Below are 72089 nucleotides of genomic sequence, written 5' to 3'. Positions count from 1 at the left end.
CATAGGCGGCACTGATGGGCACACATAGGCGGCACTGTTGGGCACTCATGGGCGGCACTGATGGGCACTCATGGGCGGCACTGGGCACTCATAGGTGGCACAGATGGGCACTCATGGGCGGCACTTATGGGTGGCACTGATGGATACTTATGGGTGGCACAGATGGGCACTGGGCATGGATGGGCATTGTGGGGTGGCACTGATGGACACTGTGGGGTGGCACTGATGGACACTGTGGGCGGCACTGATTTACCCATGTTGCCCGTCAGTGCCCATTTGTGGGCACTGATTGGCATCTTTTTTATTTTTTAATGCTTTTTTTTTCAGACTTTTTTTTTTTGCCCCCTTTTTTTTTTTTTTTGCCCTTCCCTGGTGGTCCAGTGTGGCGATGCGAGGGGGGCTGCGCTGATAAACAATCAGCGCGAACCCCCCCTGTCAGGAGAGCCGCCGATCGGCTCTCCTCTACTCGCATCTGTCAGACGCGAGTGAGGAAGAGCCATCAACGGCTCTTCCTGTTTACATTGTGATCAGCCGTGATTGGACACGGCTGATCACGTGGTAAAGAGCCTCCGTGAGAGACTCTTTACCGAGATCAGTGTTGCGGGGTGTCAGACTGACACCCTGCAACAACCATCGCCGCGATGCGCGCCCCCGGGGGCGCGCAGCGGCTCAGAATCCTGAGGACGTCATATGACGTCCAGTCAGGATTCTACAACCACTTTGCCGACGTCAATATGTCATTGGCGGGCGGCAAGTGGTTAAAGATGGCCCTGCCTGAAAGTCACACAATTTTGGCACGATTTTTGCTGCAACTTGACACAACTTGAAGTCATATCAAAGTAATGCAGGGACTACTTTTAGGTTGCTGCCACTTGAAGTCGCACAGATATGAACGGTACGCATTGGAAATCATGATGTACAACCTGACATGCAGTCCCAAGTCGCAGGACAAGTCGCAAAGTGTGAAAGGGAACTTACCTGAATTTTTAGGTTGGTGGCAAGGACTCCTTAAAGGGTTTGTAAAGGAATTTTTTTTTTTCACCTTAATGCAATCTATGCATTAAGGTGAAAAAACGTCAGTCTATACCACCCCCCCCCCCCACCCTGAGCCACTGTTTTACTTACCTGACCCGTCAAATATCCCGCGCTCGGTCTCAAAATCCTCTTCGCCGCTCAGCCTGGCCGCTGAATGGCTAGAGTGGATGGATTGAGAGCAGCGCAGCCATTGGCTGGCGCTGCTGTCAATCACATCCAGTGACGCAGCACGCCGAGGGGCGGGGCCGAGTGATACAGTGAGCGGCTATGGCCGCTCGCTGTATCACGGGAGCGCGCCCGCAATTACTCACCACCATGCGAGCTCTCGCATGACTGTGGTCAGTACTTGTGGGGAGGACCAGAGACAGCCGCCAAGGGACCCCAGAAGAGGAGGATCGGGGCCACTCTGTGCAAAACGAACTGCACAGTGGAGGTAAGTATAACATGTTTGTTATTTTAAATGAAAAAAAAAAAATCCGTTACTAACACTTTAAGGTAAATATCAGTCTAATATATAACAGGATGTTCACTAAAAATACACTATAGACTGCCACTATACATCAGTTTTACTGCAGATATCTCAGACTTCGCTTTCCTCTTCTGACACATTGCAGGGAACCCCGTTTGTGATTTGTCATCAAGTTTCATAATTTACTGTACATGCTGAAGATATTTTGTAGTATTTTACATGACTGCTTTTAGATGCTACCGGTCTCTGTAAATGACTTTGGTTCCCTCTAGTGACCAAAATAGAAAATACGTATAGCTGAATCGATCCTTTCTCACCAACACAAGGACAAGGCAAAGAATGTTTCCTATTGTTTGCAATACAAAGAAAAGAACATGTTGCACCGCAGCGCAATCTAACACACTGTAACACATTAAAATGCACTACAACACAGCACAACCCAGAATGCAACACAGCACAACCCAAAATGCAACACAGCACAACCCAAAATGCAACACAGCACAACCCAAAATGCAGCACAGCACAACCCAAAATGCAACACAGCACAACACAAAATGCAACACAGCACAACCCAAAATGCAACACAGCACAACCCAGAATGCAACACAGCACAACCCAGAATGCAACACAGCACAACCCAAAATGCAACACAGCACAACCCAAAATGCAACACAGCGCAACCCAGAATGCAACACAGCACAACCCAAAATGCAACACAGCACAACCCAGAATGCAACACAGCACAACCCAGAATGCAACACAGCACAACCCAAAATGCAACACAGCACAACCCAAAATGCAACACAGCACAACCCAAAATGCAACACAGCACAACCCAAAATGCAACACAGCACAACCCAAAATGCAACACAGCGCAACCCAGAATGCAACACAGCGCAACCCAAAATGCAACACAGCACAACCCAAAATGCAACACAGCACAACCCAAAATGCAACACAGCCCAACCCAAAATGCAACACAGCACAACCCAGAATGCAACACAGCACAACCCAGAATGCAACACAGCACAACCCAAAATGCAACACAGCACAACCCAGAATGCAACACAGCACAGCCCAAAATGCAACACAGCCCAACCCAAAATGCAACACAGCACAACCCAAAATGCAACACAGCACAACCCAAAAGCACATGCCGGTATGTGTGCATTACACGTAAATGAATACATGTGCTATGGTGTCATCAAGCCCTCGGAGGAAATTACCCTTTTATAACCTGATAATTGCTTTTTTTGTATTCACTGGCAATTATTCAGGGCCAGATCCACATACATGTAGAACGACACAGCGTATCAGACATACACTACGCCGCCATACCTTACCTGGCGTATATTCAAATCCTCAGCAAGTTCGCGCCGTAAGTTACGGCGGCGTAGTGTATTTCTGGTGGCGGATTTGAATTTGGGCGGGTTGGCTGCGGGTTTCATTTAAATGAAGCGCGTCCCCACGCCTAATGAACTGCGCATGCGTCGTCCCGAAATTTCCCGACGTGCATTGCGCTAAATGACGTCGCTAGGACGTCATTTTTTTAAATTAGACGTGAGTTACGTCCATCCCTATTCACGGACGACTTACGCAAAAAAAATAAAAAATTAAAATTTCGACGCGGGAACGACAGCCATACTTAACATGGCAAGTCTACCTATACGCCGCAAAATACCAGCTTTAACTATACGCCGGAAAAAAACGACTACAGACGACGTTAGAAAATGTGACGACCGCGCGTACGTTCGTGGATCGTAGTAATTCGCTAATTTGCATACCCGACACGGAAAACACCACCCAGCGGACGCCGAAGTATTGCATCTTAGATCCAAAGGCGTACGAAGACGTACACCTGTCGGATCTAACCCAGAAGCCGTCGTATCTTGTTTTGAGGATTCAAAACAACGATACGACGCGGGAAATTTGATACGCCGGCGTACTTCGTCTGTGAATCTGGCCCTCAGTCTTTATCAGCAAGTTTGGCTTCTCCAAATTCTTCACACCTGCCTTTGGCTTCTTGCCTATTTCTTGCTGTTGATCACTAACTACCGCTGGTTAGGAGCATGAGAAAGCTGGTCAGCTATTAAGCTCACAATAAAGACAGCACAATAAAGTTGAACTGTGTATAAAAATATACCACGCTGAGTCTCTAAGTGACGCAGTGCTGAATCGCAAAAAATGGCCTGGTCATTAATCAGCCAAATCTTCCGGGGCAGAAGTGGTTAAACAGCCATTATTATTTTTTCGATAATTTTTTTTCAATGATTGCAGCACATCATGCTTCCCATACACCTGTGTGTCTGGCGTCACACACACACACACACTTATGCCACGTACACACGACCGTTTTTCATGACGTTTTTTTTTATGTCATTAAAAACGATCGTGTGTGGGCTCCAGAGCATTTTTCATGATGTGAAAAATGGCCATTAAAAATTTAGAACATGCTCTATTTTTTCGTGTAGTTTTTCACGTTGTCGTTTTTCACATCGTGAAAAACGGTTGTGTGTAGGCTTTAACGACGTGAAAAAAACGTGCATGTTTAGAAGCAAGTTATGAGACGGGAGCGCTCGTTCTGGTAAAACTAGCGTTCGTAATGGAGATAGCACATTCGTCACTCTGTAACAGACTGAAAAGCACGAAGACTGAAAAGCGCGAATCAGCAAAAGCAGCCCCAAGGGTGGCGCCATCCGAATGGAACTTCCCCTTTATAGTGCCGTCGTACGTGTTGTACGTCACCGCGCTTTGATAGAGCATTTTTTTTTCACGATCATGTGTAGGCAAGGCAGGCTTAACAATAAAGTTTTTTCTAGACCATTAAAAATGGTCGTGTGTACGCGGCATGAGGCCTCTTTCCCACGAGGATCTGTTTTTAAACATCCGCTTGCTCAGCGGGGATCGCTCCGTTGATCCCCACTGAGCCAGCAGATGACAGGTCTCGCTCTGCACACTGTGCAGGGACCGACCTGTCAGATCGCCGATCTCCTCTATGGGGGATTGGATGAAAACGAACAGTCTGTTCATTTTCATCCAATCCGATCCGCCAGACGGATGCAAAATAGGGTTTGCATCCGTAACATTCCAGATCGGGGCTGATCGGGTGTCAGCAGACATGTCACCGCTGACATCCGACTCTCCATAGAGTTACATGGAGCGCCCGTTCAGATCCGCCTGAAAAAACTGACAGGTGGATCTGAACGGGGCCAGTATTTTTTTTTTTAATGATGAGTAGCTTTGCAGGGGCGGGCCGCCACTGATTGGCGTCCATTTACTGCAGGCGCACATGCATGCTTATATATATATAAAAATAATGTTTGGTATTATTTTCTGTATACTATTACAATGTTTATTTTTCTGCAGATTATTATGTCCTCTATTAAAACTCCTAAGGAAGCGGTTTTCCCACAAAACCTGTCAAGTAAAAAACTGAATTCCTACTAAGATAGATTCCCTATGGTTGGAAGAATACTATATACTACAATATCCAGTTTCCAAATGGGAATACAGTTGTTTTAATATTTCATGTGTTTTGTCGATTGTTACTGACAAACAAGTCTGTGAAATTATGTTTTAACACAAATTAACATACTATGGCCCGGATTCAGAAAGAGTTTACGTCGACGTATCTCCGGATACGCCGTCGTAAGTCTGAGTGTGCGGGTCGTATCTATGCGCCTGATTCATAGAATCAGTTACGCATAGATTTCCCTAAGATCCGACAGGTGTAAGTGTCTTACACCGTCGTATCTTAGGCTGCATATTTACGCTGGCCGCTAGGTGGCGCTTCCGTCGATTTACGCGAGGAATATGCAAATTAGGTAGATACGGCGATTCAAAAACGTACGTCCGCCCGGCGCTTTTTTTACGTCATTTACGTTCAGGTTTTTCCGGCGTAAAGTTACCCCTGCTATATGAGGGGTATCCTATGTTAAGTATGGACGTCGTTCCCGCATCGAATTTTGAAATTTTTACGTCGTTTTCGTAAGTCGTTCACGAATAGGGCTGGACGTAATTTACGTTCACGTCGAAAGCAATGACGATTTACGGCGTCATTTCGAGCATGCGCACTGGGATTCTTTCACGAACGGCGCACGCGCCGTTCGGAAAAAACTTAAAATACGCGGGGTCACACTTCATTTGAATAAAACACGCCCACATCATCCCCATTTGAATTTGGCGGGCTTACGCCGGCCCACATGCGTTACGCCGCCGTAACTTAGGGCGCAAGTTCTTTCTGAATACGGAACTTGCGCCCTAATTTACGGCGGCGTAACGTATCAGAGATACGTTACGCCCGCCCATAGATACGTAAATGTATCTGAATCCGGGCCTATGATTTTAACAAAAATTTAGTATTGTGAGTTCGGGTGTACCATGAAAGGCCTGAGTGCCTCATTGTCTCTCCAAATTTTGATTTCATATATGTTTATTTCCTATGATCATCTAGTGGCCATGATGTGATATTTTCCTGATTGATGTACACTATACCAAAAGTATTGGGATGTCTGCCTTTACACGCACATGAACTTTAATGTTATCCAATCTAAAGCCTCGTACACACGGTCGGACATCAAACAAACTTTCCCTTGGATTTTTGTCCAAAGGGAGTTGTCCGGTCACACCCATAGCATGCAGTGGGGATCAAAAGTTTGGGCACCCCCAGTAAAAAATTGTATTAATGTGCATAACAAAGCCAAGGAAAAATCTCCAAAAGGCATCAAATTACAGATTAGACATTCTTGTAATATTTTAAAAAAAAGTTAGATTTTATTTCCATCATTCACACTTTCAAAATTACAGAAAACAAAAAAATGGCGCCTGCAAAAGTTTGGGCATCCTGCAGAATTTATAGCATGCACTGCCCCCTTTGCAAAGCTGAGACCTGCCAGTGTTATGGATTGTTCTTAATCATCAGGTGATGTCAATCTCAAAGGTTTTAAATGCCCAGACTCATCTGACCTTGCCCCAACAATCAGCAGTTGTCTAGAAAACTGAAACTGAAAATAGTTGACGCTCACAAAGCTGGAGAAGGCTATAAGAAGATAGCAAAGCGTTTTCAGATGTCAATATCCTCTGTTCGGAATGTAATTATTTCTTCTTTTGTTGTTTTTCAAGAACATGGTGAGGTATTATGCAAATACCCTACCCATGAACACTCGGGGCTGAAGTGCATGTTGGGAAGGAGATAAAAAGCCCTGTGGTAGCCATCTTAGGTCTCTTGTTCCTGGAATGCATGGCCTGCCAGCAGAGCTCTGTATGTGTGTGTGTTTCATAGAGCTCGGGCCTACTAACTGCTGAGCAGAACAGCAGCCTTTGATTCTGGTTTACACTACAGCGTGCTGGAGCAGCAGTGTGGTCGAACCAGAGACCCTTGAAGGAGGTAACGGAGAACTCCCGGTCGTCTGTGAAACAGAACAGCGTGACAGTGTGGTCGCAGCAAACAGACTGAGATCCTGTTGAGCGGAGGCATCCATCTGTCTGGACCTCGTGTGGTGAGAGGGCTCATGCCCAGAACTTTTTACTGTTTTTCACACACCTAGACTGACTGCATAGTGTTGCTGGGACCGGTAGTTCCACGGAACAGTCCAGGTAAATAGAGCCATATGTGCATAGGCCTCAAGCCTGATTTGATTGTTTGGTGACTGCCGCTGGAGGTGCGTTTCTGGGAAGGAGTGCACAGATACTTTCCACAATTTAAGCTACAGTTCTATGTTATGCTACATTGCTTTATTGATCAGAGAACCCTTTGGATTACAATCTTTGTTTCACAATAGCTAGCAGAAGACAGAAGAAAAGAAGACCAGAGACTATACTGTTTCTTACCGCAAGGCCTTGCATTGCTGAATATTGAGTTAATTATACTGTGATATATCATTCCTGCCGAATACTGTGTGCCGCATGGTGGGTTTCATAGTGTCTACATGGTGTGCTGGAAGTGGGAAGGTGCCCAGTGCTGAGGTTGTTGCCTGAGCATCAGTCCCACTTGGAGACACTCCTGCTGAAGCAATACAGGTGGCTCTTAGGCTAGGGTGACCAGACATCCCTTGACCGACGTCATTTACCGCAATGCACAACAAACCTGTATATAAGTCACCGTTGTGCTAATTCTTGCCCTTGTCAACCCAACCTAATCTTATCTAAATGTTATGCCATTCACATTTATACAGCGATTAGTGCTATAAATATGCACTGATTACTGTGTAAATGTGACTGGCAGGGAAGGGGTTAACCACTAGGGGGCGCTGAAGGGGTTAATATGTTCCCTAAGGTGTGTTCTGACTGTAGGGGGGAGGGGACTCACAAGGGGAGGAGACCGATGTGTGTTCCTCTGTACTGGGAACACACATTGGTCACCTCACCGCTGACAGGAGGTGGATCCACACAGATCCACACGGCCGTGATCACCGGCAATCACCGGACTCGATGTCTGCCGGTGTCCCGCGATTGTGTCACGAAGCAGCAGAACAGGGAGATGCCTATGTAAACAAGGCATTTCCCTGCTCTGCCTAGTGACAGGACACTGATCTACTGCTTCCTATCATCGGGAGCGGTGATCAGTCTCGTGTTACATGTAGCCCAGCCCCCCCACAGTTAGAATCACTCCCTAGGACACACTTTACCCCTTCATTGTCCCCTATTGTTTAACCCCTTCCCTTCCAGTGTCATTTAGACAGTAATCAGTGCATTTTTATAGCACTGATCGCTGTAAAAATGACAATGGTTCCAAAGTAGTGTCAAAAGTGTCCGATGTGTCTGCCATAATATCACAGTCACGATAAAAATCGCTGATCGCCGCCATTACTAATAAAAAATATAAAAAAAATGCCATAAAACTATCCCCTATTTTGTAGACACTATAACTTTTGTGCAAACTAATCAATATATGTTTATTGCAATTTTTTTTTTTTTTTTTACCAAAAATATGTAGAAGACTACATATTGGCCTAAACTCAGAAAGAAATTCGTTTTTTTTTATATATATATATATATATATATATATATATTTTTGGAGATATTTATTATAGCAAAAAGTAAAAAATATATATATTTTTTTCAAAATTGTTGCTCTTTTTTTGTTTATAGCGCAAAAAAAAAAAAAGAAACGCAGAGGTGATCAAATACCACCAAAAGAAAGCTCTATTTGTGGGAAAATAAGGTCCTCAATTTTGTTTGTGTGCCACGTCGCACAACCGCCCAATTGTCAGTTAGTGCCGAATCTCAAAAAGTGCTCTGGTCAGGAAGGGGGTAAATTCTTCCGGGGCTGAAGTGGTTAAAGCGTCACCTACTATTGAAAATATACGGTATCAAAGTCTGTTGTCTATTTGCAGGCGTGCGAAAATTTAAAGATTGGCACGTTGGGTATCTATTTACTTTGCGCAACTTCAACTTTTATATTTTACCCCAAAAAATTGGTAATATATTGTGTTTATATTCCCAAAAATGAACTTTTGTGTATTTTTACCTGAAATTTCGTTTTTTCTGTTATCATGTGACATGAAAAAAAATAGATCTACCACTATTGTACTTTCTAGGGAAGTGGCTGTCAACTTATGAGCTAAGGGGGGCCTCAAATGCGGCCCCTGACATCACATAATCACAAAATTCCCTATTTACATCTGAACCCACAGAGTTACCCTACACTGTAAGGGGGGGACTCTGCAGACTCTGATTTAAGGGGGAACACTGAGACCTCTGATGCATGGAGAGGTCTCTGATGTAAGGGGGAACACTGTGGCCTCTGATGCATGGAGAGGTCTCTGATGTAAGGGGGAACACTGTGGCCTCTGGTGTAAAGGGGAACTGCGATTTAAGGGGTGCTCTGAGAACCCTGATTTACCTTAGTGTATTCACTCAGAAGCAGGAGAGAGAATGGGGGAGGTGGGAAGACTTCAGTGACAGACAGGGATGGATGGTGAGCTCACTCACCCCTTGGCAGTCAGCACCTCTCATCCAGTTGTATCTGAGGCTACTGGACTTCAAATTTCTGGCCCTCACTTTCCTTTTCTGGGGAACTCTGCTAAAAAAAAACATATATAATGTTTGGGGGTTCTGTGTAATTTTCTAGCAAATAAATTATGTTTTTTTCTTGTCAGAATTGGCCTGGTAGGCAAGTAGTTAACCACTTGAGAACCACCTAACGCCGATACACGTCGGTAGAATGGCACAGCTGGGCACAAGCACGTACAGGTACGTTGCCCTTTAAGTGCCCAGCCGTGGGTCGAGACCCGATCCGAAGCTCCATGACCGCGCCCGAGGGACCCGCGGACCCTATCCCCGCCAGTGTCCCGTGATCGGGTCACAGGAGCTGAAGAACAGGGAGAGGTGTATGTAAACAAGCCTTCCCCGTTCTTCTCTGTGGCTTGTCACTAATCGTCTGTTCCCTGTCCTAGGGAACAACGATCAGTAACGTCACACGTCCAGCCACGCCCCCCTACAGTAAGAAACACACAGGAGGTCACACTTAACCCCTTTAGCGCCCCCTAGTGGTTAACCCCTTCACTTCCATTGTCATTTTCACAGTAAACAGTGCATTTTTATAGCACTTTTCGCTGTGAAAATGACAATGGTCTCAAAATAGTGTCAAAAGTGTCCGATGTGTCCGCCATAATGTCGCAGTCACGTAAAAAATCGATGATCGCCGCCATTACTGGTAAAAAAAAATGATTAATAAAAATGCCATAAATCTATCCCTTATTTTGTAAACACTATAACTTTTGCACAAACCAATCAATAAACGCTTATTGCGATTTTTTTTTACCAAAAATTTGTAGAAGAATACGTATCGGCCTAAACTGAGGAAAAAAATGTTTTTTATATATTTTTTGGGGATATTTATTACAGCAAAAAGTAAAAAATATTGCATTATTTTTCAAAATTGTCGCTCTATTTTTGTTTATAGCGCACAAAATAAAAACCGCAGAGGTGATCAAATACCACCAAAAGAAAGCTCTATTTGTGCGAAAAAAAGGACGCCAATTCTGTTTGGGAGCCACGTCGCACGACCGCACATTTGTCAGTTAAAGCGACGCAGTGCCGAATCGCAAAAAGGGGCCAGGTCCTTTACCTGCATAATGGTCCGAGTCTAAGCCTTACAGACCACTTAGACCTACAGGTAAATCTAGATTAAGGCTTACCTGTAGGTGCAAGAAATATCTCCTTAAAAAGTGGATGTCACAATGTAGAGTATAAGATTTCCAGTCTTGCCACACAGAGTTAATCCAGCTCTGAGCAATCCTCTTTTATTGTTCAGTGAAAATTAACAGACTTCCTGATAAAAACCTGTCTAAATAAAAAGTCCTTTCCTCTCTCCTTGCTTTGAGTGACAGGTTATTTACATATCTAGCTTGGACATGTTTATCATATGTTATGTTATGTTTATCATAATATGAGGTGATCCACAGTTCATTGTATATTACCAGCATGTGTTATGTGGGGGAGGGGTGGATTTCTCACTTTTTATACTGTGGGTCACCTCATATTATGATAAACATAACATAACATATGATAAACATGTCCAAGCTAGATATGTAAATAACCTGTCACTCAAAGCAAGGAGAGAGGAAAGGACTTTGTGCCAGATTCACAGCGGAGATACTCCGTCGTATCTGTTGTTCTATCTATGCGGCTGATTCATAGAATCAATTACGCATAGATATCCATAAGATCCGACAGGTGTAATTGTTTTACACTGTCGGATCTTAGGATGCAGTACCGCGGCCGCCGCTGGGGGGAGTTTGCGTCGTAAACCAGCGTCAGGTATGCAAATTAGGAGTTACGGCGATCCACGACGGATTTTCGCGTTTGCTATGTCGCCGCTAGTCTAGTTTCCCGTCGCAAAGTTAGTCGTCGTTTTCGGTGCCTTAACTTTACACAGCAAACGTATTGCTGTATAAAGTATGGCCGTCGTTCCCGCGTCGAAATTTAAAAATTCACGTCGTTTGCGCAAGCCGTCCGGGTATACGGAATTACGCTACGCGCGTCGCCGTTCGAAAAAATTACGTCACTTCGCGCAAAGCACGGCGGGAGTTACAAAACGGAGCATGCGCAGTAGGTCCGGCGTGGGAGCGCGCCTAATTTAAATGGCACACGCCCATTTAAATTACGCGGGCTTACGCCGGAGGCCACCGGCGTAGTTTTCATCGCAAGTGCTTTGTGAATCAGGCACTTGCAATGAAAACTTGTGGCGGTGTAACGCATCTACGATACGTTACGCCGCCGCACTTCTACCTGAATCTGGCCCTTTGTATTTAGACAGGGGGCCAGATTCTCCAATAATCTGCGGCAGCCTCGCGTAAGCCATTTACACTACGCCGCCCCAACTTACTGGAGCAAGTGCCGTATTCCTCAAGCACTTGCTCCGTAGTTTGCGAAGGCGTAGTGTAAAAGGCCCGGCGTATCCCCGCGTATTTCAAAGGGGGAGGCTTATATTTAAATTAAGCGCACCCCCGTTCCGATCGAACTGCGCATGCGCCGGGCTTAAAATAGCCCAGTGCGCATGCTCCAGTTCTCGGCGGAAAACGCCAATGACGCCGACGTGTGCGTCATTGACGTAAAGTCGTATTCAAGAACGACTTAGTAAAACGACGTACCCGACGGGAAAAGACGACGCGGACCCGACGCCATACTTAACATGGCATAAGTGGGACTGGCGTAAGGTTACCCCTCATATAGCAGGGGTAACCTTACGCTTACGCAAACGACGTGAGCGACGGTTACGCGACACGATTTCGTTCGGGAATCGGCGTATCAGGCTCATTTGCATAAACAAATGAGACCTGAACGTAAACGCCACCTAGCGGCCGGCGGTGAATTACATTTAAGATCCGACAGTGTAAGTGACTTACACCTGTCGGATCTACAGCGTATCTATGCGAAAATCATTCTAGGAATCACTCGCATATATACACTGGCCAAAAAAGAGAGATACGACGGAGTTTCCTGAGATACTCCATCGTAACTCTTCTGAGAATATGGCCCAGGGTTTTATCTGTCTGTTAATTTTCACTGAACAATAAAAGAGGATTGCTCAGCGCTGGATTTACTCTGTGTGGCAAGACTGGGCACAGATGATAGGAAATCTTATACTCTACATTGTGACATCAAAAAAAAAATGTTGGGTTTACATCCACTTTTTAAGAAGATATTTTCCCAAAAACAGGCACCAGTGTCTACGGTGCGCAACGGCGCAGGCGCACTGAGCGTGCCGCTAGTGAAGGCGCTGGCGGTCATGCCATCACCCATGCGTATGTGTGAGAGTGACGTCATTGCGGCTCCGGCCAGTCACAGCGCCGGAGCCGCGATACAAGTAAGTGAGATGGCGGCGGTGGAGGAGAGAAACGAGGGCCATTGCGGGGGCTTCGATCTCAGGTAAGTACTACATAATGAGCTAGTATGCTATGCATACTGGCTCATTATGCCTTTGTCTTGCAGGGGTTTTTTTCTTTTTTTTCTAGAGGAGGGTTTACTTCCTTTTTAGGCTCCATTCACACCTAGGCGTTTTGTCGCCTGTAGCGCGACGCTATTGCAGCCTGCAATACGCTGGAGGGGTGATTTAACATTGTCGGCTATGGAGATGGTTCACATCTCCACGCCGAACGCCGAAACGCCATACGCCTGAAGCTCAAAACAAGTCCCTGACCCTTTTTTTCAGGCGTCTTCGGCATTCGGCCATAGCCGACAATGTGTAATCAACCCTCCAGCGAAAACCGCGGTAAAAAACGCCGCGTTTTGTCGCCGGAAATCGCGGCACAAGACGCCGCAATTTGTCGCGGCAAATCGCGGTAAAATACGCCGCGTTCAGGTGTGAATGCAGCCTTAACCACTTCCAGACCTGCGCACGACGATGTACGTCCTATTTTTAAAGATTGATATCTCGGTAACGGCAGCAGCTGCTGCCACAACCAAGGTATCGATCTTTAGTGTGCGCGGTATGGTACACGATAACGGCAGTCTCCGCGGCGGATTCGCAGCGAGATCGCCGTTATCGGTGGCGGGAGAGGCCCCCCCCCTCCTGCCGCTCTCCCGCGCCCTCCGCCGCTTACCGGAGCCGTCGGTAGCGGCGGAGGCGATCGGGACCGCTCGGCAGCTGAGCGGGGACGAGACTGAAGGAAAAATCTCCTTCACCCGTCCCCATAGCTCGGCTGGGCGGAAGTGACGTCAAAACGTCAGTCCCGCCCAGCCTCTTAAAGAGACAATTTTTTTTTTTGTCATTTGAAAAAATTACAGTTTAAATTTTTTTTTTTTTTTTTTTTGCATTTTAGTCTAAATATGAGATGTGAGGTCTTTTTTTTTTTTTCAGTGTAAAAAGTAATAAAATAAATAAAAATAAATAAGAAAACCCCCAAAAAAAATTTAAAGCGCCCCGTCCCGACGAGCTCGCGCGCAGAAGCGAACGCATACGCGAGTAGCGCCCGCATATGAAAACGGTGTTCAAATCACACAAGTGAGGTATCGCCGCGATCGTTAGAGCGAGAGCAATAATTCTAGCCCTAGACCTACTCTGTAGCTCAAAAAATGCAATCTCTAGAATTTTTTAAACATCGCCTATCGAGATTTTTAAGGGTAAAAGTTTGACGCCATGCCACAAGCGGGCGCAATTTTTAAGCGTGACATGTTGGGTATCATTTTACTCGGCGTAACATTATCTTTCACAATATATAAAAAAATTGGGCCAAATTTATTGTTGTCTTATTTTTTTATTCAAAAAAGTGATTTTTTTCCAAAAAAAGTGCGCTTGTAAGACCGCTGCGCAAATACGGTGTGACAAAAAGTATTGCAATGACCACTATTTTATTCTCTAGGGTGTTAGAAAAAAATATATATAATGTTTGGGGGTTTTAAGTAATTTCCTAGCAGAAAAAACTGTTTTAGTCTTGCAAACACCAAATCTGAAAAACACCTAAGGTCTGGAAGTGGTTAAACATGTGCAAAAACATCTCTGGCAGCGAATAGGTTAAACATATCAGTATCTGTAAACAATAAATAACTAGAAATAAATGACAGAAATCAGAGAGGACATTTAATCTGCAGGGGATTGGATGGACAAATAAAACAAAGGCCGTGGATTAAAGTCTCTGCTGGGGGTGAGAAAGTGTTCTACTTTCACAACAGTTGGCTGTACATACCTGTTTAGGTTTTCAGAGATTGGCAGAATGAAGGAGAACGCAGCACGCCATGGCGAGCTCGGAATATCTTCCCGCTGAATTGAAACAACATCTGTTGCCTCCCCCCCCCCCATATGTCTACAGCAAAAAGGAACCAGCGGCCCAGAGCAAATCTGATTCTGGCAGCGTGATTCCACAACAATGCTGGTGGTAGATCGGAGAATTTGCAAGTTTGCTGCGTCCATTGCGGTTGCCGTAGTAACGGAGTCTTTACAACTCGGCGTTCTTGCTTTTAGCATCTAGCAGTCGACGCTCAGTGAAAGAAAACTGACATTTGTTGTCACAACACCCCACGTCCCGTGCTACGGGCCTGAAAATTTGGCGTAAACCTAATTTAAATAACATAAAAAAATAAAAATAACAAAACAGTGGAAAGAAAGTCCGCGCCAGCACTGCGAAATCACATTTCTTTTCTTGGCACCGGGAAGCCGCCACAATCGTCTCAAACGATTCGAAAATGAATTTCACGCCGGCCAAATAACTGCTTGGCTCCAACGTGGTCTCCAAATACCAGAAGTACTTTTATAACGTCAGAGCCGAGCGAGACGGCCGCCATTTAACTGTCCTTTTCATTTTTTATTTCAGTTTATGGAAGTTTTTAGAAGGATAGTTTACTTTTACATAAAAACTGCCTATGCAGATAAGGGATGTTGGGGGGGTCACAGTATATTTTCGGATAGGGCAATAGACTCAGGCAGAGGTGGTGGAGATGGGATTAGTGACACGTTGTTTTTCAGCATGTCCAAAAAACGAAGTTTTTCCAACTTCATCATTAAAAACGACGTTGCCCACACACCATAGTTTTAGAAAAATGATGAACAAAGCGCAGTGACGTACAACACATACGACGGCACTCTAAAGGGGAAGTTCCATTCGCCTTTGGGCTGCTTTTAGCTGATTCCGCGTTGGTAAAAGACGATTCGCGCTTTTTTGTCTGTTACAGCGTGATGAATGTGCTTACTCCATTATAAACGGTAGTTTTACCTGAACGAGCGCTCCCGTCTCATAACTTGCTTCTGGGCATGCGCTGGTTTAAAACGTAGTTTTTGCCCACACACGATCATTTTTTACAACCCGAAAAACTGCATTTTTTAAAACGACGTTAAGAAATGCAGCATGTTCGGAAAAAAAAATTGTCGTTTTTCAGAAGCCAAAAAACGATGTCCACACACGATCATTTTTAATGACGTTTTTAAAAACTTCATTTTTTTTTCATGCCGAAAAAATGATCGTGTGTACGCGGCATCACTTTCTCTCAGTGTAGCTGCTGACTTTTAATAAGGACACTCACCTGTCCTACTCGCCCGCGCTGATGGCCCCCCCGATTCCGATCTCTCTATCTGTGCAGGTCCCGCACCGCCATTCACACTAAGGGAAACAGGCAGTGAAGCCTTATGGCTTCACTGCCTGTTTCCTACTGCGCATGCGCGAGTCTAGCGCTGACTTGTGAATGGGCGGCTGCACTCTGGGAACACACACATTCCCCAGAAAGCAGTGTGCCCCATTCACTAGAAGAAGAAGATAGACCGCGGCTACGAAAGAGGCAGATTACGGACTTAGCTATCATCAGATGCATTGAAAAGCTCAAAGCACATCAGCAGGGACTGTGGTAGCAGGGTGACTTTAAGAACTGGGGACCAAGTACGGCACAGGGCTGCACAGAACACCTCTCTTGCATCAATTAGATGCATCCAGGAAAAGAAAATAAAAGGCATCTATGCCTTGTGTGTGTTTTGTTACATCTACTCATAAACATATAAGCAGTTCAGGCATAACACGCATCTCCAGCACCGCTGCTGACTCGGCGAGCGTGATGACGTCAGCACATGCCCCATCCCTACGCGTTTCGTCCAATGAGACGCTCTCAAAGGATCCTCTAGCAATGTCCAAACGATTTTATTCAAAGAGATCATATCACATGTCTGATGAAGGGGTCCTATGCAACCCCAAATATCCCCACTGTAATGAGATCTCTTTGAATAAAAGCGTTTGGGTGTCACTTGAGAATCCAAGGTGTACTGGCAAATATGTGCGTGGATTTTTGCTCACTGACACCAATGATGGGGTTTCATTTTGCTTCAATTGACAGCATCAATAAATATTTTACACCAACTGGCAATCTTGGTGCCAGGTGGCCTATTTAGAGAACATAACTGAGTTAAAGGGTCACTAAAGGAAAAAAATGTTTTGCCTAAAATTAATGTCTGCAAGGTAGACAGACAGAATAGTGTAATGATTATGTTAAAAAACGAGTAAATACCTATTAAATTCCTTCATCTATATCACCTCCGGCATTCTAGTTTCTGTTCTCTCATTCACTTCCTGGTTTGCATTGCTCGTTCATGTAAGAACTACATTTCCCAGTATGCTTTGCGGCACTCCCAGTAATTCACACCTCCTTGAAGTCTCTAACACGTAGAGAGCGTCCTGCCACACAGATGTAGTTCCCAGGAGGGGGCAAGCGTGTCACTGACCACCGTAGTAAAGCCTCCCGTCAGGGTGGTCAGTAAAATCAGACAAGCAGGAAGTGAACAGAACAGAGAAGAAATAGAGCAACTTCTGAGCAAAAACGAACAATGAGGAAGTGAAAAGAGGAATGTCTGCAGGTAAAGAATGCTTATTATGAAAAAAAAAATTCCTTTACAACCCCTTTAAGAAGTTGCTGGGTGGTCTTTTACCCTGGGATTGAACCTGAACCTGCTCCTGAGTTCTGCGTTTCCAATGCTGATCCAGCTTATCTGTGCCGATCCTTGGTTCGATCTTGGCTAATTCCTGATCACGTCTTATCTGAAGCCGATTCTTGGTTTGACCTTGGCTAGTTCCTGACCATCCATGGCTTATCTGTGCTGACCTTCTGTAACCTTGGCTTGCCTTCCAATCACAACTGCTGACCATCTCCTTGGCTACAGACCACCGCGTGTCCAGACCTCACTTACAGCCTACTGTGTCGTCCTGTGTTTTCCGGCCAGCTGCCCTCTGGTCCAGGGCCGATCCTAGGGTCACAGGCGCCTTGGTGCAGAAATATTTCTGGTGCCCCCACATGGGCGTCGTAATTTTACCAACTCCTCCCCTTTACAAATGTTTCTATGGCAATGACTCAACCACAGAGATGCTCCCCCACAAAGACTTCATTAATCTGGGATCCTTATGTGATCTCTTAACAATAAACAAAATACAGGAAGAGAAGCAGAGTACTTTATTGGGACCTGGAGGGGGGCCTCTGATGGACACAGAGAGGGCTTCTGTTAGAGAGTCTGTTAGATGTTCGGCGCCCCCACCTCTGCAGGCGCCTGGGTGCAATGCACCCTGTGCACCCTGCCTAGGATCGGCCCTGCTCTGGTCTATTTTTTTTCATAGGTCTTACTGATTTGTCTGCACAAGCATTTCACAGCTAAGCCTGCCTAAGGGAGCTTTCAAACAGCGTGCATCAGACACCATGGGCCAGATTCACAAAGGAGATACGACGGAGTATCTCAGAAACTCCGTCGTATCTCAGAAACTCCGTCGTATCTCTCAGAGTATCTATGCGACTGATTCATAGATAGCCATAAGATCCGACTGGTGTAATTGTTTTACACTGTCGGATCTTAGGATGCAATACCGCGGCCGCCGCTGGGGGGAGTTTGCGTCGTAAACCAGCGTCGGGTATGCAAATTAGGAGTTACGGCGATCCACGACGGTTTTTCGCGTTCGCTACGTCGCCGCTAGTCTAGTTTCCCATCGCAAAGTTAGTCCTGGTTTTGGGTGCCCTAACTTTACACAGCACACGTATGTGCTGTATAAAGTATGGCCGTCGTTCCCGCGTCGAAATTTGAAAATTCACGTCGTTTGCGTAAGACGTCCGGGAATACGGAAGTACGCTATGCACGTCGCCGTTCGAAAGAATGACGTCACTTTGCGCAAAGCACGGCGGGAATTTCGAAAGGGAGATTGCGCAGTAGGTCCGGCGCGGGAGCGCGCCTAATTTAAATGGCACACGCCCCTTTAAATTACGCGGGCTTACGCCAGAGGCCGCCAGCGTAGGTTTTCATTGCAAGTGCTTTGTGAATCAGGCACTTGCGATGCAAACTTGCGGCGGTGTAACGTATCTACGATACGTTACGCCGCCGCACTTCTACGTGAATCTGGCCCCATAATCCTAACTATCTTACATGCCAATAACGCTAGGAAATGTTAAAAGGGGTTGTAAAGGCACAATTTTTTTTCTCTAAATAGCTTCCTTTACCTTAGTGCAGTCCCCCTTCACTTACCTCATCCTTCCATTTTGCTTTTAAATGTCCTTATTTCTTCTGAGAAATCCTCACTTCCTGTTCTTCTGTCTGTAACTCCACACAGTAATGCGAGGCTTTCTCCCTGGTGTGGAGTGTCGTGCTCGCCCCTCCCTTGGACTACAGGAGAGTCAGGACGCCCACTAACACACAGCTCCTTTCTCTATGTGCAACATAGAGAGCGTCCTAACTCTCCTGTAGTCCAAAGGAGGGGGCAAGCACGACACTCCACACCAGGGAGAAAGCCTTGCATTACTGTGTGGAGTTACAGACAGAAGAACAGGAAGTGAGGATTTCTCAGAAGAAATAAGGACATTTAAAAGCAAAATGGAAGGATGAGGTAAGTGAAGGAGGACGGCACTAAGGTAAAGGAAGCTATTTGGCAAAAAAAAAAATTGTACCTTTACAACACCTTTAAACATTTTTACCAGGATGCCTCTGATAGCAGTTTTGCAGGAAATCTTTTAACATGTATGTATCCTGGCCCTTTATCAGCACTTGTTCATCATCCAAGCAAGCAGAGCTAAAGCTGCATTCCTTATTTTGAACACCAGAGGGCAGTAATGTTACAAAATGTCAATTGCCATCAAAAAAGCATTATGTAAAACAGTTACCTCTCCTTAGGTCTTGTCCTCTCCGAATTTACACATTTATAGCTGGATTCACGTAGGTGTGCCTAACTTTAGGCGGGCGTAGTGCATCTCATATACGCTACGCCGCCGTAAGTTAGAGAGGCAAGTGCTGTATTCACAAAGCACTTGCGTCCTAAGTTACGGCGGAGTAGCGTAAATGTGCCGGCGTAAGCGCGCCTAATTCAAATTGTGAAGAGGCGGGCGTGTTTTATGTAAAAAAAGCATGACCCCACGTAAATGACGTTTTTAACGAACGGCGCATGCGCCGTTCGTGGACGTAACCCAGTGCGCATGCTCCAAATTACGCCGCAAAGACTTATTGGTTTCGACGTGAACGTAAATTACGCCCAGCCCCATTCACGGACAACTTACGCAAACAACGTAAAAATTTAAAAATTTTACGCGGTTCCGACGTCCATACTTAACATTGGCTGCGCCATCTTTTTGGTGGAATGTCTTTAGGCCTGAAAATGCCTTACGTAAACAGCGTATCTTTACTGCGACGGGCAAGCGTTCGTTCGTGAATAGGCGTATCTCGCTGATTTACGCATTCTAGGCGTAAATCAGCGTACACGCCCCTAGCGGCCGGCGTAAATTGACAGCTAAGATACGACGACGACGGCGGTCGTATCTTAGCTAGATTTAAGTGTATCTCAATTTGAGAATACACTTAAATATACGACGGCGCAGATTCCGAGTTACAAAGGCGTATCTATATTTGGTTTCCTAAAGCACTGTGCATCATAAACAATTTCCATGCGTTTTCCTTATTTTTTTATATCCTAATTTTGCATTTCAGTGCGCAGCGGATTACCGTGTGATAAGGTGCGCTGCTTTAAGGCAGACCATACATTTTGATTAATTGTAAATCGTTTGGCAGCGCACCTTAGAGTGGACCTTCACCAATCTGATGCGCTAGGCTTCATGTCACTCCTCCCCTTTCCACAATGAAGGCCTCTTGAGCCCCCTAGGGAAAGAGAGCCCTGACTGATGGGGGCATGACCAGGTACTGGACAAGGCGGTGGTCATGGTGGGATTGGCTACTTGGGGGGTTGGGTTGGGCCCGAGCTCCGATAAAAGGGATCGCCCCAAGGAATTCTGGGTCCTTTGGAAGCGCGCTGGGAAGAGCTGCTGAGGGAAGTGCTGCTCCCTGACGGACGTAACTGACCTTGTCCCTGTCCCTCAGCCATGGACACTGAGCACCTGTTGGCCAGGGTCCGCGACCTTGCCCTCCACGGCCAGGCTGACATGGCTTTTTGCTCTCCTTTCCCGTGCGGTGTCTTTACCCCCCCCACCACCGCCCGGGGCCCCTAGTGCGGGGCCCTCGGCCCCCAGGGCCAGGAGGAGAGTTCGCCCTCCTTCGCGCTGGAGCCCCAGCTCCTCCAGTGCCCCCGACCTCCCCCCCCCCATCCCTCAAACCGAAAACTACGAGCCCACAGGCCCTGTCCTCTCCCCCCAGAGGAGGCCTGGTAGTGCGGCCTGCAGCCGCCGGGGCCTCGCTCGGCGGGCATCCCCATCCCCTGACACGGCTGCGACACGGGCATCCCCCCGCCACGCGCGTTCGCGGAGCCCCCGGGCACCTCCGGCCGCATACAGCGGCTGCCTACCTGTTCCCCTTGTGGATGTGGCGGTGATGTCGGCCCCCCCTCCGCACTCGCGGGCGTCGCGTCGTGGTCCCGCTCCCGCGGCTCGCGGGGGGATGGCGGCTGGCGGCGCTCCGCGCCGTGCTGGCCGTGCGTCCCCTCCTGTGCCCCGGCGGAGTGGTCGCGGTCGTGGTCGGGGAGTCCCTCCTGGGTCTCCGCTGGGCGGCTGCTCCCAGCCTCCGAGCGGCAGTTCCGCGCCTCGTGCTGCGGCCGCGCTGCTGCCCCCAGTGGCTCCTGCTCTCCCTGCGCCCTGCAGGGCGGGAGATTTAAACGTGCCACCGTCCTCTGTCAGTAATGAGGCGGCTGGACACACTCTCCCTGCGCCCTGCAGGGCGGGGGGGCTACCATGCCCATGTCCTCCACAATAAACAGGGTTGATGTGCAGGATCCCCCTGCGCCCTACTGGGCGGGGGATTTGCACATGCCCCTGTCCTCTGCCCTGCCCCTGATGGCCGTACAGGATCCCCCTGCGCCCTACAGGGCGGGAGATTTTTGCGAGTCCCGGTCCCCTGCCCTGACTGCTCTGCCAGCCCCGGATCTCCCTGCACCCGGCTGGGTGGGAGCCCACATCTCTTGCCCTGCCGCCCACCCCGTACGTGGCTCCCATTACGGTCACGATCCCCCTGCGCCCGGATGGGCGGGGGTCGGCCACTGCGCGCCGGCTATACGCCCTCTGCTGCCGCCGGCAGGGCGACGACATGCCCCTGCACCCGGCAGGGCGGGAGACCACCTCTCTGCGCCTGCCGCCCACACCTTGCCTATGCCAGCTGTTCGCCAGCATCTCTCGGCGCCCGGCCGGGCGGGGGATGTGCGAACTGCCTCTGCCTCCCTCTCATCACCACTGGCTCACGGGGACCCGCACCTCCCTGCGCCCGGCTGGGCGGGAGGTTACCGCGGGCCGCCTGCCACCACAGCCCAAATTCGTCTCCCTGCGCCCGGCTGGGCGGGAGACTCCTCTACCGGTCCCGGTCAGTCTACTGCTCCTGCCTCGGGTGCTGGGGTCCACGGTTGCTACTGTCGCTGTTCGGCCGCTGCCCTTGGCCAACCGGGCTCCTCAGGGTCGTTGGTCGGATCCCCGCCCCTGGACCTTTCCTGCCGTTCAGCTCCTGCCGTGGTTGATCCTGCTCTGGACGTCCCGCCTGGACCCGCCGCCGGTGGCCCGTCATCGTCTCTGCCTCCGCGTATCAGTGAGTATGACTGTGATTTGATTTGGGGTAGACCTAATGACGCTCCTGTATCGGGCCCACCAGATGATCACATAGCCACGGTCGTAAAGTCGGTCTTGTCCCAGATGGGGGTCTCGGGTTCCGCGGCGGGTTTGGGCTCCGTCTCGGGCGGTGCTTTGTGGGCGGTTTCTCCTACTGGCGCGCACTTGACGGATGAGGTTAAGGGTAAAATCTGGCGTCGCGAGTTTGTCGATTTTATCGCGCTCGTCCCTCCTGACAGGGAGTCGATCGACAAGTCACGTCGGGTGGACGTCGCGGTGCAGGGTGAGAAAGCTAAGCAGCTCGGACGTTCGGGAACTGGCTGCAGGGGTTTTGCGCTTACGCGGGAGTGCTTTGTGAGCGGTTCCCGGAGTTGGCCGCATCCCTATTTTGTTATTTGGACCTGGTTTGGGGTGCTTACAAAGTGTATGGGGGTCAGTGTTGGTTCAATTATGATACGCAATTTCGCCAGAATATGGCGGCGCGTAAGGAATTCCGTTTTGATTGCCAGGACGGTAGCCTGTGGTTGCTGCTCATGTGCCCCCACAGGCCTTCGTCCTTTCAGTCCCCGGCCGGCGCTCCTCCTGGAGCGTCGGCCGTCCCCAAGAAGGGTATCTGCTGGCTCTTCAACGAGAGCCACTGCAAGTGGTACACCGCGTGCCGCTTTAAGCACGAGTGTTCCGGTTGTGGTGGCGCTCACCCCGCCAGCAGGTGCTTCCGGAAGGGAAAGCAACCCCTTGCCCGGCCGGGAGGCAAGCCTGACCTACCTAAACCGGAGGTCGCCAGTGAACGTGTCAGAGATCCTTCCCTGGCTAGACCAGTACCCCCTTCATAGGGAGGCTTTGATTTTGAGGGACGGCCTGGACCGCGGTTTTTGGATACCCTTCACTCCTTCGGATGTGCCTACCATGTCACCCAATTTAAAATCCGCAATGGAGTTCGAATCCGTCGTGGCTGACAAGCTCCAGAAGGAGCTGGAGCTTGGGCGGATGGCAGGCCCATTTGATTTTCCTCCTTTCCACAACCTGAGGGTGTCCCCTCTCGGTGTGGTCCCAAAGAAGGCGGATGGAAAATTTCGCCTTATCCACCACCTGTCCTACCCTGCTGGATCCTCGGTCAACTACGGCATAGACAAAGAGGAATCTCGGGTCCAATATGCCTCCTTTGACAGGGCCCTCCAGCTGGTCAGGGCTGCCGGCCAGTCGGCATTGTTGGCAAAGGCGGACATCGAGGCCGCTTTCCGGCTCCTCCCAGTTCACCCGGACTGCTTCCACCTCCTGGGCTGCTACTTTCGGGACAGCTACTTTTTTGACATGTGCCTGCCTATGGGCTGTGCCATCTCTTGTTATTTCTTTGAATTGTTCAGTAGCTTTCTCGAATGGGTGGTTGCTCAGGAGGCTGGTTGCCAGTCCTCGCTGCATTATTTGGATGACTACCTCTTCGTAGGCCCAGCGCACAGTGATCGGTGCCAGCGTCTCCTCTCCGTTTTTCAGGACACCTGCAGACGGTTTGCCGTTCCACTGTCCGCTGACAAGACCGAGGGTCCCGTGACTGTCCTGGCCTTTTTGGGCATAGAAATAGACACGGTTGCCATGGTCTTTCGGTTGCCCAGTGACAAGCTGGCCAGGCTCCTCTCCCTGGTCCGCTTGGCTAGAGGGGCCAAAAAACTACAATTGAAACAGCTCCAGTCTCTGCTGGGTCATTTGGTTTTTGCCTGTAGGGTCATCTGCATGGGGAGGGCTTTCTGCAGACGCCTGGCTTGGGCCATGAAAGGGGTGGCTGCCCCCCACCACTATGTCCGTATCACCAAGCCCATGCGGGACGACTTGGGGATATGGCTGTCTTTTCTCCAGGCCTACAACGGCCAGTCTTGTTGGCTTCGGGAGGAGGTGCCGAACTCGCAGCTGGAGCTGTACACTGACGCGGCTGGCTCCTGTGGTTTCGGTGCCTTCTTCCGAGGGGAGTGGTCTGCCGAGTGCTGGCCGGCCTCATGGGCCCGCTTGGATTTGTTGCGCAATCTCACCCTGCTGGAGCTGTTCCCGATCATTGTCGCCGTGGAGCTATGGGGCGACCGGTTGCGCAACCACCAGGTTGTTTTTTGGACCGACAACATGAGCGTGGTGCAGGTGGTTAACAGACAGTCCGCCAGCTCCCCTCCAGTCGTGTCGCTGTTGCGTTTTTTGGTTTTAAAATGTTTGCGGTTTAATATCTGTTTTAGGGCCAAGCATGTCCCCGGGGTGGATAACGATATCGCTGATGCTCTCTCCCGTTCGCAGGTCGCCCGGTTCCGCTCCCTGGCTCCGTCGGCTTCCCTGGAGGGCCTCCCCTGTCCGGCCTACTTATGGAACCTCGTTTCCGAGGTTTGCTAGACCTCCTCCGGGCGTCGTTGTCCCCGCAAACTTGGTCCGCATACTGTCGGGTGTGGGACGAATGGGTCCATGCGTCGTGCGGTGAGTTTTCGTTTTCTTCCCCCCTCGACAGACGCATGGCCTTGTTCACTTACCTTGTTTATTTGCAGCAAAAAGGTGTTTCGGGTTCCACGGTTTCATCTAACATGTCGGCTCTGTCCTTCTGGTTTCAACTCCTCGGGTGGGAAGACATCACAAAATCCTTTTCGGTCCGTCGGGTACTCCGGGGCTGGAGGCGTGTTACCCATCTCCCCGATTCGCGGCGGCCGGTTTCCCTTCGGATCCTCTCCGGTATCCTTTCCCTGCTTCCATCCGTGTGCTTCTCGCCGTTTGAGACGCTCCTTTTTCGCGTGGCCTTTTCTTGGGCGTTCTTTGGGGCCTTTCGCATTGGCGAACTGGTGTCAAAATCCACGTCTTCGGCAGGCGGCGTCCTAGCTGAGGACGTATCCGCCTCCGAGCAATGCGTATCGGTGCTGTTGCGCACCTCGAAGACTGACAGCCTCGGCAAGGGTAAGAGGATTGTTCTGTACCCTTGCGGTGGCCCATTTTGCCCTGTGGCACTAGCCTCCCCTTTCGTGGCTGCACGCCCCTCGTCTCCCACTTTTTTCGTCCACGCTGATTCCTCGTCCCTGAGCAGGTTCCAATTTTTACGGGTTTTCCGGCGTTGCCTTGAATTATTGGGTCTCCCGGCGCGCGAATTTGTGACCCACTCGTTTCGCATCAGCGCAGCCACCGCGGCTTCTGGTATGGGTTTTTCCGATACGGATCTTCAGCGTCTAGGTAGGTGGGAATCGTCTCGGTTTTCTCTGTACGTCCGCCCACACTTGTTATTTTAATTTCAGATCCCCGCCCGGCACAAGTATGGATACTGGGGGACTCCTTTATCCACTGGGCCGCCCGTCGGTCGGCTTGCCGTCATGGTGGCAGCAATTTGGGTTTCGACAATGGCATTGCCAGGATCCGTTGGCTCGGGCTCCGCGGGTTACGCTGGTTTCAGGTCCTTCCGGAATGCTTGCGTCTTCGGGCTCATGTTTCCGGCCCCATCGTCTTAGTGCTCCACGCCGGCGGGAACGACGTCGGCTACGCCGTTCCGTGGATCTGATTTCCGCAATCAAGAGCGACATCGCCCAGTGTTTCGCAACATTTACAAATTTGGTCCTGGTATGGTCGGAGATCGTGCCTCGTTTGCTTTGGGCTCGGGAAATACCTGGCCCACAACTGGAACGCTTTCGGCGGAAAGTTAATGCTCAGGTCTCCAAGTTTGTTCGCCTGATCGGGGGATTCGTGATCCGACACAAGGACTTGGAAGGTGCCAATGGAGATCTGCTGAGATCGGACGGTGTCCACCTGAATGACATTGGCCTGGACATATTTAACCTGGGCCTTCAGAGTGGGGTGGAACAAGCGCTGGCTGCGGTGGGGCGCCCCGTCAGTTAGCCACTGACGGGCGGTGGCGGTTTTCTTAACCTTGCCAGCAGGAAATGGCCGTAGTGGGCCATGCCCCTTTATGGACACCGGAAGTAGGCGGCCTGTCCAGCACTTATGGTAAGGACAGGCCCCTCCCCCCTTCCGGAATTGTGCTCACAGTAACACTGTGACTGGCACTGGTTACAAATGGTTTAAAGTTGTTATGTTTGCTTTAATAAAGCTGTGGCCTTGCCCTTTCCAACTTAATGGTCGTAAGAGTGTTTATTTATTGGATGAAGGGGCAAGGGGGGGAAGGTTTATTTACATAAGTTTGTATTAAGGGGTACCTGGTAGCATTGCGCCTCAGCAGTCATGAAGGCCTCTTGAGCCCCCTAGGGAAAGAGAGCCCTGACTGATGGGGGCATGACCAGGTACTGGACAAGGCGGTGGTCATGGTGGGATTGGCTACTTGGGGGGTTGGGTTGGGCCCGAGCTCCGATAAAAGGGATCGCCCCAAGGAATTCTGGGTCCTTTGGAAGCGCGCTGGGAAGAGCTGCCCACCCTCCCGCCCCTTTTGTTATGGTACGTCACAGCTTGCTGCGGTTTTCTTGACCTTGCCAGCAGGAAATGGCCGTAGTGGGCCATGCCCCTTTATGGACACCGGAAGTAGGCGGCCTGTCCAGCACTTATGGTAAGGACAGGCCCCTCCCCCCTTCCGGAATTGTGCTCACAGTAACACTGTGACTGGCACTGGTTACAAATGGTTTAAAGTTGTTATGTTTGCTTTAATAAAGCTGTGGCCTTGCCCTTTCCAACTTAATGGTCGTAAGAGTGTTTATTTATTGGATGAAGGGGCAAGGGGGGGAAGGTTTATTTACATAAGTTTGTATTAAGGGGTACCTGGTAGCATTGCGCCTCAGCAGTCATGACAAACGTTTTTTTTTTTTTTAGGTTGGCCTGTCCCCCAGCCACCATTCTTGTGGGAATTGCATCTTCTGCGCTCTAAAAACCTCCTGGCAAATGCATGTCACATATCCCAAGATGCTTCAGGCTCCATTTGTGCGGCTGAATGTGGGTGGATCTGGTGGTGTGTCATCAGGGGATCGGGGTGCCTGAACCCCAAAAAAAGGCACCCGGCACCCAATGATGTCAGGACCGAAGATGGCGGCATGGGCCCTGGACTCTGGCATCTCAGTGGATCACAGCAGAACAAGGCTTTACTCTGCCAGGCGAGTGAGTATGTGAAATGAGCACAGTGATGCATGACAGGTAAGGGGGGAGGCAGACTTAGGCTCCATTCACACCTCCGCGACAACGGCGTACGGCGTACGCGGCGTATTTTGCCGCGAGTGTGAAACTTTTTTTTTTTTTTTTTTTAATTCTTCCCATTGCTGTCAATGGCAGAACGCCAATGTCGCCTGAAAAAAAGGGTCCGGGACTTTTTTTCAGGCGACAGGCGTACGGCGTCTATGAGATGTGAACCATCTCCATAGACAGCAATGGGAATTCCCCCCTCTAGCGGCACAAGCATCCGGCATCGGGCGTTTTGTCGCATAGATGTGAATGGAGATGTGAATGGAGCGTACGCCGTACGCCGTACGCCGTTGTCGCGGAGGTGTGAATGGAGCCTAAGCTCCTATTTAATGTTTGAGAAAAACAGACCCAACCCTTCTATTTTAGGCTCCATTCACACCTAGGCAGACAAATTCGCGGTACAAATAGCGGCGTTTTGTACCGCGATTTGCGGCGACAAAACGCCGGTATTGTCCGCCTAGATGTGCCCCAGATTGACCCCCTCTATGGAGATGGTTCCCATCTCCTAGCCGAACGCCGCCTGAAAAAAAGGTCCGGGGCCTTTTTTCAGGCGGCAGGTGTTCGGCGTCCGGCGTTCGGCGTGGAGATGTGAACCATCTCCAAAGAGGGACATGTGTTTTCATCCCTCTGGCGGCAGCGGCGTAGCACTACAGGCGTTAAAACGCCTAGATGTGAATGGGGGCTTAACACAACACACCAAAACGCATGACATGTGCAATGCAGTGCGGGTGCATTGCCCACTACTGTTCTAGTACGTTGAGGTATTCAATTTATTTATTTATTACAAGTACTTATATGGTGCCATCAATTTACGCAGCGCTTTACATATATATTGTACATTGACATCAGTCCCTGCCTTTAAGAAGCTTACAATCTAAGGCCCAGATTCACATAGAATCGCGGCGGCGTAACGTATCGTAGATACGTTACATCGCCGCAAGTTTTCATCGCAAGTGCCTGATTCTCAAAGCACTGAAAACTTACGCTGGCGGCCTCCGGCGTAAGCCCGTGTAATTCAAAGGGGCATGTGCCATTTAAATTAGGCGCGCTCCCGCGCCGGACCTACTGCGCATGCTCCCTTTTGAATTTCCCGCCGTGCTTCGCGCAAAGTGACGTCATTTTTTCGAACGGCGACGTGCGTAGCGTACTTCCGTATTCCCGGACGTCTTACGCAAGAAGGAAAAATTTTTTAATTTTGACCCGGGAACGACGGCCATACTTTATACAGCACATACGTGTGCTGTGTAAAGTTAGGGCACCTAAAACGACGACTAACTTTGCGACGGGAAACTAGACTAGCAGAGACGTAGCGAACGCGAAAAACCGTTGTGGATCGCCGTAACTACTAATTTGCATACCCGACGCTGGTTTACGACGCAAACTCCCCCCAGCGGCGGCCGCGGTATTGCATCCTAAGATCCGACAGTGTAAAACAATTACACCTGTCGGATCTTAGGGATATCTATGCGTAACTGATTCTATGAATCAGTCGCATAGATACTCTGAGAGATACTCCGTCGTATCTCTGCTGTGAATCTGGCCCTCAGGTCCCTAACTCACATCCATACATACACATACAAGGGCCAATTTAGATAGGAGCCAATTAACCTACCAGCATATCTGTGGGGTGTAGGAGGAAACTGAAATACCCGGAGGAAACCCACACAGGCACAGGGAGGACATGCAAACTCCATGCAGGTAAGTGCTGTATTAAATGAATAATGCTGTACCATAATTCACGTGTTGTGGTAAAGGCCCCTTTCACACTGAGGAGTATTTCAGGCGTTTTAGCGCTAAAAATAGCGCAGAAATACCGCCTGAAATACTTCTTCCCCAACATTCTCAATGTGAACGCCCGAGGGCTTTCACACTGAGGCGATGCGCTGGCGGGAGAAAAAAAAATCTCCTGCAAGCAGCATCTTTGGAGCGGTGAGAGGAGCGGCGTGTATACCGCTCCTTCACCACTCCTTCCCATTGAAAACAATGGGACACCATGGTAATACCGCCCGCAATGCAGAGGCGCATTGCCGGCAGTATTAACCCTTTTTCGGTCACTAGCGGGGGTAAATAGCGCACCGCTAGCGGCCGAGTACCGCCGCAAAAAAAATAGCGGCGCTATACCGCCACCACACCTCCCACCCCAGTGTGAAAGGGGCCTTATGGTAACACAATGGGGTTTATTTACTAAAGCTAGAGAGGGAAAAATAAGTCCCAATTCTGCAGAGAAATCAATCGGCTTCCAGGTTTTATTGCTAAAGCTTAAAGCGGAGCTCCACCCTAAAGTGGAGTCCCGCTGATCGGAACCCTCCCCCCCTCCGGTGTCACATTTGACACCTTTCAGGGGGGAGGGGGGTGCAGATACTTGTCTAAAGACAGGTATTTGCACCCACTTCCGGCCACAGTCTGCCGGCATGACGTCACCTCCCGTTGCCCCCCCCCCCCGTTGTGCTCTGGGAACACTCGGCACAGCGGGAGCCAATCAGCAGGCGCAGCGCAACTCGCGCATGCACCGTAGGGAACCGGGCAGTGAAGCCGGAGTGCTTCACTTCCTGGTTCCCTCACCGAGAATGGTGGGGGGGGGGGCAGCAGAGTGACGAACGATCACTCGTCCTCTGCTGCGGACGGCGCTGGACTCCAGGACAGGTAAGTGTGCCGATATTAAAAGTCAGCAGCTGCAGTATTTGTATCTGCTGGCGCGCCTAATTCAAATGATGAACAGGGGGGCATGTTTTATGTTAATGACTAGTGACCCGACGTGATTGACGTTTTTAACGAACAGCGCATGCGCCGTTCGTGGACATATCCCAGTACATTGCTCCAAAGTACGCCGCAAGGACGTATTGATTTCGACGTGAACGTAAATTACGTCCAGCCCCATTCACGGACGACTTACGCAAACAACGTAAAAATTTCAAAATTTGACGCGGGAACGACGTCCATACTTAACATTGGCTAGGCCAGCTTTTTGTTCGACTAACTTTACGCCGGAAAAAGCCTTACGTAAACTATCTAAAAAAATGCGCCGGGCGCACGTACGTTTCTGAATCGGCGTATCTAGCTCTTTTGCATATTCTACGCCGAAATCAACGGAAGCGCCACCTAGCGGCCAGCGTAAATATGCACCCTAAGATACGACGGCGTAGGAGACTTACGCCGCTCGTATCTTAGCCTAATTTAAGCGTATCTGGTTTCCAGAACACGCTTAAATTTACGACGGCGTAGATTCAGAGTTACGACGGCGTATCTACTGATACGCCGGCGTATCTACTGATACGCCGGCGTAAACGTCTCTGAATCGAGCTAACAAAGTGCATTTTATATACAACTATATAGATCAGACCAAAATGAGGGACAAATGAGGAGGGATGAGGGACAGAGGGACAAATCAGGGACAGTCGGGAGCTATGCTTTTACCACATTGATCCCACAAGGTGAAGCATCCCAGGCTGGGAACATGTGCCCTCTAACCCTTGCAGCTAACTCTGCTGCACTCATTCCTTAGTAAAGCCAAGCGTCCAGTCACGTGTCCCGTCATCTACATGGCGTGCCCCCTCCCATCGCACAGGCACAGCTGTTGGCTGGAAAGTTCTCCAGTTTGGATTTGATAGGCTGGTCTTCCTAACCTGGGAAGTCAGTCAAGTGTTGGAATCAGGAACTCAGTAATAATGTGCTGGGGGGGAGGGGAGGGTCAGGAGAGAGGACATGGCTGAAGAGGACACTGTACAGGTGAGAGGCTGACCATCAACAGGCTGGGCACCATGGACCTACTGCAGGGGGACTATAAATACCAGCATGACCAGGAACTGCTGAGCTTTTGTACAGTAGAGTACAAATTGCTAATGCCAATGATTTGCAGCTACAAAAAAGCTTGAGTCGCAGGCGATAGTGCTACAGCATTGGGTTCTGATCTTTACAAGTCGCTCTTCAGTAATTTGAGTAACATTCCATAGCGATGCATTAAGAATGATTGTCGCTAGCGATTTTACCACGGACACACAATGCTGCAGAATCTCAATCGCTTTAACCACTTGACCTCCGGGAGATTTACCCCCCTTCCTAGACTATTATTTGCTATATAGCACTGCGTTACTTTAACTGACAATTGCGCGGTCATGCAACGCAGTACACAAATAAAATGTATGGCCCTTTTTTTCCCACAAATAGAACTTTCTTTTGGTGATATTTGATCGTTTCTTTTTTATTTTCTTTTTTTTTGTGCAATAAACAAAAAAAGCAACAATTGTGGGGGAAAAAAATATATATACCGTATTTGCCGGCGTATAAGACGACCCCCTAATTTTCCAGCCAAAATGTTGGTTTTGGGATATACTCGCCGTATAAGACTACCCCTTTCCTACTAGTCATGCCTCGCCTCACTGTGCCACCATTACATGCCAGACTGTGTCACTTCATGCCAGACTGTGCCCCAGTACATGCCAGACTGTGCCCCATTACATGCCAGACTGTGCCCCAGTACATGCCAGACTGTGCCCCATTACATGCCAGACTGTGCCCCATTACATGCCAGACTGTGCCCCATTACATGACCAGACCGTGCCCCATTACATGCCAGACTGTGCCCCAGTACATGCCAGACTGTGCCCTTACCTTATCCCAAGACATGCAGACGACTTTCTAACCCCTTAAAATCTTCTTAAAAGTCGGGGGTCGTCTTATACGCCGGTAACCTAACCTTACCTTATCCCAGAATCGCAGCCGTACGATTTTTCAAAAGCCGTGCCTTCTACGTCTTCTGTTCCGTGATAGGCGGAAACACTCAGCTTCCCAGGAGGCACTGTGTTCAGTGTTCGCCTATCACGGAGGCCCTCTCGTCCGAGGACGAGAGGCCCTCTGTGATAGGCGGATAGTGTTTCCGCCTATCACGGAACAGAAGACGTAGGAGGCGCGGCTTTTGAAAAATCGTACGGCTGCGATTCTGGGATAAGGTAAGGTTAGGTTACCGGCGTATAAGACGACCCCCGACTTTTAAGAAGATTTTAAGGGGTTAGAAAGTCCTCTTATACGCCGGAAAATACGGTATATATATACACATATATATATATATATATATATATATATATATATTTACTTTCTGCTAGAACTGCACAATTCTGGCTAAAATGAGAATCACAATTTTTTTTTTGTTTAGAATAAAAATCATGATTCTCGCTGTGTAACATCTTCTTTCACATTACACAAACAAATTGGGCTAACTTTGCTGTTTAGTTTTGTTTTAATTCATTGAAGTGTATTTTTTCAAAAAGAATTGCGTTTGAAAAATCTCTGCGCAAATTCGGTGTGACATAATATGGAAGAGCCCTGGGGCCATCATAAAAAAAAAAATACTAAATTCTGTGTTTCAAAGTCAGAATTCTGAGATTAAATGTCAGAATTCTGTGTTTTAAAGTCAGAATTCTGAGATTAAATGTCAGAATTCTGAGATTAAATGTCAGAATTCTGTGTTTCAAAGTCAGAATTCTGAGATTAAATGTCAGAATTCTGAGATTAAAAAGACAGAATTCTGAGTTTCAAAGTCAGAATTCTGAGATTCTAAATATAGTAGTCTCTATTAGGAGGATTTTAGGAGCAATTAGCAATAATGTAGTAACACCCATAGACCATCATTCTGCAGACATACAAGTCTGGTGCTCTAGATATAGATCTGTAAATCTATCTTAGTTACAGCATACAGTATGGAGAAGCAGGCAATGCTGGGCTCTCTGGTTCCTCTACAGTCCCACAGTTTACTGTCATTTGCTCTAACATAAAGAGGGATGCTGAAAACGAGTGTATTGTGTGTGTGAGTGTGGGGGGGGGGGGGGTGACACAGCTTCCATAGATAACAGAACACAATGCACCCCAACTTTTAGGAAACATTGCACTGTTGCCCCAACAAGAGGGAATTGTGAGCACAATGTGTGTCTTTGTTCAGAACGGATTGATTATAGCAATTACATGTCTGGACTAATTCTTACAGAGAATGAACCTCATATTACACATAAAAATCAATACAGGTATATAGCTTGAGAAATAGCTCAATGCATAGGGTGACAGACTTGTGATTGATATTTTGTGGGTTCGAATCCAGGAGACAGCACAATTTGTTTTTTAGTTATATGTATATATACATATTATTTTATACATTGCTCTTAGATTAAAATAGAGATGTCCCAATACCAATATTAGTAAATCAATATATTGAAAATGTATATGTCTTCAAAAAATTAAGCTCTGAGCTGGATTCGAACCCAAAACTTAGAAACACAGAAGTCTATTACTCTAACCATTGAGCTATAACCCAAATCATAAAACTCTGCTGTTTTTTTAGGTTTAATATGGGGTTCATTCTCTGTAAGAATTAGTCCAGACATGTGATTGCTATGATCAAGCCGTTCTGACCATAGACACACATTGTCCTTCTGCCTTCTAGCCATTCACAATTCCCTCATGTTGGGGCAACAGTGCAATGTTTCCTTAAAGTTGGGGTGCATTGTGTTCTGTTATCTATGGAAGCTGTGTCACCCCCCCCCACTCACACACAGACAATACACTCGTTTTCAGCATCCCTCTTTATGTTAGAGCAGATGACAGCAAATGGAGGAACCAGAGAGCCCAGCACTGCCTGCTTCCCCATACTGTATGCTGTAACTTAAATAGATTTACAGATCTATATACAGAGCAAAAGACTTGTATGTCTGCAGAATGATGGTCTATGGGTGTTACTACATTATTCTTAATTGCTCCTAAAATTCTCCTAATAGAGACTACTATATTTAGAAACTCAGAATTCTGATATTAAATCTCAGAATTCTGACTTTGAAACTCTGAATTCTGAGATTAAAAGTCAGAATTCTGAGATTAAAAGTCAGAATTCTGAGATTCAAAGTCAGAATTCTGAGATTAAAAGTCAGAATTCTGAGATTAAAAGTCAGAATTCTGAGTTTCAAAGTCAGAATTCTGAGATTAAAAGTCAGAATTCTGAGATTAAAAGTCAGAATTCTGAGTTTCAAAGTCAGAATTCTGAGTTTCAAAGTCAGAATTCTGAGATTAAAAGTCAGAATTCTGAGATTAAAAGTCAGAATTCTGAGTTTCAAAGTCAGAATTCTGAGATTAAAAGTCAGAATTCTGAGATTAAAAGTCAGAATTCTGAGATTCAAAGTCAGAATTCTGAGTTTCAAAGTCAGAATTCTGAGTTTCAAAGTCAGAATTCTGAGTTTCAAAGTCAGAATTCTGAGATTAAAAGTCAGAATTCTGAGATTAAAAGTCAGAATTCTGAGTTTCAAAGTCAGAATTCTGAGATTAAAAGTCAGAATTCTGAGTTTCAAAGTCAGAATTCTGAGATTAAAAGTCAGAATTCTGAGATTAAAAGTCAGAATTCTGAGATTCAAAGTCAGAATTCTGAGATTAAAAGTCAGAATTCTGAGATTAAAAGTCAGAATTCTGAGATTCAAAGTCAGAATTCTGAGATTAAAAGTCAGAATTCTGAGATTAAAAGTCAGAATTCAGAGTTTCAAAGTCAGAATTCTGAGATTTAATATCAGAATTCTGAGTTTCTAAATATAGTAGTCTCTATTAGGAGGATTTTAGGAGCAATTAAGAATAATGTAGTAACACCCATAGACCATCATTCTGCAGACATACAAGTCTTTTGCTCTGTATATAGATCTGTAAATCTATTTAAGTTACAACATACAGTATGGGGAAGCAGGCAGTGCTGGGCTCTCTGGTTCCTCCATTTGCTGTCATTTGCTCTAACATAAAGAGGGATGCTGAAAACGAGTGTATTGTCTGTGTGTGAGTGGGGGGGTGACACAGCTTCCATAGATAACAGAACACAATGCACCCCAACTTTAAGGAAACATTGCACTGTTGCCCCAACATGAGGGAATTGTGAATGGCTAGAAGGCAGAAGGACAATGTGTGTCTATGGTCAGAACGGCTTGATCATAGCAATCACATGTCTGGACTAATTCTTACAGAGAATGAACCCCATATTAAACCTAAAAAAACAGCAGAGTTTTATGATTTGGGTTATAGCTCAATGGTTAGAGTAATAGACTTCTGTGTTTCTAAGTTTTGGGTTCGAATCCAGCTCAGAGCTTAATTTTTTGAAGACATATACATTTTCAATATATTGATTTACTAATATTGGTATTGGGACATCTCTATTTTAATCTAAGAGCAATGTATAAAATAATATGTATATATACATATAACTAAAAAACAAATTGTGCTGTCTCCTGGATTCGAACCCACAAAATATCAATCACAAGTCTGTCACCCTATGCATTGAGCTATTTCTCAAGCTATATACCTGTATTGATTTTTATGTGTAATATGAGGTTCATTCTCTGTAAGAATTAGTCCAGACATGTAATTGCTATAATCAATCCGTTCTGAACAAAGACACACATTGTGCTCACAATTCCCTCTTGTTGGGGCAACAGTGCAATGTTTCCTAAAAGTTGGGGTGCATTGTGTTCTGTTATCTATGGAAGCTGTGTCATCACCCCCCCTCCCCCCCACTCTCACACACAATACACTCGTTTTCAGCATCCCTCTTTATGTTAGAGCAAATGACAGTAACCTGTGGGACTGTAGAGGAACCAGAGAGCCCAGCATTGCCTGCTTCTCCATACTGTATGCTGTAACTAAGATAGATTTACAGATCTATATCTAGAGCACCAGACTTGTATGTCTGCAGAATGATGGTCTATGGGTGTTACTACATTATTGCTAATTGCTCCTAAAATCCTCCTAATAGAGACTACTATATTTAGAATCTCAGAATTCTGACTTTGAAACTCAGAATTCTGTCTTTTTAATCTCAGAATTCTGACATTTAATCTCAGAATTCTGACTTTGAAACACAGAATTCTGACATTTAATCTCAGAATTCTGACTTTGAAACACAGAATTCTGTCTTTTTAATCTCAGAATTCTGACATTTAATCTCAGAATTCTGACATTTAATCTCAGAATTCTGACTTTGAAACACAGAATTCTGACATTTAATCTCAGAATTCTGACATTTAATCTCAGAATTCTGACTTTAAAACACAGAATTCTGACATTTAATCTCAGAATTCTGACTTTGAAACACAGAATTCTGACATTTAATCTCAGAATTCTGACATTTAATCTCAGAATTCTGACTTTGAAACACAGAATTCTGACATTTAATCTCAGAATTCTGACATTTAATCTCAGAATTCTGACTTTGAAACACAGAATTCTGTCTTTTTAATCTCAGAATTCTGACTTTGAAACTCAGAATTTAGTATTTTTTTTTTTTATGATGGCCCCAGGGCTCTTCCATAACATAAAATATTGCAACAACCACCATTTTATTCTATTAGGTGTTCCAAGTAATTTTCAAGCAGAAAATAATGATTTTTTTACTTGTAAGCGACAAATATCAGAAAAGGTTTGGTCTTTAACCACTTAAGGACCGCCTCCTGCACATATACGTCAGCAGAATGGCACGGCTGGGCACATCCACGTACAGTACGTCCTGTACTAGTGCCCAGCCGTGGGTCGCGGGCGCGCGTCCGCGACGCACTCCCGCGACCCGGTCCGAAGCTCCTGCACTGTGGGACTCGCGGACCCGATCGCCGCTGGAGTCCCGCGATCAGTCCCCGCAGCTGAAGAACGGGGAATGCCGTGTGTAAACACGGCTTCCCCGTTCTTCACTGTGTCGGCGTATCGATCAAGTCATCCCTTTTATAGGGGGACACAATCGATGACGTCACACCTACAGCCACACCCCCCTACAGTTGTAAACACACTTCAGGTCACACATAACCCCATCAGCGCCCCCTGTGGTTAACTCCCAAACTGCAACGGTCATTTTCACAATAAACAATGCATTTTAAATGCATTTTTTGCTGTGAAAATGACAATGGTCCCAAAAATGTGTCAAAATTGTCCGAAGTGTCCGCCATAATGTCGCAGTCATGAAAAAAATCGCTGATCGCCGCCATTAGTAGTAAAAAAAAATAAAAAAAAATAAAAATGCAATAAAACTATCCCCTATTTGGTAAACGCTATAAATTTTGCGCAAACCAACCGATAAACGCTTATTGCGATTTTTTTTACCAAAAATAGGTAGAAGAATACGTATCGGCCTAAACTGAGGAAAAAATAAAATGTTTTTTTTATATATTTTGGGGGATATTTATTATAGCAAAAAGTAAAAAATATAGAATTTTTTTCAAAATTGTCGCTCTATTTTTGTTTATAGCCCAAAAAATAAAAACCGCAGAGGTGATCAAATACCACCAAAAGAAAGCTCTATTTGTGGGGAAAAAAGGACGCCAATTTTGTTTGGGAGCCACGTCGCACGACCGCGCAATTGTCAGTTAAAGCGACACAGTTCCGATTTGCAAAAAGGAGGCTGGTCCTTTAGCTGCATTTTGGTCCGGGGCTTAAGTGGTTAAAGGAGTTGTAAATAAAAAAAATTATGCTGAAATGACTGTTAACAGGGTATAGAGACATAATAGTTAACTGATTCCTTTTAAAAACGATTAAAAAACGATAAAAATCAATCATATAATGTACAATACAGGGCAGTGATGGTTTGGAAAACTAAACTGATTGGTGCTGAGGGGTTTTAGACACACAGTAATCACACCTCCTTGATTAGTGACCACAGAGAGAAAGCTCCCAGGACTGTGGTTATCAGGAAACAGACAACCAGGAAGTGTGGAGATCAGGGCAAAATCGTGGGTGCGCGATATACGGTATAGTCGGGCAGGCTCGGCTCCTCTCGCGGTCACGTCCTGTACATCCTTTACGCGAGAGGAGCCGAGCCTGCCCGACTATACCCGAGTGTACTGCGCTCGGTATATGCCGGCGCAGTGGTTCAAACACAGCGCGGGAAGCAGGGATCGAGCGGGGAGGACACCACGATGGCCGCAGAAGGACGCCGGACCGGACGAGGCCGCCGATGGACGCGTTGGACGACGGGCAGGACGCGATGGACGACAGGCAAGACACCCGACGAGGGGCATCCAAACTAAGTATTTATTTTTTTTCCAATAATTTTCAAGTTCAGGGGTGCGCGCTATACGCCGAGGCGCGTTATAGCCAGATACGGTAATTTGTCATGTCGCGCGAATTGGGGGGGCACAAGTCCCCCCCCCCCCCAGGTCGCGGTAGTGTAAACCATCTCTTAGAGAACCGTGACATGCTGTTTTGAAGATTGGGAAGGGAAAAAGATTGCAATTTCGATTCTTCACAATTAATCGTGCAGCTCTACTTTCTGCTATAAAACATATCCAATAAAAAAATAGAAAAAATCAAATTTCTTCAGCAATTTAGGCCAATATATATTCTGCTACATATTTTCGTGAAAAAATAAATTCTCAATAAAATGTATATAAATTGGTTTGCACAAAAGTTATGGCATCTACAAACTATGGGATATTTGTGTTTTTTTTTTTTTTTACTGGTTATGGCGGCGATCAGTGACTTACATTGGGACTGCGATATTGCGTCAGACATTCTGCCACTTTTTGGTGACACAGTGACACTAATACGGTGATCAGTGCTAAAAGTATGCACTGTCACTGTACTACTGACACAGGTTGGGAAGGGGCTAACATCAGGGGCGATCAAAGGCTTAAAGGGGTGGTTCCCCTAAAAATAAACTTTTGACATCGCATTTAGCAAATAAATTACAATTAGAATCGGCTTGTTTTATTTAAAAAATACCTCCGTACGTATCGTTTCCTATATTCGGTCCCACCGCCACTTCCGGGTACGATGCAGGCGGTGGGCGTTCCTAATTGATGGACAGGCATACGACCGACGCATCCATCGCGTCACGAGATGCCGAAAAAAGCCGAACGTAGGTGCGGCTCTATACGGCGCTTGCGCACCGACGTTCGGCTTTTTTCGGCATCTCGTGACGCGATGGATGCGTCGGTCGGATGCCTGTCCATCAATTAGGAACGCCCACCGCCTGCATCGTACCCGGAAGTGGCGGTGGGACCGAATATAGGAAACGATACGTACGGAGGTATTTTTTAAATAAAACAAGCCGATTCTAATTGTAATTTATTTGCTAAATGCGATGTCAAAAGTTTATTTTTAGGGGAACCACCGCTTTAACTGTGTTCCTAGCCAGTGTTTTATTATACTGTGGGAGGTGCGTTTACTAGGGGAAGGCATGGATCCATGTCCCTGCTTTGCAGAGACACAGGCTCCATGCCTTCCCTCCTGTCAGAACGGCGATCTGCCTGGTTTACATAGGCAGGTCACCATTCCGGCTCTCTGCATAACAATCGGCAGGTGGTGGCAAACATTGAGTCAGCTCCAAATGTGTTTAATCACAGTGGTAGTGAGCCGCATACATGCCCCCTACCTGAAAGTACAGTAGAGTAAAGTAATAATAAAAACTATTGACAGCGTCCACTGCTCTGCTGATATATATGTGTGTTTGTGCTCTGGGTGCACACCCTAATGCAGTAGGCTGCGCACACCAATGGTATACAGTCTTTTTGCTACTTTATTTTTAATAAAGGGTTGTTTGAAATATCTTTAACCACTTCAATACCCGGCTTTAAAACCCACCTCCTCCCCGGGCCTATTCTGGCACTTCTCTCCTACATGTACAAATCATCATTATTTTGCTAGAAAATTACTCAGAACCCCCAAACATTATATATGGTTTTTTTAGCAGACACCCTAGGGAATAAAATGGCGGTCATTGCAACTTTTTATCTTGCACCGTATTTGCGCAATCATTTTTCAAACGGCTTTTTTTTGTAAAAAAAATGGTTTCATAAATTAAAAAATAACAAAACAGTAACGTTAGCCCAATGTTTTGGTAAAATATGAAAGATGAGGTTACGCCGAGTAAATAGATACCTAACATGTCATGCTTTAAAATTGCGTCCACTCATGGAATGGCGCCAAACTTCGTTACTTAAAAATCTCCATAGGCGACACTTTAACATTTTTACAAGTTGCCAGTTTAGAGTTACAGAGGAGGTCTAGTGCTAGCATTGTTGCACACGCTCGAACGCACGCGGCAACACCTCACATGTGTGGTTTGAACAACGTTTACATGTGTGGGCGGGACTTACGTGTGCGTACGCTTCTGAGCGCGAGCTACCGGGGACAGGGGCATTTTAATTTTTTTATTATTATTATTTATTTTTTATTTATTTTTTTAACTTTTTTTTTACATTTTTTTTTTTTCAATCCCTTTTATTCCTATTACAAGGAATGTAAACATCCCTTGTAATAGGAAATGTGTGTGACAGGTCCTCTTTAAGGAGAGATGCGGGGTCAAAAATACCTCACATCTCTCCTCCAGGCTGGAGAGAATGAGATCGTGAAAAAAAATTCACCGATCTCATTCAAACTAGCCGCAATTGCGGTTTGTTTACTTACGGGGACCCGGGCGAGACGTCATCACATCGCGCCCGGGCCTCCGACGGTCATAGAGATGACTGGTGACCATCTGGTCACCAGTCATCTCTATGGCAAACATCCGGCGGACGGCGATCATCTCTCCGGGCCCCCGATGGCACAGGAGAGCCCGGAGAAGCACCGGATGGCGGCGGGAGGGGGGTTGTCCCCTCCCGCCGCCTGTAAGAACGCTCTAGCAGCGGGACGGCCACTATGATTCTTCTTACGGTGCGCAGGATCGCCGCCGCTAAAAAATGATATCTCAATGATGCCTCTGGGTGCAGGCATCATTGAGATATCCCCCCGCAAAGCCCAGGACGTCATATGGTGTCCACCCGGGATAACAGGTCCTCGTTTTGGACGTCATATGACGGCGTGCGGGTATTAAGTGGTTAAAGATACACCTTTTAAGGAAAATTGCATTCAGCTTTGCCCTTAAAGCGGAGTTCCACCCTAAAAATGAACTTTCTTTTAACAGCTTGCCTTTAATGTAAAACATTTTTTTTTTACTCACCTCTATCTGGTTGTTACTAGGCAGATTTCGTAATCTGCCTACTTCCTAGTCCTAGGTGGTTCAACTTCCTGTCCTAAGACTCCATTGCCTCCTGGAAAATGATGACACTCATTTCCCAGGAGTCTCTGGGCATTACTGTGCCTAAAAATCGCCCAGCATGCACCTCTCCCTGAAAACCAGGAAGAAGAAGGAACTGGGCTTCATATGCCCACACATATGATGGATACGGCCACAACATGAGCTGGAGGATAGAAGGCAAGTGTTTGCAATGATTTCTGGAACGATTGGGGAGCTATTGACCACTTAAGGACCGCCTCCTGCACATATACGTTGGCAGAATGGCACGGCTGGGCACAAGCACGTACCTGTACGTCCTCTTTAAGTGCCCAGCCGTGGGTCGCGGGCGCGTGCCCGCGACCCGGTCCGAAGCTCCGTGACCGCGGGATCCGAACGTCGCTGGAGTCCCGCGATCGGTCCCCGGAGCTGAAGAACGGGGAGAGCTGTGTGTAAAAACAGCTTCCCCGTTCTTCACTGTGGCGCCATCATCGATCGTGTGTTCCCTTTTATAGGAAAACACAATCAATGACGTCACACCTACAGCCACACCCACCTACAGTTAGAAACACAAATGAGGTCACACTTAACCCCTTCAGCGCCCCCTTGTGGTTAACTCCCAAACTGCAATTGTCATTTTCACAGTAAACAATGCATTTTTAATGCATGTTTTGCTGTGAAAATGACAATGGTCCCAAAAATGTGTCAAAATTGTCCGAAGTGTCCGTCATAATGTCGCAGTCACGGAAAAAATCACTGATCGCCGCCATTAGTAGTAAAAAAATAAAATAAAAATGCAATAAAACTATCACCTTTTTTGTAAACGCTATAAATTTTGCGCAAACCAATCGATAAACGCTTATTACGATTTTTGTACCAAAAATAGGTAGAAGAATACGTATCGGCCTAAACTGAGGAAATTATTTTTTTTTTTATATATATATATATATTTTTGGGGGATATTTATTATAGCAAAAAGGAAAAAATATTGAATTTTTTTCAAAATTGTCGCTCTATTTTTGTTTATAGCGCAAAAAATAAAAACCGCAGAGGTGATCAAATACCACCAAAAGAAAGCTCTATTTGTGGGAAAGAAAGGACGCCAATTTTGTTTGGGAGCCACGTCGCACGACCGCGCAATTGTCAGTTAAAGCGACGCAGTGCCGAATCGCAAAAACTGGCCGGGTCTTAAGTGGTTAATATGTTTTAGGGACTATTTAATGTGATTCATTTTAGCTTGCAAAAAAAAATAAAAATTATGCCCGGAACCCCGCTTTAAAATTCGAATCTTTAGCCACGAGTAAAAGAGCGGTAAACAATAAAAATAAGTAACAAAAAATAGTATTAAATAAAATAAAAAATAAAACTTAAAACCTATAAAAAACAGTAATAACAAAAGTAGTAGAATGAGTAAAGTTCTATTGAACTGAGTGTTCCATCTGCTCAGATACTTTTATTTTTCATGTGTAGGAATGTCAAGGAGAGGAGACGGGAGATCACAGCTGGGATCTTATCGGACATCAGCCGAGCAGTTGCTGAAGTGTTATGGAACAATTAATTCTGGGAAGAGGCGACACACTAAACCTGAGCCAGTGAGAAATCACACATCCAGGTATGGTGTATGAACAGCTGACTGCCACTGCGCTGTGAATTACATACAGTAGTATAAGTGCAAAGCAATCAGAAAATCTCCAGCTGCTGTGCAGATAACCCCCGGCCCCCACCACGCCCCCTCCGCCCCTCACTATCCGCACTTCCTTGCAGAAGTGACCCCCACCACCATGCACACTATGCCCAGTGCCACAGAGATCAGTCATCTGAATCAGAATCCCTCCACTACCCCTCTCTGATATTTCAACAGCCAAGGCAAGGCAACTCTGCAGCTATGCTAAAGTCACAGGGGCAGATCCACAAAGAAATTACGCCGGCGTATCTATTGATACGCTGGCGTAATTTCAAAATTCCCGCGTCGTATCTTTGTTTTGAATCCTCAAAACAAGATACGACGGCATCTCGTCTAGATCCGACAGGCGTACCACTTCGTACGCCGTCGGATCTAAGCTGCAATTTTTCGGCGGCCGCTAGGTGGCGTTCCCATCGAAATCAGCGTTGAGTATGCAAATTAGCTATTTACGGCAATCCACGAACGTACGTCGACCCGGCGCATTTTTTCCGTCGTTTGCGTTCGGCTTTTTCCGGCGTATAGTTAAAGCTGCTATACTGAGGCGTACTCAATGTTAGGTATGGCCGTCCTTCCCGCGTACAATTTTGAATTTTTTATGTCGTTTGCGTAAGTCGTTCATGAATAGGAATTTGCGTAGAATGACGTCACCGTCGTAAGCACGAGCACCGTCGTAAGCATGCGCACTGGGATACCCCCAGGGACGGCGCATGCGCAGTTCCAAAAAAACGTTGTTTACGTCGGGTCACGACGTATTAACATAAAACACGCCCCCATTAGATCCATTTGAATTCTGCGCCCTTACGCCACGAGAGATACACTACACCGCTGTAACTTACGGCGCAAATTCGTTGAGGATTCAAACAAAAGCAAAGTAAGTTACAGCAGCGTATCTATCTTACATACGCTGCGCCCGGCGCAGATGTATGTGGATCTGCCCCACAATGTCTATTCTACTCTATCTTCAATCTGAATGTCATATTGTCCTGGCTTTGTTTATGGCTTTTGCAGAAGCGCTAATTCCAAACACAACAAGCAATTTAGCGTTTTAACATGAAAATTGAATGGCTGCCTAAATGACAGCTCCTACCCCCCAAATACATAATGTTGAAAAAAAGTTTCTGTAAATAGGATTTATTTATTTTTTTGAAAAAAAAAAATGCAGCTTCTAATGTTTCCAAGATGCACAGTGAAGTCACCACACCTCACCGCTGCGCCCTGCAAAAAAAACTTTATTTACTTTTTTTTTTAGCGCTATAGATTCATAGGCCCGGATTCAGGTAGAGAGGCGCATCTTTGTGCCGGCGTAGCGCATCTCATATGCGCTACGCCAACGTTACTTTGAGAGGCAAGCTGAGTATTCACAAAGCACTCGCTCCCATATTTGCGCCAGCGTAACGTAAATTGGCCGGCGTAAGCCCGCCTAATTCAAAGTAGAAAGGTAGTGGGCGTGCTACATGTAAATTAACCGTGACCCCATGCAAATTAAGGGCCTAACGAACGGTGCATGCGCGGAATCACGTCGCATATACTCCCTAAGATACGCCTGCTCAATGCCTACGACGTGAACGTAACCTACGCCCAGCCCCATTCACGTACGACTTACGTAAACGACGTAAAATACGACAGCTGTTGCGACATTCCCGACGTCCATACCTTAACATGACTTACCCCTGCTTTTGGTGGAGTAACTATACGCCGGACGTACGCCTTACGTAAACGGCGTATACTACTGCGCCGGGCGCAAGTACGTTAGTGAATCGGCGTATCTCGGTCATTTGTATATTTGAATAGGATATCAATGGGAGTGCAAGATGCGTCCATCGTAAATATGCGCCCACGATACGCCGGTGTAGGAAAGTTACGAAGAAGCCGATTTTCAGGCGTATCTAGTTCCGTGGGTATGGCGCACAGATACGAGGGCGCAAATTTACACTTACGCGGCGTATATCGAGATACGTCGGCGTAAGTGCTTTCTGAATCCGGGCCATAATGTGGTATATTGCTGAAATATCTCATTTAGGATGATACTGCATTATGGACACTAGATGGAGCTGACAATAATAGGAAATATTAGATATTATATAAAATATTGGGAGAAAATATGTAACAGTTGTGCTAATACTTGTGACATTTGGCCTGCAATTTTTTTTTATATAAATAGACCTCTATATATTTTGGCATAGCATTGTAATAACACATTGCACTGCCTCTTACACACAGCAGTGAGCATTCTGCCAGTCAGAGCTCTTCAATTATCAGGGAGTGTGATAAATGGGACTACATAAAAAAAGGCTTTGTTTAGATCATTTAGATCCTTTTTTTCGGCACAGTGCAGTGCGAATCAATCCATCACGATGCAGCCGATAGACCTTAATGAAATGTTGCTGTGTGACATTTCGATAAAGTTTGTTTTAAAAAAAAAGGGGACTCTTGCTTGATAAGTCCCCTTTTTTTTTTTAAAACAAACTTTATCGAAATGTCACACAGCAACATTTGATTAAGGTCTATCGGCTGCATCGTGATGGATTGATTCGCACTGCACTGTGCCGGAAAAAAAGGAGTGTATGCAGTATTATTTTCAGCGCACACCACCGCAATGTAGTGGTGTGAACCAGTCAGGTAAGAGGCTAATCATTTAGCCTTGTCTTGAGGTGGTAGTGTGCTGGAATAGCTACGTAATGCAGTCCTTCTGCACCTGGAGTGGTGTCTTCCTTATTCTCCTCCCGGTCAAACAGGAAGTGGGTCTGAGACCTGATTGGCCGGGAGTCTTAGGACTCCCGGAGTCCTGGCCAATCAAGTCTCAGACCCGCTTCCTGGTTGGCCGGGAGAAGAATAAGGAAGATAATAGCTAATTTTAATTCGCTATTGTCACACAACTGGGTCGGCTCGGGGCACAGTGCTCTGCGTCCCGAGCCCACCCTTTTTTTAAGCCAATTAGAGCCTCAGGCTCTAATGATGTGCTTCCAAAAAAAAAAAAAATTTAATCCATGTGTCCGGCTCCCTGCATGGAGTTTGGGGGATAGGCACATGATATAATAAAAAGCATGTTTACTTTAAAACATATGAACTGAGACAATGTTTTTTCTTTCACTGGAGTTAAAGTCTATGCTATGCTAATGTCTATGCTCTGCTCTGTTGCAGTGGTTCCAGCGCAGTCACCTTTTCCCCTCTATCCCGCCACGAAGAACAGCGCCTCCGACCCCGAACCTGCATTGCCTGCCGGGCCTGTGTGACCGCACATCTCCAAAACTCTGTAAAACAAACCGCAGTCCCTAAACTTGAACTGCTGAGCCGAAAAATATACCTTCCTTACTACTCGGGCAAAGGCAACGAAGAAAGGCCGAACCGAAGGGGCAGAGCTAAGGAGACAGAGAGGGTAAGTACTACAAAATTGCCAACCCCCCCCCCCCCACCCCACGTAGACTTAGGGCCCTTTCACATGGAGCTGATCAGTAATGATCCGCTCCGTGTGTCCGCAAAGCTCAGCGGGATCCTCTGTAAAATCCCCGCTGAGCTGGCAGCTGACAGGGCGGTCCCCGCACACTGTGCAGGGACCGCCCTGTCTTTCCTCCGCTCTCCCCTATGGGGGATCGGATGAACACGGACCGTGTGTCCGTGTTCATCCCATCCGATCCGCCAGACGGAAGAAAAATAGGATTTCTTCCGTCTGCAAATGCGGATCTTTGCGGAGGCGGACAAATTACGGGTGTCAGCGGATGTTTATCCGCTGACACCCGGAATCACATAGGGACCCATGTATGTCCCGTTTTCATCCGCAAACGGACGGATGAAAATGCGGACATACGGTCCGTACGTGTGAAAGGGCCCTAATAAACAGTGTTGCTCATCTTCCTTTAAAAAAGTAATTAGTTACAGTTACAAATTACTTGGCCAAAAAGGTAATTGAGTTAGTGACTCAGTTACTTCATTGGCAAAGGGCCAGATCCACAAAAGGGATATGCCGGCGTATCTGCTGTTACGCCGTCGTATCCATGTTTCTATCGTTGGAACTGATCCACAGAATCAGTTTCCAAAAGATAGGGAGAAGATCCGACATGTGTAAGGGACTTACACTGCCGGATCTTAGGATGCAGTACCTCAGCCGCCGCTGGGGGCATTTTGAGTCGAAATGCCGCTTCGGGTATGCAAATTAGCACTTACGGAGATCCACAAAGCTTTTCAGCTTCGTTTTTTCTCCGTAAGTATTAGTTTGCAATCGTAAAATTAGGGCTGCTTTTACAAGGCCTAAACTGTTTACACCTTGTAAAAGTAGACCCTTGTATCCCGCGTCGCCGTCTTTTTTTTTTTTTTCACATTTTTTTTTTCCCGCCGCAACTCGTATTTTTTTTTTACGCCCGTCGCGATTCTCAAAACCCGGCAGAACGTAAAACTGCGCTAAGAACGTCGGGAAAATGATGTCGTGAGCATGCGCAGTACGGCCGGCGCGGGAGCGCGCCTAATTTAAATGGGACTCGCCCCATTTGAATAGGAACTTCTTGCGCCGGCCTGATTTAAGTTACACAGCCGAAAATTTCTAGGTAGGTGCTTTGTGGATCGGGCACTTAGGTAGAAATTTTCCGGCCGTGTAACTTAAATTGAAAAAGTTACGTTGCGCCGGGTTTTTGTGGATCTGGCCCAAAGCAACTAGTTACTCAGCAAAGTAACTGTGACTTTTTTTTTTTATATTCTACAATGCAATCACATGACTCCACCTCCACTCCACATGCCCAGGCAGGCCCAGCAAATGCAATACTGTGTACAATAATTAATATCATCATCATGACACTCCACCTGCCCAGCAATACTGTACAATGTAGATTCAGTGTGCAGTGTGAGTGACACTGCTGCAGTGCACACTGAATCTATATTGTACAGTATTGCAGGGCAGGTGGAGTGTGATGATGATGATATTAATAATTGTACACAGTATTGCATTTGCTGGGCCTGCCATATACTGTACACTATACTGTATAACTGCACTACAAAATTCCATTACAAATAATGCATATTTTAAAATGTTATTAGTAATAACTCATTAGTAATAACATTTTAAAATATGCATTATTTGTAAAGGATTTTTTTTTAAATATGTACAGTGCTTCAAATCAAGAAAGTGGCAACGTGTCAATTATTGGCATACAAATTAGATATTTGCATAATACAATACATTTGATCTCTGAAAACATTCCAGTACAGTACAGCATAAAAAAACTGAAAATGTCATGTTTTTGTTCTAATAAAATTTTGCAATATTAAAGCGGAGTTCCACCTAAAAATAGAACTTCCACTTAACCCACTCCTCGCCCCCTTACATACCACATGTGTGGCAATACATAAAGTGGCATTTGAAACAGAACATCAATCCAAGTGTTTAGTGTTAGGTATGTGCATTGGGGGTGCCACCACAATGCATCTCACTGTGTTGCATGTGTTACTGTGCCCAGGGATTAGGCATGGTAAAGCTGTGAGTTTTATTGTGCATTACTGCAATGAACTAGTATGAACATACTGTAAGAGAAAAGGTTTTGGCCCGGATTCACGTACAGCCGCGTATCTTTGAGCGGACGTAACGTATCCTATTTACGTTACGCCTCCGCAACTTAGACGGGCAAGTGCAGTATTCTCAAAGCACTTGCTCCGTAAGTTGCGGCGGCGTAGCGTAAATAGGCCGGCGTAAGCCCGCCTAATTCAAATGTGGGACAGGGGGGCGTGTTTTATGTTAATGTTATGTGACCCGACGTGATTGACGTTTTTCACAAACGGCGCATGCGCCGTCCGTGGACATATCCCAGTGTGCATTGCTCCAAATACAATACGAAGGTGTAACACACTTACGCCAGTCGGATCTAAGGGAAATCTATGCGTAACTGATTCTAAGAATCAGGCGCATAGATACGACGGCTCCACTCAGAGATACGACGGCGTATCAGGAGATACGCCGTCGTATCTCCTTTGTGAATCTGGGCCTTTGTCTCTAGGAATACTCTGCTGGGGCCCAATCACACGTTAGCTTTGAAGTCATTCCATGCAGCAGTGTTGGGATCAGAAGTATATTTTATTTTAAAAATCATCTTTTTCAGCTTCCAGATTCCAGGAAGTTGATTTCTTGTCAATTTAAACCTCTCAGAAGTGCTCCTGGTTCCATGTCATCCAACAGCTCCAGACACTCGGGTATGAAGTCCGTGTTCATTCACTTTCTAATAATAGGAATATCACTTTGCATTGTTTATTGTACTGCATGGTTCTTTGAGGCTGTTGGTGATGTTTGAAGAATGTTCACGACATGTCACCTACACTAACCCCCAACCTGACATGTATCCTATACCAACCCCCAACCTGACATGTATCCTACACCAACCCCCACCCTGACATGTATCCTATACCAACCCCCAACCTGACATGTATCCTATACCAACCCCCAACCTGACATGTATCCTACACTAACCCCCAACCTGACATGTATCCTACACTAACCCCCAACCTGACATGTATCCTATACCAACCCCCAACCTGACATGTATCCTATACCAACCCCCAACCTGACATGTCTCCTACACTAACCCCCAACCTTACATGTCACCTACACTAACCCCCAACCTTACATGTATCCTACACTAACCCTCAACCTTACATGTATCCTACACTAACCCCCAACCTTACATGTATCCTACACTAACCCCCAACCTTACATGTATCCTACACTAACCCCCAACCTGCCATGTATCCTACACTAACCCCCAACCTGACATGTATCCTACACTAACCCTCAACCTTACATGTATCCTACACTAACCCTCAACCTTACATGTACCCTACACTAACCCTCAACCTTACATGTATCCTACACTAACCCTCAACCTTACATGTATCATACACTAACCCCCAACCTTACATGTATCCTACACTAACCCTCAACCTGACATGTATCCTACACTAACCCTCAACCTTACATGTATCCTACACTAACCCCCAACCTGCCATGTATCCTACACTAACCCCCAACCTGACATGTATCCTACACTAACCCTCAACCTTACATGTATCCTACACTAACCCTCAACCTTACATGTATCCTACACTAACCCTCAACCTGACATGTATCCTACACTAACCCTCAACCTTACACGTATCTTACACTAACCCCCAACCTGACATGTATCCTACACTAACCCCCAACCTTACATGTATCCTACACTAACCCCCAACCTGCCATGTATCCTACACTAACCCCCAACCTGCCATGTATCCTACACTAACCCCCAACCTGCCATGTATCCTACACTAACCCTCAACCTTACATGTATCCTACACTAACCCCCAACCTGACATGTATCCTACACTAACCCCCAACCTTACATGTATCCTACACTAACCCCCAACCTGCCATGTATCCTACACTAACCCCCAACCTGCCATGTATCCTACACTAACCCCCAACCTGACATGTATCCTACACTAACCCCCAACCTTACATGTATCCTACACTAACCCCCAACCTGCCATGTATCCTACACTAACCCTCAACCTGACATGTCACCTACACTAACCCCCAACCTGCCATGTATCCTACACTAACCCCCAACCTGACATGTATCCTACACTAACCCTCAACCTGACATGTATCCTACACTAACCCCCAACCTTACATGTATCCTACACTAACCCTCAACCTTACATGTATCCTACACTAACCCCCAACCTGACATGTATCCTACACTAACCCCCAACCTGCCATGTATCCTACACTAACCCCCAACCTGACATGTATCCTACACTAACCCTCAACCTTACATGTATCCTACACTAACCCCCAACCTGACATGTATCCTACACTAACCCCCAACCTTACATGTATCCTACACTAACCCCCAACCTAACATGTATCCTACACTAACCCCCAACCTGACATGTATCCTACACTAACCCCCAACCTTACATGTATCCTACACTAACCCTCAACCTTACATGTCACCCAGGGCCGGTACTAGGCAGGGGCGGGGCGGGCAGCTGCCCTGAGCGCAATGATTTAGTGCAGGAGGAGGGCGCAGTTTGCCTGGTACAATCATGTCCACCACAGAACAGGCTGCAGAATGTAACACAGCAGACAGAAAGCGGCTTTGTCCCTACATGTAAGCTCGATCGTAGCGCCCGCCCCCTGTCTGCACTGTGCACTATACCAGTACATGTGAGTGATAGAGTGGAGCATCGGCTATCAGTGCTTTCCCTCTCCTAAACAGCGTCTTCTCTCCCCCCTCTCCACTCATCTCTATCACTCCTACTTTCACTTTCACAATGTCCCGTGTCCGAGGGACATCACCAGCTCTGCCCCCCTAATCTCCTAAATGTTATCTCTCTCTTGGAGCCCATTCCTCCTCTTTGTAGTGCCCCCTCCTCCTGTGTCCTTTTCCTTGGACCCCCTCCTCTCTAGCTGATCAGCCAAGCTGACTGATGTCTCTGTGCTGCTGGGCTGCCACTCACTATTCAGCAAACAGGTAACTAACATACTTTCATGCTTCATATCACTGTTAAAGGGGCTGTAAACTTTCATGTTTTTTATAGGATGCATTAAGGTGAAAAAACTTTTGTCACTGACCAGCCCCCAGCCCCGTGTTTTACTGACCTGAGCCCGTTTGTTCCCGTCCCGGAGACACGCAAACGCTCTCTAGCCGGGGGTCTCGGCTCTTCATTGGATAGATTGATAGCAGCGCAGCCATTGGCTCCTGCTGCTGTCAATCAAATCCAATGATGCGGACGCCGGGGGTGGGGCCGAGTCTGGCACTCTGTGTTTATGCACGCAAATGCTGGACTCAGGAGCGCGCACGCTTGGTAAACCCCCAGGGAGAGTGCTTCTCCTAGGGGATTTTCCGATGCGAGAAGGAGCCGCGAGCGGCGTTGACGGCGATCAGGGTCACTCTGTGCAAAACTAACTGCATAGGTGTTGTGTGTATCCCCATGCCAGTACCCCATTCTTATCTACTGGGACATGAGGCTGCATGGACACAGCCACCGTATCCTAACATGACATACAGGTGCAGGTCCCAATAGAAGTGAATGATACGCTGGCACAGGGATGCACACAATGTCTGTACATCCCCTTGCTGATAAAAGAGAGCTCTGCACAGGACACACATGTCTGCACCACCTTAGTTGTGTGGATGGGGGGGATCTGCTCAGTTTTCTGTGATCGGACATAGACTGATTAAAAATATATATATACGGATTCATTTATGGGCAGCCTCCAGCTTACAATACACTATACAATCTTATTGTACAATATCTTTTGGATCTACCACCAACTATGTAGTACAAAGGCCTGACTGATTGGATACTAGTTAAATTAATTGTTTAGGTTTGTCCATATATTACAATATTTTGGTAAATCTAACAGAGATTGCGTAGAGATTGTACAATCAGATTGTATAGTGTATGCTCACCTACAGAATAGTGTTCTTGTGCATGAGTAATAACAATGACAAATGTTTTCATGTTTTCCCTGTTATCTTTATTCTCATCTTTGCAGATTTGTTTTTTCCTAGGAGCTTTGTCTTTGAGTCCATTAAACACCCGGACACATTGTCTAAAGATGGGTACACACTGGGGCTGCGCCAATACCTGTTTTGCACTGGCAATTACGAGTACCAATACTTGTGCTCAAGTACTCACTGATACCAGTAACTGATACCTTTTGTGGCGAGATATGAGCCTATACAAAATTAATGGGTTCATATCATACTGCAAAGAATCGCATGTGATTTGAACAGGAATGCAGTGCGATTTCCTGCACCACTCCTGTGTGAACCCAGGCTGAAGTCACTATGACAAGGCATGGGATTCGGACAGGAATCGCACCGTATTCCTGTTCATATCACATGCAATTCTTTGCAGTATGATATGAACCCATTCATTATGTATGAGCTCAAATCACACTGCAAAATATTGTTTTTAGGTATCGAAGCATTTACATGAGTACAAGTACTAGTACACGCTATTTTTTTCCAGCAGGCTGAACAGATTCCTGCCTTCACTCAAACAAGATGGATGGAGGAATCCCCCTTCTTTGCTTTAGTACTCTGACAGCAGGACTCCTCCACTGTCAGAATACAATGATCAGAGCTGCCCATACATCGAAAGAGGTTTTTGAGCAAGACCAAGATCAGGTTTAGTTCGTTCTAGCGCATCATTTATAATCTTCAGAAATCACCCTCGGGCAGCCAAGTTACTCATTATTGGCTGCGAACCCCATCAAAGCAAAGCGGTGTACTTTGTGATCATTGTGATGACCAATCACAAATTTAAATAGAAATAATGGTGCACTCCGCAACCATTACATATGTTTTTTTATGCTGCTTCTAGCTCCACCCCCTGCTCTGCGGGGGGGGGGGCGCATTTTGGCATCCCCGCCCTGGGCACTGAAATACCTTGTCCCACCACTGATGTCACCTACACCAACCCCCAACCTGCCATGTATCCTACACTAACCCTCAACCTGACATGTATCCTACACTAACCCCCAACCTGACATGTATCCTACACTAACCCCCAACCTTACATGTCACCTACACTAACCCCCAACCTTACATGTCACCTACACTAACCCCCAACCTGACATGTATCCTACACTAACCCCCAACCTTACATGTCACCTACACTAACCCCCAACCTGACATGTATCCTACACTAACCCCCAACCTGACATGTATCCTACACTAACCCCCAACCTGCCATGTATCCTACACTAACCCCCAACCTGACATGTCACCTACACTAACCCCCAACCTGCCATGTATCCTACACTAACCCTCAACCTGACATGTATCCTACACTAACCCCCAACCTGACATGTCACCTACACTAACCCCCAACCTGACATGTCACCTACACTAACCCCCAACCTGCCATGTATCCTACACTAACCCTCAACCTGACATGTATCCTACACTAACCCCCAACCTTACATGTCACCTACACTAACCCCCAACCTTACATGTCACCTACACTAACCCCCAACCTGACATGTATCCTACACTAACCCCCAACCTTACATGTCACCTACACTAACCCCCAACCTTACATGTCACCTACACTAACCCCCAACCTGACATGTCACCTACACTAACCCTCAACCTGACATGTATCCTACACTAACCCCCAACCTGACATGTATCCTACACTAACCCCCAACCTTACATGTCACCTACACTAACCCCCAACCTTACATGTCACCTACACTAACCCCCAACCTTACATGTCACCTACACTAACCCCCAACCTGCCATGTATCCTACACTAACCCTCAACCTTACATGTATCCTACACTAACCCCCAACCTTACACATATCCTACACTAACCCCCAACCTTACATGTATCCTACACTAACCCTCAACCTGACATGTATCCTACACTAACCCTCAACCTTACATGTATCCTACACTAACCCTCAACCTTACATGTATCCTACACTAACCCTCAACCTTACACGTATCTTACACTAACCCTCAACCTTACATATCACCTACACTAACCCTCAACCTGACATGTATCCTACACTAACCCTCAACCTGACATGTATTCTACACTAACCCCCAACCTGACATGTATCTTACACTAACCCCCAACCTGACATGTATCCTACACTAACTCCCAACCTTACATGTATCCTACACTAACCCTCAACCTTACATGTATCCTACACTAACCCCCAACCTTACATGTATCATACACTAACTGTCAACCTGACATGTATCCTACACTAACCCCCAACCTTACATGTATCCTACACTAACCCTCAACCTTACATGTCACCTAAACTAACCCCCAACCTGACATGTATCCTACACTAACCCTCAACCTGACATGTATCCTACACTAACCCTCAACCTTACATGTATCCTACACTAACCCTCAACCTTACATGTATCCTACACTAACCCTCAACCTGACATGTATCCTACACTAACCCTCAACCTTACATGTATCCTACACTAACCCCCAACCTTACATGTCACCTACACTAACCCCCAACCTGACATGTATCCTACACTAACCCCCAACCTGACATGTATCCTACACTAACCCTCAACCTTACATGTATCCTACACTAACCCTCAAACTTACATGTATCATACACTAAGGCCGGGTACTAACGAGCAAACATGTACGATGAAAGCGGTCCGTCGGACCGTTTTCACCGTACATGCCTGCCAGAGGGCTTCTGTACGATGGTTGTACTAACCATCGTACAGAAGTCCGCGCGTAAACACTACGCGGGGCGTGTCCGCGTCGTCGCCGCGACGATGACGCGGCGGACATGTACGGTAGGTCTGTACTGACGCCCGTACATGTCCGAGCGGGCAGGATTCCAGCGGACGGTTTTAAAACACGTCCAGGAATATTTGTCTGCTGGGAAAAGGCCCGGCGGGCAAATGTTTGCTGGAATTCGGCCCGCTCGCGCCTACACACGACCGAACATGTATGCTGAAACTGGCCCGCGGACTGTTTGGTCGTGTGTACGGGGCCTTACTGTCAACCTGACATGTCACCTACACTAACCCTCAACCTTACATGTATTCTACACCAACCCTCAACCGAGAATGCACCCTACGCTAACCCTCAACCGAGAATGCAACCTACGCTAACCCTCAACCGATAATGCAACCTACGCTAACCCTCAACCGAGAATGCACCCTACACTAACCCTCAACCGAGAATGCACCCTATGCTAACCCTCAACCGAGAATGCAACCTACGCTAACCCTCAACCGATAATGCAACCTACGCTAACCCTCAACCGAGAATGCACCCTATGCTAACCCTCAACCGAGAATGCACCCTACACTAACCCTCAACCGAGAATGCACCCTATGCTAACCCTCAACCGAGAATGCACCCTACGCTAACCCTCAACCGAGAATGCAACCTACGCTAACCCTCAACCGAGAATGCAACCTACGCTAACCCTCAACCGAGAATGCAACCTACGCTAACCCTCAACCGAGAATGCACCCTACACTAACCCTCAACCGAGAATGCACCCTATGCTAACCCTCAACCGAGAATGCACCCTACACTAACCCTCAACCGAGAATGCACCCTATGCTAACCCTCAACCGAGAATGCAACCTACGCTAACCCTCAACCGAGAATGCAACCTACGCTAACCCTCAACCGAGAATGCAACCTACGCTAACCCTCAACCGAGAATGCAACCTACGCTAACCCTCAACCGAGAATGCAACCTACGCTAACCCTCAACCGAGAATGCAACCTACACTAACCCTCAACCGAGAATGCACCCTACACTAACCCTCAACCGAGAATGCAACCTACACTAGTCCTCAACCGAGAATGTAACCTATGCTAACCCTAGAAATTAACCTACATTAAACCTCAGCCTAGCACGTAACCTACTCTAAAACTCAGCCTGGAATGTAACCTACACCAACTCTCACTCTGACATCATGTAACCTATGCTAACCCTTACCCTGGCATGTAACCTATGCTGACCCTCGACCCAGGAAGTAACCTACGCTAACCCCCCAACCTAGAGTGCAACCTATACTATCTCATAACCTGACATGTAACCTACACTAAGACCCCTTTCAAACTTGTGGGACCTGAAAGTCGTGTGATTTTGCCACGACTTGAAGCAGTGCTTGTGTAATGTTGAGGTTTACGGACCTCAAGTCGCATCAAAGTCAGACCAAAGTGGCACAAATATGAAGGTTACTCATTGAAAATCATGGAGTACGACTTGCCATGCGACTCTGTAGTCCCAAGTCGCAAGACAAGTCGCACAAGTGTGAAAGGGGCCTTTCACACTAACCTGTAACCTGCTCTAACCTTCAACCTAGCAAGTAATCAATGCTATCCTACAATCTGATCTGATTACAATGTAACCTACACTAACCCTGAACTTGACATGTAACCTACACTAACTCTCAACCTGGAAAGTAGCCTACGCAAACTCTCACCATGACATGTAACCTATGCTAACCCTCGACCTAGGTAGTATCTTAACCCTCTCAACAAGAGCAGGTGAGAATTAATGTGGTTGTAAGAATGTTCATGACATGTAACCTACGCTAACCCTCAACCTGAAATGTAACCTTTGCTAATTCTTAACCTAGCAAGTATCCACAACTTGGCATGTCACCTGCCCTAACCCTCAACCTAACCCTAACATTTTACCTTCACCATTATTCCTAACCTATTAGTTAACACTGACCTCTGACCTACAGAAAACTATACTGTCATTGCTGTCCTCCTGAAAAGACCAGTTGCTTGGCTTTGTCTCCCTTTAATTTTTTATTTTTTTTTATTTTGCCTTCCCTGGTCCCCCCTCAACATGCTAATAGGATTTTAATAAAACCTTTTCATTGCATTACATACTGTTTTGCTTCTCTAGGTAATGCAGGCAGGTCATGGATAGTGGAAGTGGCCTGCAGAATACTTTTCTTAAAGCAGAGATCCACCCAAAAGGGGAAGTTCCGCTTTAAAGCGGTTGTAAACCCGCATGAACATTTTTTTTTTTCCTCCTGTAAGGGAAAAGTCATAATGAGCTAATATGCACCGCATATTAGCTCATTATGAAATACTTACCTGTGATTGGCTGGAGCGGCGATGACGTCACTCCTGCGCGTGCGCGCGGGAGATTTAAAACTCGGCAAGGTCCGGCGGCTGCCGGTCTTTTCGCCGTAGATCCCCCCTGCGCATGTGCAGCGGCGCATTGCGAGGGGAATATCTCCTAAACCGTGCAGGCCGAACGCCGAAACGCGGTACACCTGAAGCTCAAAACAAGTCCCTGACCCTTTTTTTCAGGCGGCTTCGGCGTTCAGCCATAGCCGACAATGTGTAAATCACCCCTCCAGTGAAAACCGCTGTAAAAAACGCTGCGTTTTGTCGCGGCAAATCGTGGGACAAAACGCCGCTATTTGTCGCGGCAAATCGCGGTACAATACACCGCGTTCAGGTGTGAATGCAGCCTAACCATATCAGCCCCGAAAGATTTGGCTGCTCAATGACCAGGCCATTTTTTTGCGATACGGCACTGCGTCGCTTTAACTGACAATTGCGCGCCGTTGTACCCAAACAAATTTGACGTCCTTTTTTCCCCACAAATAGAGCTTTCTTTTGGTGGTATTTGATCACCTCTGCGTTCTTTTTGCGCTATAAACAAAAATAGAGCGACAATTTTGAAAAGAATATCTTTTACTTTTTGCTATAATAAATATCCCACATTAAAAAAAAAAAAAAAAAAGCAAATTACTTCAGTTTTCTTCTACATATTTTTGGTAAAAAAAAAAAAAAAACGCAAAAGCGTATATTGATTGGTTTGTGCAAAAGCTATGGCGTCTACAAAATAGGTGATAGATTTATGGCATTTTTATTCTTCTTTTTTTTTTTTTACTAGTAATGGCCGTGATCTGAGATTTTTATTAAGACTGCTACATTATGGCAGACATATCGAAAATGTTGACACATTTTTGGGACCATTGACAATTATACAGCGATAAGTGCTATAAAAATGCACTGTTTACTGTGTAAATGTCACTGGCAGGGAAGGGGTTAACACTAGGGGGGAGATCCCCTTGGTTAATTGTGGTCCCTAGTTTGTGTTCTAACTGTAGGGGTGATGGGATAGGGCAAGAGAGAGATTGGTGTTCATACATGTTTACACACACAGATCACGGTTCTCGCTCTGTCACGAGCGATCGCGCCGGGCACTCGCATTGGCTCCGTACACACGCTGCCGATGTGCGCCCCTAGTGGCCAAAAGGCGAAACGACATAAGGTAGCATCGTTTCGCCCAGCCGAGCCAACCTGCTGCAGTAAAACTGGTTGACAAGTGGTTAACTTCCTGAAAACAGCACCCTTCCTCCGTACTCCTCGAAAGAGCCCTCTGCCCTGATGAAAGCGGTTGGCTGGCCCTTGGGAGGAGTAATGTAAAAATAAAGCCTTGATGGGTGGATGTCAGTCTGGAGGAGTATGCATTCCTAGGCAGCTTGTATTTACATGCAGACTACACTAGGTAAAGCCCACATGTGATGCTGAGCCTCTATGATCGAAATAACTAAAATCAGAGATTGAAAGGGGTGGGCCGGGGACAGCCCCGGACCTTTAGGCAGCTAAATGCCCAGGCCAGGTTTTGCGATTCGGCACTGCGTCGCTTTAACAGACAATTGCGCGGTCGTGCGACGTGGCTCCCAAACAAAATTGACGTCCTTTTTTCCCCACAAATAGAGCTTTATTTTGGTGGTATTTGATCACCTCTGCGGTTTTTATTTTTTGCGCTATAAACAAAAATAGAGCGACAATTTTGAAAAAAATGCAATATTTTTAACTTTTTGCTATAATAAATTTCTCCCAAAATCATATATAAAAAAAAAATTCCTCAGTTTAGGCCGATACGTATTCTTCTACCTATTTTTGGTAAAATTTATAGCGTTTACAAAATAGGGGATAGTTTTATTGCATTTTTATAATTTTTTTTTTTTTTACTACTAATGGCGGCGATCAGCAATTTTTTTCGTGACTGCGACATTATGGCGGACACTTCAGGCAATTTTGACACATTTTTGGGACCATTGTCATTTTCACAGTAAAAAATGCATTTAAATTGCATTGTTTATTGTGAAAATGACAGTTGCAGTTTGGGAGTTAACCACAAGGGGGCGCTGATGGGGTTATGCTTCACCTAGTGTGTGTTTACAACTGTAGGGGGGTGTGGCTGTAGGTCTGACGTCATCGATTGTGTCTCCCTATAAAAGGGATGACACGATCGATGCAGCCGCCACAGTGAAGCACGGGGAAGCCGTGTTTACATACGGCTCTCCCCGTTCTTCAGCTCCGGGGAGCGATCGCGAGGGGGCTGCTAGAAACGAATAGCCGCGCCCTCATCCCGGATCGCTCCTACGGAAGAACTGACCGCCGCATGTACCGGGGGGGGTCCCGACCCGCGGAAAGTTAGGGACGTACATGTACGCCCATCTGCCTGTACGTGCCATTCTGTGGACGTATATGTACATGCGGCGGTCGTTAAGTGGTTAAAGTGGATGTAAACCCAAATAAAAATATATATATTTTTTTATGTCACAATGTAGAGTATAAGATTTCTTATCATCTGTGCTCAGTCTTGCCACACAAAATTAATCCAGCTCTGAGCAATCCTCTTTTATTGTTCAGTGAAATACAACAGACTTCCAGATAAAAAACAGTCCTTGCTTCTGGAAAAAAGTGCACAATTCACATCCCCCTCCCCTGTGTTTTGATTAAATGTTTTCAAAATATGGGGTGAGTCACAGTTCAGTGCCATGAGAAAATGCAACAGCCATCAGAATATACATAGAGCTGGAGGGAGGAGGGGAGGGGGATGTGAATTGAGCACTTTTTACAGAAGCTGTGCATGTCTGCAAGCAGTGCACGAGATATGTAAATAACCTGTCACTCAAGCAAGGACTTTGGTTTTTATCTGGAAGTCTGTTTTATTTCCCTGAACAATAAAAAGAGAATTGCTCAGAGCTGGATTAACTCTGTGTGGCAAGACTGGGCACAGATGATAGGAAATTGTATTCTCTACATTGTGACATAAAAAAAATGATGCTTGACGCTCTGCAGTCAAGAAAGGAAGCAAGGTCTTTTTGCCTTGCTACAAGTTCTAATGCACACTGTGAGAAGCTTACAGTGTGCAACAAAATCAGAGTAAGCAATTTCAGCAGAGAAGAGTTGCCTTCACAACTGTGCAAGACTGAAGGGAAGGCCGGAGTTTAGCTTTAGTATGCCATCGCTGCTTGAACATTGTTGGGTCGCCCGTTGGGTTGAAGCAGAAGATGAGCTGGTGGTAAATACATGTCAGCAGACCCAGGAGGAGGTAGGGGTCCCCAGGAGATCCATGCACACACCACGGAGTGATAATGATTTCTGCGTGATGGTGTGAACTCTGCAATCAGCAGACCACCAGCTATGCCGCAGTCCTGCGACTTCCGATGTACGCCCTGAAGAGACGCCGCTGTGCTTTTTACTGTCTTTTCTGAACTTGGATCTCAAACACAAGAAACACAGGAACCACTAATAGAGCGCGAACCCCGCTGACTTCCTCCTTCTAGATTATGATCTACAGTCTTTTCTTTTATTTCCCTCCTTTGCTGTTGTGTTTTATGGTTATATTAGGAAATGAAAAATACTATGAACATTTTTTTAAGCATAAAAAAAGTATTAAAATAAACAGTCAATAGATTAAAAACCCGTTAAACGTCATGAAGATGCTGCAGCTTGTGTGATTTGCTTCCTATTTGATTCGATCTCAAGACAATCTCTTAGGGGCTCATTTTGATTTGCCGTGACCCTCTGAAAAGCGATCTACTATAGACGTTGGACAGGTCATTTGGCTGTGTTATGTCGCCTCATCCCTGCTTGTTTTAACCACTTAAGCCCCGGACCTTTAGGCAGCTAAATGCCCAGGCCAGGTTTTGCGATTCGGCACTGCGTCGCTTTAACAGACAATTGCGCGGTCGTGCGACGTGGCTCCCAAACAAAATTGACGTCCTTTTTTCTCCACAAATAGAGCTTTCTTTTGGTGGTATTTGATCACCTCTGCGGTTTTTATTTTTTGCGCTATAAACAAAAATAGAGCGACAATTTTGAAAAAAATTCTATATTTTTTACTTTTTGCTATAATAAATATCCCCCAAAAACATATATAAAAAAAATGTTTCCTCAGTTTAGGCCGATACGTATTCTTCTACATATTTTTGGTAAAAAAAATCGCAATAGGCGTTTATCGATTGGTTTAAGCAAAATTTATAGCGTTTACAAAATAGGGGATAGTTTTATTGCATTTTTATTATTTATTTATTTTTTTACTACTAATGGCAGCGATCAGCGATTTTTTTCGTAAAAGCGAGATTATGGCGGACACTTCGGACAATTTTGACACATTTTTGGGACCATTGTCATTTTCACAGCAAAAAATGCATTTAAAATGCATTGTTTATTGTGAAAATGACAGTTGCAGTTTGGGAGTTAACCACAGGGGGAGCTGTAGGAGTTAGGGTGCATCTAGTGTGTGTTTACAACTGTAGGGGGGTGTGGCTGTAGGACTGACGTCATCGATTGTGTCTCCCTATAAAAGGGATCACTCGATCGATGCAGTGCCATAGTGAAGCACGGGGAAGCCGTGTTTACATACGACTCTCCCCGTTCTTCAGCTCCGGGGAGCGATCGCGACGTAGCGGCTATAAACGAATAGCCGCGCCGTCGTCCCGGCTCGCTCCCCGCGGGAATCCGACCGCCGCATGTAGAGGGGGGGTCCCGATCGGACCCCCCACCCGCTAGAAGGCAAGGACGTACATGTACGCCCATTTGCCTGTACGTGCCATTCTGTGGGCGTACATATACATGCAGCGGTCAGGAAGTGGTTAAAGTGATTGTAAACGTTTTTTTTTTTTATCAAATAAACATGTCTATACTTACCTGCTCTGAGCGCCCACAAACCTCCTCTTTTTGGGTCCTCCGCTAGAGCTCCTGGCCCCTCCCCTCTGTCCTTTGCCCCCATGGTAAGCCGCTTCCCATGGGGGGTAGCACTTGTGCGCACTCGTACCTGAGCACCGCAGCTGTGTCCATTAACACAGACCACAGGACTATGGCTCGCCCCCCGCCGCTTGTCACTGGCTTTGATTGAGAGCACTGGGAGCCAATGGCTCCCGGTGCTCCAGCAAAGCCAGTGAGACCTGGAAGTGAGGGGAGAGAAGAGCTGCACATGCACAGTGCTGGATCAAATGAGGGCTCAAGTAAGTAAAAAGGGGGTGAGGGACCGGCCTCATCGACCTCCCTGAGTCCCCGGACCCCTGCTGTGGCGAGGCGCCGCCAGGAACGAGTGTTGGCCATTCAAAAATGGCACCAGGCGGTGACATTACATCACTGCGCATGTGCGTGCCCACGGTGCCCGGCCGAGCATGCCCAGCAGACTTCGGAACGGCGCATGCGCTGTCAGCCCACAGCCGTCTTTTTTTTTTTTTAGGGGATTAGCTCCAGAGATAAAACGATAATTCTCCCACTCTACAAGACTCTGGTCCGGCCGCACCTGGAGTATGCCGTCCAGTATTGGGCACCAGTCCTCAGAAAAGGATGTACTGGAAATGGAGAGAGTACAAAGAAGGGCAACAAAGCTAATAAAGGGTCTGGAGGATATTAGTTATGAGGAAAGGTTGCGAGCGCTGAACTTATTCTCTCTGGAGAAGAGACGCTTGAAAGGGGATATGATTTCAATTTACAAATACCATACTGGTGACCCCACAATAGGGATAAAACTTTCTTGCGGTTTAACAAGACACGTGGCCACTCATTAAAATGAGAAGAAAAGAGGTTTAACCTTAAACTACGTAGAGGGTTCTTTATTGTAAGAGCGGCAAGGATGTGGAATTCCCTTCCACAGACGGTGGTCTCAGCGGGGAGGATTGATGGTTTCAAGAAACTATAAGATAAGCACCTGAATGAACGCAACATACAGGGATATACAATGTAATATTGACATATAATCACACACATAGGTTGGACTTGATGGACTTGTGTCTTTTTTCAAACGTGCCTACTATGTAACTACCACTTTATTGTCTAAAAGCCCACACCAGCGCAATGAGACAGTTGTGGTACAGCCTATTCAAATGAATGAGTCCCGTTTTGGTGGGTGGTGCTGTAATGAGTCCTCAGTCTTCTCCTACTCTTTTTAGTCCCGGTACACACTGATGTGCGAATTTGCTGCGACTTCTGTGAGGATTCCCCACCACATCCAAATCACATCTCATTCATGCAAACCGCTGCAGGTCCGTATTTAAAAGGATATGTAATGGTTAGTTTAAAAAACAAAACAAATAAACATGTCATACTTACCTCATCTGTGCAATGGTTTTGCACAGATAGGCCCCGATCCTCCTCTTCTGGGGTCCCTTAGCGGCAATCCTGGCTCCTCCTCTTCTCAAGTGTCTACCATTGGAGAGCCGCTCTCCCTCGGGGCACCCGTACGACCAAGCCCACCGGCTCCGGCATCATTGGATTTGATTGACAGCAGCAGGAGCCAATGGCTGCACTGCTATCAATCTATCCAATCAGGTCCTGAGACACCGGCTGGAGCTGCTGTGTTCGTCCCCGCCGCTGGAAAGACTGGGTTCAGGTAAGTAAAAGGGGGGGGGGGTCGTCTGGGGGGCTGCTGCATCACAGGAGGTTGTTCACCTTAATGCATAGAATGTATTAGGATGAAAAACCTTGAGGGTTTACAGCCCTTTTAAGTTAACAACGCCATGAAATCGGTTTGCGAACGCAGTGCGATTTGCAGAATCTGATCACATGGTAGTGAATACCCAATGCGATCCAGTTCTGGTGCAGCCAAATAAGAGTCCTGTGCGGATATGGTGCAACTTGTGCCATACTGAATAATGGCTCAAATTACACTGCTGAGCAATCATTGCATGTGATTTGAGCAGAAATGCGGTGCGATTCCTGTTCAAAATTGCATGCGGGTTCCCGCCCCACGTAGTGTGAGCCGGCACTTGGGCCTCTCTTAGATGGCTGTTCCCATTAGTTCCGCTTGACAGTTTTTCAGGGAGACCTGATCAGAAGGTCCATGCATTCCTATGGACAGGTGGATGTAAATGGACTATTATCTGTTTATACCTGCTTAGTGCTTACCTCCGGGTCTGATCAGGACCGCAAAAAAAAAAATGTGACTTGGAACTCTTCTGTTTAGGTGGAGCAGATCAGAGGTGCCTGGTCCTCCCAGGTCAATATCCATACTGACTGTATACAGCATCCTTCCAGGACCATAAGCATACTGACTGTATATGGCATCCTTCCAGGTTCATATCCATACCAACTGTATACAGCATCCTCCCAGGTCCATATCTATACTGACTGTATACAGCATCCTCCCAGGTCCATATCTATACTGACTGTATACAGCATCCTCCCAGGTCCATATCCATACTGGCCCAGATTCAAGTAGAATCGCGCAATATTTGCGTGGGCAAAGAGCAAATTTTTTTCTCTGCGCCCACGCAAATATTGCGCTTTGCCCGCGATTCACGGAGCAGTTGCTCCGTAAATTGCGCGGGCAATATGCTAAGCAGCCGGGCGCAAGGCTGCCTAATGTAAATGATCCCGCCGGGGGCGGGAATCATTTAAATTAGGCGCGCTCCCGCGCCGAGCGAAGAGCGCATGCTCCGTCGGGAAACTTTCCCGACGTGCATTGCGGCAAATGACGTCGCAAGGACGTCATTTGCTTGTAAGTGAACGTGAATGGCGTCCAGCGCCATTCACGGTTCACTTACGTAAACGACGTGAAATTTGAACGTCGCGAGCGGGAGGCGCAGCTATACTTTAGCATTGGTTGCGCCTGCTATTAGCAGGAGCAACCTTATGCTAAAGGCACCGTACGGAAACTCCGTACCTTGCGTGCGCAGGGCCCGCGCAACTTTTGTGAATCGGTGGTAGTATGCAATTTGCATACTACACGCCGATCACAAAGGCCGCGCCCCCTAGCGGCCAACGCAAGAATGCAGCCTGGGATGTGAAGGCATAAGGAGGCTTATGTTTGTCACATCCTAGGCTGCATTCGGTGTAACGAGGTTCCTGAATCAGGAGCACTCGTTACACCGGAGCAAGTAAGCACTTGCGCCGCGCAACTATGGTTGCGCGGGCGCAAGTGCTTCTTGAATCTGGGCCACTGACTGTATATGGCATCCTTCCATGTTCATATCCATACCAACTGTATGCAGCATCCTCCCAGGTCCATATCCATACTGTCTGTATACAGCATCCTCCCAGGTCCATATCCATACTGACTGTATACAGTGTCCTTCCAGGTCCATATCCATACTGTCTGTATACAGCATCCTCCCAGGTCCATATGCATACTGACTGTATATGGCGTCCCTACAGGTCCATATCCATACTGAATGTATACAGCATCCTCCCAGGTCCATATGCATACTGACTGTATATGGCGTCCCTACAGGTCCATATCCATACTGAATGTATACAGCATCCTCCCAGGTCCATATCCATACTGAATGTATACAGTGTCCTTCCAGGTCCATATCCATACTGAATGTATACAGCATCCTTCCATGTCCATATCCATACTGACTGTAATATATGGCATCCTTCCAGGTCCATATCCATAGCGACTGCCTTAAGCATTTTGTCATATGGGGGGTGTACTGTATAGCTCATGTGGTAGATGTGAGTCAGGAACTGTGGTTAAAGACTTTCTGGCCTACTTTTATTGAAAATGAAACCTTGGTTCTCCGGCAGGGGATTTCAGTTTCGCACAACAAAAACATAACAGAATGCTATACTGAGTAGAGATGCGCACTACGGAAAAATTACTTTTATTTTGTTTCAGGATAATTTAACAAGTGAACCATTTTTTTTGTCCTACTCATTATGCTAGTATGATTCATTTTCAGTATTTGTTTTGTATATACTGACTAATTTTACATATTTATTGCTCTGAATCGAATCGTATTTTCAGGAGTTATTTTCGAAGAACCTGCATTCACTACATCTGATCTCCCACAGTACACAGAACATGGAAATGCAATTATTTTTGTTAATATAAACTGATAAATACCTTTTCTCATCAGCAGTATATAGCAGTCCTGTGACTTGTATCAGTGTCTGGTTAAAGCTTTTAGGAGTTTTCATTTCCCCCTGATTGTCCTATGAGGCTGCAGGACCCCTGACCCTTTGCCTGGACAGAGCTGCACTTGAAAGTGCATTTGTAAGTGAAGTCGCTGTAGATCTGAGGGGAAGCTCTGAATTTAGGGGAAGCTCTACTGATTTTATTATCCAATCAGGTGCAAGCTAAAATGCTGTTTTTTATTTTCCTTGCATGTCCCCCTCAGATCTAATAAGCTTTCCCTTCTCATCTGGAACCTCTCCCTGGCACTAATACTGATCCTGACAGACGGGGAACCTGTTCCTACACTACCCACACATGAATGCAGGCCAAAACCTGGGGAACAGGAACCTAAAAAGACTCTGCTGACCCAAGATGGCCGCCAAGAGTCACCTGGATGCGGCGTAGCCAATCAGAATGCTGCCTCCAGGAATCAGGGAGTCACAGAGAACCGAGTTTCCCTTGACTTTCTTTCCAGCAGTGATACTGCTCCGGTTGGGCGTCACCTACATTGGAGGAAGCAGATTGCACTTGCTTACATACAAACATGTCCTTATCCCTGCCATTACATTGGTAAGGGAAACTGGTAGCTTACAGAAGATAGCTAGGAGGGAGGATAACTTTCAGTGCAGCTCACAGGAAGTGACAAGGTATGGTCAACAGATATTTTCTGTACTTGCTGAAAATGCTCTTAGCTGGAAAAAAGGAAACTAATGCAGCCACCACATCTAAGGACAGTAAACTGCAATATATTACATTTTTTGTTCTTGGGTTTAGTTATGCTTTCACTGTCCAATTACAGGCTGGAGCAGGGAGGTGACCAGGCTGGATTGCATAACTGCCGCAGAGAAAGGTCAGGTCACCAATCTGACTGCACTGCCTGGGTTGACTTTTTAAATCTGTGAACTGGTGCCAGGAGAGTCTAGTGCTCCTGCTCCCCATTCCAGCATCCTGGTTTTGGCTGTGGCAATGTCCTTGTCTGTCTGTCTGTCTACCTACAAGGTGATTAATGTAGCCAGTCTCTGGGTGGAGACCAAACCTGATATAAGCCAGCCAAACCATCAGTCTCATGCTTGCGATAGAGTGTGATAGCATGTGTAATATCTAATCAAGCACCCTGTCTGTCTGCCCAGCTCTGCTAGAATGGATTTTCCTGTGTATGACCTTGGATCGAATAACGACTATTCTCTGAACTCTGCCTGCCTTTTACCTGGACTGTCATTGAACCACTCTGCCTGTCTGCCAACCGCAAGTACATGTTTACTGTGCCCAGTTCACGAATGTCCTAGCCCGGTGACCAGGAACTATAGCATGGTGTATAAGTCCTAGAGGCAACCAAGTACCGGTAGGCCTGCTTGCCTCATGGTAAAGGGAGCTGCTATAGGTGAAGAACGCAGTAGCCGGCTATAGTGTCTGACCACCTGCGTCCCAACATTTCAAAAATGCACTGCAGGACATCCTGTTGAGCGGGGGGGGGGGGGGGGAGGTGGATCAAAGTTGTTGAGCGGGGGGGGGTTGCCGCGGATAGCAGGTGTTGACCGCGGAGGGGTTGCCGCGACCGAAGTTGTTGTGTTGAGCGGGGGTGGGGTTGCCGCGGTTCACAGTTGTTGAGCGGGGTTGCCTACCTGTGCACACAGCCTGTCGGGTTCTCCTCTTCTCTTCAGCTGCCGCAGACCACACAGCGCTCCGCTCCGGTAAGTAAGAGCATGTCTCCCCTCTGACCTTCTTCTTCCTGTGCGGGAAAATTAAACCCTGCGCGGGACTGCGGGAACATGCAGTCTTTTGGAGTGTGGTGTGGATAAAACAGGTGCCTTATATGTATATTAGCCTTTTGCCTGGAACTCTGCTTTAGGCCCATAAAACCTATTCCGTCACTGTAACCCCAAAAATGTCAGGATTACATTATTGGCGCTGAAAGTAATACTAACATCTCCATATCAAACCCCCAGCGCCCAGTCCAGCTACAATGATGTATTGCGCAGTACCGTATCCTGTCAATAACTGTAGTCTTTTTCTTTTGCCAGCTCCAGAAGTAAAGATGCCCCGTCCTCCCGTGCTCCCTCTGCCTTATCCTTCAGGACTGCGGTGTGCTGGCGTACCGCTCTCGCACTCCTCGGACTCAGAGCTCAGGAAGTGGATTGTAGAATTTGGAGGAGATGAACGGGCAGCATTTATGGCGAGGGGGCTACAGAAACTACAGCTGGCTTATGAGAAGGGTAAATCGGAAATGGATCAACGGACTGAAAAACATACACCCCCAAAGTGCCCGCACATCGGCTAATGGTGACTGTGGATGGTAGTTGGCAGCTTGATATACAGGCCAGAACGGGCCACGAATGTGGAGATGCTCGCTGGTATTGCCCAAGCCTCCATGTTCATACAACAGAGCCTGTGCTGGCCTTATCTCTAGCCTATTTGTTTGACGGTTGCCACTTCCCAAGGACATGACAGTCTGTGGACGTCAGTCAGCCACCATCTCATGGACATCTGTAATCAACAAAATGAATTGCCATTTGTATCAATGTATCACAGTACTCCCTGTGCTTGTGTGAGTTTCCTCCGGGGACTCCGATTTCCTCCTACACTCTGAACAAATGCTGGTAGGTTGATTGGCTCCTGTCTAAATTGACCTTAGTATGTGTATGTATGAATGTGAGTTAGGGACCTTAGATTGTAAGCTCCTTGGCCCGGATTCAGAAAGCAGTTACGACGGTGTATCTCCAGATACGCCGTCGTAACTCTGAGTGCGGGCCGTCGCAACTCGGCGCCTGATTCGTAGAATCAGATACGCCTCACAGTTGCCTAGATACGAGCGGCGTAAGTCTCCTACGCCGTCGTATCCTAGGGTGCAATATTTACGTTAACAGCTAGGGGCGCTTCCCAAGACTTCCGCGTCGAATATGCAAATTAGGTAGATACGTACGTCCGCCCGCCGCATTTTTTTTACGTCGTTTACGTAAGGCTTTTTCCGGCGTAAAGTTACCCCTGCTATATGAGGCGTAGCCAATGTTAAGTATGGACGTCGGGCCAGCGTCTAATTTTCCATCTATTACGTCGTTTGCATAAGTCGTTCGCGAATAGGGCTTTGCATTAGTTACGTCGAAACCAATGAGGCTTTGCAGCGTAATTTGGAGCATGCGCACTGGGATACGTCCACAGAAGGTGCATGCCCTGTTCGTAAAAAGCGTCATTTACGTAGGGTCACGAGTAATTTAACATAAAACACGCCCACCTCCTCCACATTTGAATTAGGTGGGCTTACACCGGCCCAGTTACGCTACGCCGCCGTAACTTACAGCGCAAGTTCTTTCTGAATACGGAACCTGCCGCTGTAAGTTACGGCGGCGTAGTGTATCTGAGATACGCTATGCCCGCCAAAAGATACGCAAATGTATCTGAATCCGGGCCCTTGAGGGCAGGGACTGATGTAAATGTACAATTTAAATATGTAAAGTGCTGCGTAAATTGATGGCGTTATATAAATACCTGTAATAACAATTGCAGGTTAGGATGAAGGAAAAAAGCTGGGACAGCCGCACTCCAAAAAAACTCCTCCTTTAATTAAAAATCACAAAATACATGCCACAGCAAAAAACAGCACAACAAAAGAAAAGCTGACGTTTCGCACTATGCGAATGAGTGGGAGGGGGCTCTGGAAACAATTAAGTTAAACAGGGTCCCCTGTGAAGTTTGGGTGTGTCTCGACAGACAATCAGAGAGTGTCTCATGTGGACTATGTCTCATGCAAATTCATAGTGAATAGTGAACATTGGATAAAATGATGTGTTGACCCAATAGAGAAGTGGGGTGCAGAAAAATGTGAAAGAGAGTGTAAGTGTATGTGTAAATGTGAAGAAAAATATTTGGGTGTAAGAGAAGTGAAATGAAGTGGACAGGAAATGGAATGATATGTGTAAAACATGTATAACTTGTATAAATAACAAATAAAATGAAATTAAAAAAACAAAAAATATGATATGAATTGAAGTGCGATAAAGTAAAGTGAAATTAATTAAAAAAGAAGAAAGAAAAACAAATAAAAAGTGAAATGGGGGGAAAAAAAAAAAAAAGGAAAAAAATAGGGGTGAATATGACGTCATATTCACCCCTATTTTTTTCCTTTTTTTTTTTTTTTTTTTTTTTCCCCCATTTCACTTTTTATTTGTTTTTCTTTCTTCTTTTTTAATTAATTTCACTTTACTTTATCGCACTTCAATTCATATCATATTTTTTGTTTTTTTAATTTCATTTTATTTGTTATTTATACAAGTTATACATGTTTTACACATATCATTCCATTTCCTGTCCACTTCATTTCACTTCTCTTACACCCAAATATTTTTCTTCACATTTACACATACACTTACACTCTCTTTCACATTTTTCTGCACCCCACTTCTCTATTGGGTCAACACATCATTTTATCCAATGTTCACTATTCACTATGAATTTGCATGAGACATAGTCCACATGAGACACTCTCTGATTGTCTGTCGAGACACACCCAAACTTCACAGGGGACCCTGTTTAACTTAATTGTTTCCAGAGCCCCCTCCCACTCATTGGGCTGTAAGGTATATATTCACTCATTTTACTGCTTACACACTAGCTATGAAGAAGCACTAAGGCATAGTGCGAAACGTCAGCTTTTCTTTTGTTGTGCTGTTTTTTGCTGTGGCATGTATTTTGTGATTTTTAATTAAAGGAGGAGTTTTTTTGGAGTGCGGCTGTCCCAGCTTTTTTCCTTCATCCTAACCTGCATTTTGATTGCACTGCCTGCACCCTTGCCTCGGACCACAGGAATCAGATTACCTGGTTCTCTTTGAGCGGTTACCCACTCTCTCCTGTAATAACAATTAACGATACACAGTCCAGGACCTAGGGCCGAAGTGTAAGGGTGGCAGCACCAAGCGCCAAAATATACTAACTGGAATCCTTCTGGCCTATTTTGTTTCTCTCTTCTGTCCACCTCTTGGCAGGAGGTGTGGAGGAGTCACAAGACTCACTAAAGTTCAATAAACATAATACAACCTCTTCTTGTTTTCATTGTTTGTTGGTCTGTACAGTGAAGTAGCTGTGCATATAATGCAGACACTCTTCTGCTGCCATTGGCGCATTTTAACCATAGGTGTGTGCAGCCTATTGCATTAGGGTGTGCACCCCAAAGCTCCAACACACATGCATTTGAAATATTTACCG

General features: G+C 46.5%; 1 protein-coding gene across 1 annotated transcript; it reads left to right on the top strand.

Moving 5' to 3' along the window:
* The first annotated feature begins 31168 nt into the window (after nt 1-31168).
* Nucleotides 31169-69299, top strand: LOC120941493. Its single transcript, XM_040354907.1, has 5 exons — nt 31169-31276; nt 43008-43149; nt 46363-46597; nt 49302-49392; nt 68921-69299. Exons 2-5 carry the CDS (start codon nt 43010-43012, stop codon nt 69169-69171), a joined length of 717 nt encoding a protein of 238 aa, XP_040210841.1. The 5' UTR covers nt 31169-31276; nt 43008-43009; the 3' UTR covers nt 69172-69299.
* Nucleotides 69300-72089: the final 2790 nt, after the last annotated feature.

This window comes from Rana temporaria, chromosome 5, assembly GCF_905171775.1.
Source record: "Rana temporaria chromosome 5, aRanTem1.1, whole genome shotgun sequence".
NCBI lineage: Eukaryota > Metazoa > Chordata > Amphibia > Anura > Ranidae > Rana > Rana temporaria.
This window is presented reverse-complemented; position numbering and strand designations above follow the sequence as displayed.

What these genes read in the sequence shown, in the direction of transcription:
- LOC120941493 (XM_040354907.1), top strand. Translation starts at nt 43,010, where the DNA reads ATGTCAAGGAGAGGAGACGGGAGATCACAGCTGGGATCTTATCGGACA. An exon ending in GTGAGAAATCACACATCCAG is followed by an intron (nt 43,150 to 46,362) that starts GTATGGTGTATG and finishes GCTCTGTTGCAG; the next exon opens with TGGTTCCAGCGCAGTCACCT. An exon ending in GAGCTAAGGAGACAGAGAGG is followed by an intron (nt 46,598 to 49,301) that starts GTAAGTACTACA and finishes CATCTTTTTCAG; the next exon opens with CTTCCAGATTCCAGGAAGTT.